General features: G+C 52.5%; 6 non-coding genes across 6 annotated transcripts; all 6 read left to right on the top strand.

Moving 5' to 3' along the window:
- Positions 1–13,865: 13,865 nt before the first annotated feature.
- Positions 13,866–13,939, top strand: TRNAI-UAU. Its single transcript has one exon. It is a non-coding gene; the product is annotated as a tRNA-Ile (tRNA).
- A 2,915-nt stretch (positions 13,940–16,854) lies between these two features.
- On the top strand, positions 16,855–16,926 carry TRNAE-UUC. Its single transcript has one exon. It is a non-coding gene; the product is annotated as a tRNA-Glu (tRNA).
- Positions 16,927–18,161: 1,235 nt separating this feature from the next.
- On the top strand, positions 18,162–18,233 carry TRNAA-UGC. Its single transcript has one exon. It is a non-coding gene; the product is annotated as a tRNA-Ala (tRNA).
- Positions 18,234–20,908: 2,675 nt separating this feature from the next.
- TRNAM-CAU lies at positions 20,909–20,981 on the top strand. The gene has a single exon. It is a non-coding gene; the product is annotated as a tRNA-Met (tRNA).
- A 1,250-nt stretch (positions 20,982–22,231) lies between these two features.
- Positions 22,232–22,304, top strand: TRNAK-UUU. The gene has a single exon. It is a non-coding gene; the product is annotated as a tRNA-Lys (tRNA).
- Positions 22,305–42,929: 20,625 nt separating this feature from the next.
- TRNAK-CUU lies at positions 42,930–43,002 on the top strand. The gene has a single exon. It is a non-coding gene; the product is annotated as a tRNA-Lys (tRNA).
- The last annotated feature ends 27,623 nt before the right edge of the window (positions 43,003–70,625 follow it).

Raw genomic sequence — 70,625 nt, 5'->3', positions numbered from 1 at the left:
ACCTCTTCTTGGCCGCTCAGGCCAATGCTCTGGCTTCAGCTAGAGCCCCGGGAAGGAGTTGGGGGTTGGGTGTCACAAAGGCTGGGGCATGAGCCCCAGGTGCTTCCAGTCTCGCCTTTGCCCTTCCTCACTTGCCAGAGAAAATGGGCGGCTGCCCGGGCTAGCGTGTGGAGCAGTTTCCCTCTTCCAAGTGTGCGCCTGTCCCTGTGCTGGAGGGTACTTGCTACATAGCACCTTGGGAGCCTGGGTATTTCTCTGCTTCTCGCCAGCTGGGGAAAAGCCTCTTGGGGTAAAATCTCCTGCCCCACGGCCAAAGTGAGCAGCTGGAGTGGGAACGGTCAGAGGTCCCACCATGGGGGCTGGCCCTGCTTTCCTACCATCTTCTGATATTGGCCACAGAGCATCAGCAGCCACCCCACATGCTGGTGACCTTCAGTGGGTGTTTGGCATGGCAGGGAGCAGCCTGGCTGGGTGTTTTTGTGCCTGTCTGAAGGCCACACCTAGGCATGGTCCTGCCTTCCTCTAGCCCTGACCTCAGTTGCTCTGTGGCTTTTAACCCTTCCCTTGGAGCTGTCAGCACCAGCTGCCTCTGCTCTATGTGCCCAGAGGAGGAGAGGTGTTGCTGGGTCACTTTTACAGATGCCCCTTCCCTGGTACTGCCCTTGCTCAGCCGCACAGAGGAGCTTCCATCCCAATCCCTGCCTGTCACTGCCCAGCAGCCCTCTGGCACCATTCCTGAGGGTCACCCTGCCTTGCTCTCTTCCTGCCATGTTGGGAAAGACAGCTCCCATCTCTCCTTGTTAAAGGTCAGGTGGGCCAACTAGGGGCAGAAGCCCATTCTATGTTTTCCTACTGCAGAGCCCAAGCTCAGGGACTCACCTTGGGTGCAGGCACTGCTGTGCTCCCAGAGAACAAGCCACCACTGCACAAAGAGAGAGGAAAGGACCTGCCAAAGCCTGGGATTGAACCAGGGCCCTTTAGATCTTCAGTCTAATGCGCTCCCAACTGAGCTACTTTGGCACCTCCAAAATAGTATTTTCGCCTGTTGCTTCTCTATCTGGGATGTTTTTGTCAGATGTTGCACACAAAAAGGACAGGAAAACGAACGGCTGCTCCACACCCCCACCGGAGGAACCCGGCGCCCTTAGCTGTGGGGAGTAAGAAGTGGCTGTTGGCTGACAGGGCCTGTCCCTGAGGAGCTGGAACAGCAGCTGCCGCCTCCCCCTCGGCTCCAGGCTGTGGGAAATGCTCATTGCCTGGCTGCATGGGCGGCTGCTGCTCCCTGCTCTGGAGAGCGTCTGTATTGCTCTGTCAACCCCCCGTCTTCACTGAGCCAGTCTGGTAAGGTCCCAAGTGCCCCCTCCGGCCTGGCAGCTGAGAGTCTGTGCAGACATCAGCCCCCCTGCCAGCCCCACAGGCAGCAGCAGCGCCAGCCCCCCAGCACCACAGGGGCACTCAATGCACTTCCTGTGGGGAAATGGCTCCTTGGCGTCCAGCTGCTAGAGTGAGAGCCAGGGGAGAGCAGTGTCTGGCTCACCGTGGGGGAGAGAAGAGACCTGGTGAGTGCGGATCTCCCTCAGCCTCCCCCGCAATGCTGGTCAGTTGTATTGTCACTGTGATAGTCAGTGCTTCCCTTCAGGGCCGGCCCTAAAGGGGTGCAGGGCCCAGGACAAATCCCCCCCTTTCAACCCCAGGCCCTGTCCCCACTCCACCCCTTCCCCCAAGCCCCCACCCCTGTCCCATCTCTTCCCGGCTTGCACCTTCCTGCCCCATTCCTCTCCCTCTCCCACCTGCTGCCGTCTCTGCTCCTCCCGCTCCCCACTCAGCGCCTCCTGCACCCCACTGAACAGCTGATCACTGGCAGGTGGGAGGCGCTGAAGGGGAAGAGGAGAAGCTTGTCAGCAAGGCCTGTAGTGGGCGGGGGATCTGGCTGCCAGTGGGTGCTGAGCACCTATTTTTTCTCTGTTGGTTCTGCAGCCCCATAGCTCCCATGGAGTCGCTGACTCGGCTCCTTTCACACGCTACAGAGAGGAGCAGAACCAGGGCTATGGCTGATCTATGGGGCAGCAGGTGAGTGGCAGAGGCTTCAGGCACTGAGAGTTTGCCTGACACCTCAGGGACACAGTGTGAGGGGTTGTCCCAGGCATCTCTATGAAAGGAGCAGAAGAGAATTTACTTGGGGTGGGGAGAGAATTGAGAGTGTCTCAGGGGGTTGTACAGAGGTATTGCCCGGGTGAGGGACTGGCTAAAACACAGGCCTTGCTGTGAGCAGAATTTGACCCTGCGCAGGGGAACCCTATTGGATTTCGACTCCAACACCTTAACCACTCGGCCATCAGCACAAAACTGTCCCAATGCCAGAGAAACTGGTAAAGAATCACAATGTCCAGGCTTGAAGTCATCTGAACTACAGAATTCCCACATCAAACCTGGCTCCCAAAGCACAGGGGGGGGATTTGGGGTTTATTCTCTTTGCTTAGCCATGTGCAGTCGTTCATGCTCCAATACGTCTGTTAGTCTATAAGGTGCCACAGGACTCTTTGCTGCTTTTACAGATCCAGACTAACACGGCCCCTCTGATACTCCTAGTGACACTCTCCAATGGATCCCCATCTTCCACCCACCGTGAGCTAGGTAGGAGCGGATCATTATTATCCCTACTTGAAAGAGGGAGAAGCTAAGGCTGAGAAAGGAGAATTGACTTGTCTTAGGTCACACTGCCAGCCAGTGGCAGAGTTGGGAATAGGACCCAAGAGCCCTGATTTTCAAACTAACCATCAGATCTTGAATTTCAGACATTGAATGACCTGAATAAAGTGCTCTCGGATGAGCTCCAGACCAACAACAGTGCACAGTAATTAGTCAGCAAGTATTTGAGGAGAACTGCAATGTTAGAGAGAATCATGAACTGCTCAGAGACAATTAATACAGAGAAGTAGCAAAATTCATCAAACATATGACTGGTTATGACTTATTTACTTGGGCTTAAAAGAGAACAACAAGGACCTGAATCTCCTCCCTGTCAATAACTCCCTGCTCAGCCAATCAGGGTAGAGACTGAGGACGGGAGGCTGAGGGTTCTCACCAGAGAGCCCAAAGGATGGCCCAGGTCACCGGTGGGGATCACTGCCCGAGCACTATTTCAGCCCCACATTTTTGGGTGGACCTCCCACAGTGCGAGCTGCCGAGCACTGCCCCGCAACACACACACACACACACACACCGCTCCTGCTGTTGGGAGGGGAACAGGAGAAAGGACAAAAGAAGCAAGAGACAAAGAGAAAGGAGGAAGGGATGGATGGAGGAAAAGGTGAAAAAAAAGGACAAACCCTAATGACCCCTGTGATTCTAAGGGACAAAATCCCAGGTGCGCAATAAAATTCTGCCTCCTTAAGCTCGTGTTTTCCATGCCTAAAATTCAACTGTCACCAGATGGATCAGACTGAACAGGTTTCAAACCTCGAGGAGGCTCTTACCTTCTAAACAGGGACGGCTGTTTTCTAGTAAAATCAGGAAAAGGGAAGGAGAAAACTCGAAAGATCTTCCTCCTGGTGCTCACGTACCTGAACCCGAATACTCTCTCAGTCCTCAAAGAGAGACCTGGAGAAGGAGACTTGCTGAAGCAAAGCCACAGGGGTCTCTGAGGTTTCCCTGGCCCCTCGCCCCTGTCCTGCCTGGCTGATGTCAGCATCTCTCTGTGAGGTCACCACCTCCCCACCGCCTTGGACCAATAGTCTGAGGTCCTGCAAAAGGCCTTTGTGATGTCACTGCCACACCCCTCCCTTGCTGTGCTAATGTCCTGCCCCTGGCCAGGCACTTTGGAGGTTTGAGCTACTCCCTGTGGATCACCCCACTCAAGGAGCGTTCGTTCTAGGCAGCAAGCCGCAGGGCCGGCTCCAGACCCCAGTGCGCCAAGCAGGCGTGTGGGGCGGCATTGTCCTGGCAGGGCGGCATTTGGCTCCGGCGGACCTTCCGCAGTCATGCCTGCCGATGCTCCACCGGAGCCGTGGGACCACGAGACCGTCCGCAGGCACTTCTGCCCTGGCCGCGGGACCGGGGAAGGGCGGCGCGAGCGGTGCAGCGCGCCGCCCTGCTTGGGGCAGCGGAATTTCTAGAGCCGCCCCTGGAAATCTGGCTAGACAGGAAAACATCAGACGCTGCTCCCAATGCTACACTCAGTTTTTTCAGAAATTAGTCGACTTTATGGCCAGAAGAGACCATTAGAGCATCTAGTCTGACCCCCTACATATCAAATGCCTCCTGTATGACACAAGAGCTACTTTTGGGGCAAACACATTCCAGAAAGGCAGCTAGTCTTCATTAAATGACATTCCTTGGTAGCTTGTCCCTGTGGTGAATCATCCTCGCTGTTGAATATTTGCATCTTATTTGTGTAACCCCTTTGGGGTATAGAGAGCATGGCCCCTATAAATCTTTTTCCCAGAAGGAGGGAGGAGAAAGGCAGTCTTCAGGCCCTGGAAAAGGAAGGGGAAAAACCTGCGTAAAGCCTGAGAAGGACAGGCCCAGTCGGGGACAGCCCAGGACAGGAGCCAGGAGGTGCACTGTGCCAGGGGGGGAATCGCCGAAGAAGGACAGGCCGGAGCCGGACCCTGTATCATGGCTGCCCAGAGCTGCATGGGGCTGTGAGTACTGGGGCTGGTGACTCTGCATTGGGAACAAGGAGGGAGGCTGTAGCTAGTTAAGTGGGGAGGGGGGTCGCTCTCTGGGGCTTTGCAGAGAGCGGCAGAAGAGGGCACCGGAGGGGTTTGCTGGGGAGAGTTCACTGGCACTGAAGATGACCAGGAGCACCCAAGACTCACCACTGGACTGGAACTTTGCTCAGGACTCGTGAACTCTGTGCGCAGACACATTGCTCAGTGTCTGCCCTGTCAGACTGTGCTCCCACTGGGCCCGTGGGACCTGGGTTTAAATGCAACCCTGTTCTACTGCTCCCTCTATATTTCACCTTGTTGTTTTTCTCCTCTCATCCCTCTGTAAATAAATATCTTCCTTTGTTATATCCATTGTACTTTTCCTGTGGGTGGGTGTGTTCACTCTGGGGGGTTTGGAACAGGTGGTCCCTGGGGTGGAAGGGATTTTCCCCTATCCCTGCATGGTGACATGGAGAAAATTCAAATGCAGTTCAGTCAACAGGACAGAATACTCCAAGTTGCTGGACATATTATCAGAGAAACAGTTGTGTATTTAAATCTCCACTCTGAAAAGGTGAACAGCAGGAGACCCCAAATGGTGCAACTGATGGAAGTAAGTGCACATGGTCACAGGGTAGTTCAATTGTTTAAGTCAATATTGTCTCAGATGATCCAGGGATAGAATTCCACAGTAAGTGACTTGGAACTAGGCAAAATGCCCAGGTATTTGGTTCCCAAGGTATTTGTGACCCAGTCCCTGCAGGAGGTTACTCCTGAAGAGATCTCCTAGCTAATCCCAACATTTGGGAAATGCTGTCTGTGATGAGGTGTATCAACCTTGAACTGGCACTGCTAGGGTTAACTGCGCCCTGTGGGCTGAAGAGGCCACACCCCCTCCCCCTCTCTGGGCATGCGCCGACTGGAGACGGAGTATAAAAGGGAGCAGCTCAGCTCAGCCTGGGTGGACTGAGGAGGAGAACCAGCCTATGTTGTGGGCTCCTGCCAGGAAGCTGCTGGACCCCCAGGCTGCACCATCCAGCCACCCTGAGGCCCCTGCAGACACCCAGTTGACCGCCAAGGATGCGACGCTGGATGCCGGGACATTACCGACTCTGCACGTAAGGGGGGAAGTGACTCAGGGAACGGGACTGTTGCAGTGAGAGATCAACCCTGGACACAGGAGTATTGGATCCTCAAGGCCCTGGGTCAGGACCTGGTGGAGTGGGGTGGTCCCAGGTCCCTCTTCCCCACACTGCGCCCACCACTGGATGGAGTCACCACCTGAAGACAAGCTGTCTTGACCCAGGGGACAGATTTCTCCGCCCCGCCCCCAAATCCCTGCCTTCTTCCGTACATGGCCACACACCCTGTGACAGGATGTATCAACCCCATGACACTGTCCATAATGATGTAGATGTGGAGGAAACAGAAGTGGTGTTTTTGTTGAACTCACCATTTGTGGGTGATGGAACTGTGTGTAGGACGAAATCAGTGTCGTATGTGAGATGGCTGCATTTTTAATAGGAACCTCATCTCTGTTATTTTACAGAGATTCTGATCCAGGACTGTATCTAATCCAGGGGTGGGCAAACTACGGCCAGGGGGCCGCATCTGGCCCTTCAGACATTTTAATCCAGCCACTGGGGAGCAGGTGCTAGGGCTTGCCACATTCCGACACTCCAGCCGGGGAGCGGGTCGGGGGCTGCCCCGCTCCGCATGTGCTGTGGCTCGGTGCGGCTCCTGGGAGCACTGGCATGTCCCCCCTCCAGCTCCTACACATAAGGGCAGCGAGGGGGCTCCACACACTGCACCCACCCCAAGCACCACCTCCACAGTTCCCATTGTCCGGGAACTGCATCCACTGGGAGCTGCCTGGCCATGCCTCCGTGTAGGAGCCAGAGCGGGGACGTGCTGCTGCTTCCAGGAGCTGTTTGAGGTAAGCGTCAACCGGAGACTGACCCCCTCCCTTGCCCCAGCCTCCCACTCTCCTATCCCCTCAGTCCCAGCCTGGAGCACCCTCCTCCACCCCCAACCTCTCATCCCTCGCCCCACCCCAATCCCCTGTCCAAGCCTGGAGCCCTCTCCCACACCCAGAACGCATTTCTGGCTCCACCCCAGAGCCCACAGCCCCCCGCCGAGCCCGCACCCCTCCCATACCCCAGCCCCCAACTTCGTGAGCATTCATGGCCCCATACACTGTCCATACCCAGATGTGGCCCTCGGGCCAAAAAATTTGCCCACCCCGATCTAATCCCTAACCACAACTGTACTCAAGGGTTCACTGGTGGAAAGGGGGATTAAAGGAAAACTGCCATATATGAGAAAATTCTTTAATTGTTGAGGATTTATTATTACCAATGAAAATGAAATTACACATGAAGTTACTCTTTAACGGAGAAGAGACTTAATTGTGTGATCAACTGAATTATACTGGAGAAATAAAACTTGTCTTGTTTTTCTTTTTGTTAGTAATGTAGGAAATGGGGGCTAATCCTGAAAAGCTTCTTTGATGTAATTTACCCCCCTTGGCCTAAAATGTCCGGCTGTAAAACCTCACTCCAAAGGTTGGGGTGGGGGAATGTGTGTGAGAAATAGAATAGAGGAGAAAACTGACCCAGTATCGATTTGAATGATTTGTATTTCAAATGGAACTTCTTTTGATTAGCTTCAAAGTCAATTTCTACGTAGGTGTGTTAGCAAAAAGAAGGTGGTCAGGGAAAGTGTGGGACCCTTATTGAATGGGGCAGGCAACCTAGGGACAGATGATGTGGATAAAGCGGAAGTTCTCAATGCTTTTTTTTGCCTCGGTCTTCACAGACACGGGCAGCATAGTATGGGGAGGAGGTGAGCAGCCCTCAGTGGTGAAAGAACAAATTAAGGACTATTTAGAAAAGCTGGACATGACCAAGTCCTTGGTTCTGGATCTAATGCATTTGAGGGTCCGGAGGGAGTTGGCAGATGTGACTGCAGAACCATTGATCATTATCTTTGAAAACTCATGGCGATTGGGGGAGGTCTCGGATGATTGGAAAAAGGCAAATCTAGTGCCTATATGTCTGCACTGCAATTTTAGTCTTGCAGCCCAAGCCCCATAAGCCTGAGTCAGCTGACCTGGGCTTTAAGACAGGTGCCCTGGGTGTTTTAATCACAGTGTAGCCATAAGGAAGCACCCACGGCTGACTCCTGTCACATTAATCAGGGCCATGCAGCTTGGGCTGGAAAGTTGCAGTGTATGTGTCTGGGCTCAGGCTCAGTCCCCTGCTCTAGGAGCCCAGAAGATTGGGAGGGAGTTTAGCGAGTGGAAATGGTGAAGTATTACCCTGGACTCAATGGCAGTTTTCCATTGGTCTGTCTGCTTTGGGGCAGGGACAATAACACGTCCTGCTGCATTCGTTATTTCAAAGGGTGGTTTAGGATTTTCATTCTCACACACGGTGCACAAAGCAGGACTCAATCCTGGGTGTAAACTAAATGAGCCGCCCATGGATTCTGGCAGCCAGAATGAGCCATTTCGTGTGAGAGCCCAGACCTGCCCCTGTCCCAGAGGGAGGGGGGGTCATCTGTGACAGGCTGGACCACTGACCTATCAGGTCTTAACTCCTGAACTTTCATCAACTCTATTATCAGTGCCTGTGAGCGTAATTTAAACCATACTAGACTGGACCAAAGGGCCATCTAGCTCTGTTTTGTCCTCTGACAGTAGCCAATACCAGGTGCTCCAAGAGGTACTCAACAAGGCACTATTGGGAATTGAACCCAGGATCTCCTGTTTACAAAACAGGTGCTTTAGACAGCTAAGCCATGGTACCTGCCTGTGGATAGGGATAATCTCTGCCCACACCTGACTCTCTGCCATCCCCAGTGGGGACTGACAAACTTTCCATGTGTTTGGATTCTGCAAAGCAGAGAAGCAGGTGAGGTTTTCCTTGCAAGCTGTGTGTGTGTGAATCTTTGGCCAGGTCTGCACTACAAAGTTATTTCAGCAGAATTATATTGCTCAGTTGTGTGAAAAACACACAACGCTCCCTCAGTCGGCCCTCTTCTCCTGTGTCCCAACCCACAGCCCCTCCTATTCCCAGTGCCCCTCAATCCCAACCTCGATGAGAGGCCTAGAGCTTTTTGCAGCAAACTTCAAGCGACAAATTGTCAGTGTAAATGCTGCTGTTCATTATATCACCATAAGTGGCCGCCTCCAGTAACCCACAATGCCTGCCGTGAACTCGCCTGCCCTGCATTCCTGCTACAGAGGCTGGGCCCTTCCCCTTTCATCGCTCCAGAAAGTTCTGACAGCTGAGCCACTATCTATACCGGGATTAGGTTGATAGAACTGCATTGCTGGAGGGGGGTACATTTTTTACACCTCTAAGTAATGGAGTTACACCGACCTAATTTTGTAGCGTAGACCTGTCCAAAGAATCACACACACACCTTGGGAGTAAACCTTCCCCTGCTTCTCTGCTTTACAGAATCCAAACACGAGCAAAGCTTGTCAGGGCTCAGTGGGGATTGGCAGAGAGTCAGGTGTGGGCAGACACGATGCTTTAAGTAACAGCAGGCACAGTGGCTCAGCTGATTACAGCACCTGCTTTGTAAACAGGAAATCCTGGGTTCAACTCCCAGTGGTGAGGTGAGGAGTGGCTTTTGGGGCACCTGGCATTGGCTACTGTCAGAAGACAAAATTCAGAGCTAGCTGGATCTTTGGTCTGGCCCAGTGTGTTTTTTCTTATGGTTTAAATTACACTCACAGGCACTGACAATAGAGTTACTGAAAGTTTGGGCGTTAAGAGCTGGTAGGTCAGTGGTCCAGTCCCCTCAATGCGGTTTCACCATTTCCACTCGCTAAACTCCCTCCCACCCTTCTGGGCTCCTAGAGCAGGGGACTGAGCCTGAGCCCAGACACGGACACTGCAACTTTACTCCAGACCAAGCTGCATGACCCTGATTAATGTGACCCGGGCCAGCCAAGGGTGTTTCATTGTACTGGAGACGTAGCCTAGTGTTATGTCTACACTGTGATTAACACACCCAGGGCACCTGTCCCAAAGCCCGGCTCAGCTGACTCAGGCTTATGGGGCTCGGGCTGCAAGACTATAAAATTACAGTGCAGACAAACGGGCTTGAGCCCAACCTCTGAGGCCCCATGAGGGGTGAGGGTTTCTGAACCCAGGCTTCAGTGTGAACACAAATATCTGCACCACAGTTTTTAGCCCCTCAGCTTTAGCTCCATGAGCCCAAGTCAGATGACCCAGGCCAGCCCTGCTGCCATCTTTATCCCAGGAGAGATGGACTCTAAGGTACGTCTCCATTGCAATGTAAGCCCAGGTGTGGCACGCTGTGCTCAAAGCAGCACCCTGCAAGCCCCATATTCACCACTCTCATATAATGATGAGATGGTTTGTACAAAGTCTGCCTGGTGACGTATCATTTCAAAAGTCTTGATCTGTTGAACATTAATATCGTGTTGGATTGTGTGTGTAGCATTGGTTGGGAAGTTATGAAGTTTTGCTCTGTGTGTGTTACTGAGATATGTTATGAGGTTGGGAAATGCCCCCCACCAGCCTTTCAGGTGCGACAAGGGAGGAGCCAGACTCGCTGCTGGTCCATTGAAGGGATCCACACTCCCAAGGACTAGCCCAGGAACCGTGTACAATGCAGGCTTCTCCGAGATAGCACAGCGACAATGGACACTGCTTGACTCACATGGTAGCAAAGGAGCTTCCTAGCAAGTTGGAAGAAACTATGAAAGAGGGGAAGAGACATCATGACTTGGTCTCGCTCCCCCACAACTCAGCAGCTGGAAACACACCTGGAGGACAAAGACTGAACTGAACTGATTCAGAAATCAGAAGAGAATAATAACAATAATACTTTCAAACCGAAGTCCCCATACAGACTAGTATTGGTTTTCCAGTTTGGGGAATTTTGTTTTCTCAGTCAGACCTTGCCAAGGGAAGCAGGGAGAAAATGTTTGAGTTGCCTCCTTCAGAACAGCTTGGCCTAGACACTAGCTCTGGTTCACTGCTCTGGCCTTGCTCAGGTTGAGGGTATTTTAATAATTTGGGCAGGTCCCAGAGTGTTTGGGGGAGATGATGAGGATGTTCCCTTTTGAGATAAAAACTAAGAAATACAGCACTAGAGAATTTTTTTTTAAGAAATCTGGGATTTAGACATTTTATTTAAAGCAAGAGAGTTCTGAGTTTCTGAGAAGGTTTTTGTTTGCAATAAACAACATTGTTTGATCTGTCATTGTACCAAAGGGGGAGATAGTTGTCTATAAAGGAGGGGCGAAGACTAAATGCATCTGATGAGAATGGGATTCCAACCCATGCATGCAGAGCACAATAGATTAGCAGTTCATCACCTTAAGCATTCAGCCACCTCATGAGAAATGTCACAAAAAAGACAGGAGGGGAAATCTAAGGCCAGCAGAGATAGGGACAATAAGGAGTTTTTAAATACTAAGCGGAAGCAGAGGCTGAATGAGCTCACCCCTCACATCTAGTGAGGAGCTGGGGGAAAGACTTCAGGAACAGACCGTGTTTGCATGGACACACCTACTCTGCCTAGCTATGCAGCATGATGGGGCCACTTTCCCAAAATGACCAGTTTTGGCTGGTGGTGGGTTACAAATCACTTTAGGATTGAGTGGAATGAAATGTTATTATCCTTCCTGCATGAGTGAAGGGCAGCAGAACATACCTAGTCGGTCCTGATGGAGGGGTAGGTGGGTGAGGAATAGCTTTTATTGGACTTCATAGAAGTGATTGAGAAAGTCATCCTAAAAGAGTGGTCCCCAAACATTTCACACTGTGCCCTCTTATCCAGTTGGGGGAGGGCAAAACCAGAGCTTGAGAGATTCAGCCCTGGGTGGTGGGGCTCAGACTTTTGGTTTCAGCTCCTGGCCCCAACAAGTCTAATGCCAGCCCCGGCAACCCCATTAAAACAGGGTTATGACCCACTTTGAGTTCCTGACTCACAGTTTGAGAACCACTGCTCTATGCTAAAGGGAGAAAGTTTTGCTGGGGGTGTAGTTAATCCACTTCCCAAGAGGTGGCAGCTATGTCAGTGGGAGAAGCTATATCGGTGGGTGCGCAAGCTGTGGTGTTTGCCACATTTAAGAAGTTTAATCAAACCCCATTTTTAAAACCACCTGTGGTCTGGGAATGGCAAAGGACCTCGATGAAGCAGGGTCTGTCCTTCAAAGTGCTGGACATCATGATTCCATAGTCCTGTTGTCATGGGGATATTGCTCAGTGTTAGAGTGCTTGACTGCAGTTTAAGTAGTCCTCAGTTCAAACCCGCGTGGTCTCTTATAACCCTCCTTCTTTTTAAAAAAAAAAAGGAAAACATTTTCATTTCCATTCTCCATTACGTTCAGGAGCTCCACTATACGGGGATGCTTCATATGAATGTAAACACTCAACATTTCACTGTCCAAATGCATAAAAACCTAGCAAAGCTGTCCATCGGCTGAAATCAGTTCCAATCCTCTAAGTGTCTAGTTTATGTTTTCATCAATTAAACAAAGGGATCATATGAATGTACATTTCCAGATCCCTCTTCTCCAGGAGCTGTGCTGTGCAGAAGAACAAGAACCACATCCAGCTGCAGTTCAGGAATCTGATGACCAAAGAGCCAATAAATGTTCTGAAGGCTGAAGAAAAATGCCTTCTAGTGAGCTATTGAACGAGCTCAACCTGTTTAGCTTATCAAAAGAAGATTGAAAGGTGACTTCATTGAAGTGTTGAAAGGCCTTAATGGAGAGAAAAGATTGGGTATTAAAGGGCTCTTTAATCCAGCAGAGAAAGGAATAACAAAACCCAGTGGCTGGAAGGTGAAAAAAGACAAATTCATATTACAAATAAGATGCAAAGATTCAACAGCAAGGATGATTCACCACAGGAACAAGCTACCAAGGAAAGTGCTGGATTCACCATCTCTTGATGTCATTTAATGAAGACTAGATGGCTTTCTGGAATGTGTTTGCCCCAAAAGTAGCTCTTGTGTCATACAGGAGGCCTGTGATATGCAGGAGGTCAGATTAGATGCTCTAATGGTCTCTTCTGGCCATCAAGTCGAATAATTTCTGAAAAACTGAGTGTAGCATTGGGAGCAGCGTCTGATGTTTTCCTGTCTAGCCGGCTTGCTTCCTAGAACAAATGCTCCTTGAGTGGGGTGATCCACAGGGAGTAGCTCAAACCTCCAAAGTGCCTGGCCAGGGGCAGGACATTAGCCCAGCAAGGGAGGGGTGTGGCAGTGACATCACAAAGGCCTTTTGCAGGGGCTCAGACTATTGGTCAAAGGTGGTGGGGAGGTGGTGACCTCACAGAGAGATGCTGACATCAGCCAGGCAGGACAGGGGCGAGGGGCCAGGGAAACCTCAGAGACCCTGTGGCTTTGCTTCAGCAAGTCTCCTTCTCCAGGTCTCTCTTTGAGGACTGAGAGAGTATTCGGGTTCACGGACGTGAGTGCCAGGAGGAGCCTCTTTCGAGTTTTCTCCTTCCCTTTAGTGATTTTACTAGAAAACAGATGTCCCTGTTTAGAAGGTAAGAGCCTCCTCGAAGGAAGGGGTGTCATGGGCGTGTCACAGTTCGGATGCCAGTGGCCCCCCTACACTGTCAGGAAGTTCCCGCCACCCTGCTCTGTGTTCGCAGGGCGGGAGAGAGCAGCATCCACGGCAGTGATTTGCTCCTGGCTGCCGGAGCAGAGCAGCAGGCTCAGCTGTCAGAACTTCCCAGAGCGATGAAAGGGGAGGGGCCTATGGCTCTGTAGCAGGAATGCAGGGCAGGCGAGTTCACCGCGGGCATTGTGGGATACTGGGGAAGGCCAATTATGGTGATATAATGAACAGCAGCATTTACTCTGTTACTTTAAGTTTGCTGCAAAAAGCTCTAGGCCTCTCATTGAAGTCGTTTTATTTTGTCAGCAAAACAGGGCACTTTTGTCGCCAGACAGGGCATTGCAGTGTGTGCACCAGCCACAAGCTACCGACCTAGATAAAGTTGTGTGTTTTTCACATACCTGAGCAATATCATTCTGCTGAAACACTTTGTAGTGCAGACCTGGCCAAAGATTCACTCACACACAACTTGCAAGGAAAACGTCACCTGCTCCTCTGCTTTGCAGAATCCAAACACAAGCAAAGCTTGTCAGGCCCTGGTGGCGATGGCAGGGAGTCAGGTGTGGGCAGACAGTGGGTTATAGCTACCCCCAGGCACCATGGCTTAGCTGGTTAAAGCCTCTGTTTTATTAACAGGAGATCCTGGGTTCAACTCCCAGTGGTGCCTTGTTGACTGGTTGTTGGGGCACCTGCTATTGGCTACTGTCAGAAGACAACGTTCAGAGCTAGATGGGCCTTTGGTCTAGCCCAGTGTGGTTTTTCTTATGGTTTAAATAACTCTCACAGGCACTGATAACAGAGTTACTGAACGTTTGGGAGTTAGGAGCGGGTAGGTCAGTGGTTCAGTCCCCACACAGATGACACCCTCCCTATGGGACAGGAGCAGGTCTGAGCTCTCACCCAAATGCTCATTGTGCCTGCCAGAATCTGTGGGCAGTTTGTTTAGTTTACGCCAAAGGTTGAGTCCTGCTTTGTGCACCGTGTGTGAGAATGAAAATCCTAAACCGCCCTTTGAAATAATGAATGCAGCAGGCCGTGTTATTGTCCCTGCCCCAAAGCAGACAGACCAATGGAGAAATGCCGTCGAGTCCAAGGTAACACTCCCCTGCCATTTTACCTTTTTTGCTTGCTAAACTCCTTCTTATCTCCCCGGCCCAGGCTGTCCTCTGCCTCAGCTGCCGCTCCCGGCCTGCTCTAGAGTCAAACGCGCAGGGCCCCCAGGGAAACAGAGGCTGGGACAAGGCAGCAGCCTGGGCTGGGCTGGGAAGATGCTGGGAGTTCTCGTTCCCTGAGAACTGGCCTGGCTCCCTTCTCAACAGAAAACAAATCAATTCTATGTCCTCTCCCTAGAAAAACCAGCTTGGAGCCAAGGGCAGCAGGGAACGATTCCCTGCAGTTCCCACCGAGGCAGGAGAGAACCCAGGGTGTTTCTAGCAGAGCTTATGGAACTGATGTGGGGAAAACAGCCTTTAATAACACGCAGTTCCAGTTTAAGCTAAGTGTTTTTAACAATTTTTACAACATTAAATAACCCTTCAATCGTAGTGTCACCATCCATAAAATTGCTTCAGCCTTATAGGTTCCCAAGTGCACAACTAAACATCTCTTCAACACAAGGGAGTGGAGATCAGTCAGTTCATTTCCCTCCTCAATTTCACACAGAGACACAATTTCCTTTGCACAGATCCATAAACAGCAAAACCTCCCTGTGTCTCTTGTCTGAGCCAGGGCATTCGATTCCATTGAAACCTTCTCTCCTGCAATGGCGATGGTCAGGCAGAGGGGATGTGGCCACCTTCACCTCTGACAGTGAGATATTGGCTCAGCTCTTTCTTTATGCTGCTGCTGTTAGTCCATGAAACATCAGGGATGGAATGCAAGGCTGAGTTCAACCCCCTGAAACATTTCAGTGCCCAGAGAAATCCTGACCCCGGCTGTTGGAATGATATGGTGGAGATTCGAATAGGAAAGGGACTGTCTGAATTGTCAGTGTGGGGAATGAACAACAACCTATAGCAATGTCATTAACCACAAACACACTCTCATCCTGCTCCAGCTGGAAGGGAAATGGGCAGGAACTCTTGCTGTTCAGGCATGGACACACTTACACTAATGCACAGCCAGGAGTGTGCTGGGGAAGCTGGTCTGAGCAATTTGAAGTGATAATTCTGTGAGAACAGAATCATGGTGTAGTGAAGTAACTCTACATTAAGTACTTGTGGCTGAATGGCTAAGATGATAGACCAGATAATCCATTGGGGTCTCCCCACACAGGTTTGAATCCTGCCAACTATGGAGGCATTAGTATGTTGCTAGTACCTGAGTGTCCACAGAGCCAGATCTGGTCTCACTGTGCGGCTGGCTATACTTAAAATGCTGCTGTGACACTGCTCTAGCACTGTGGAGTAGACAGCTGCTACAGTAACTGGAGGGGTTTTACATCCCTCTAATAGCTACATTGACAGAACAATCTTTCCTTTCATTTAGCACTATCTAACCATGGCTTGGGTCAGCTTAATTACACTGGTTTGGGGGTTTTTCACACCCTGAAAGACCATCATGCTCTACCAACTGAGCTAGCTAGATTTAAAGTCAGTCAACTGCCCAGTCGCAGTGTAGAAGGAGCCTGAGGGTGTTTATTTGTGAGCTGAGGTTCCCTGTCTGACATTTGCCTTCTTTCCTGGTCCGTTATGTCTCCAGCGAGCAAACTGGACCTGTCACAAGGCTGGTTAGATGCTGCTTTCTAGACCAGAGAGCTGGGATTGATTTAACATGCTGTCACCATCAGGTGGTCAGAGTAACCAGGATGGGAGAGTGGAATTTAGGATTCTCCCACCAAGGGGAGGTGCTGTTGGACTCATCTAGTGGGGGAGAGTCTGAGTCTGAGTCCTCCACATGCCACACACACATTTTCACAGGGAATCAGGTCCCCTGGGGAAAAACTCAAAAGAAGCCCAAGCCCAGGAGTGTCAGAGAAGGGAATCACTGTTTGCCTTAAGAGGTGGGTGAGGGAAACCTGCAGGTCCTTAGATCCCTCCAGCGCCTGATAGAACCATTTGTGGGGAAGATCTGGGGAAGCCGAGGAGGACAAGGAGACGGGAAAAGGGCTTGCAGCTGTTGTGCAATCCCCATGCTCCCAGCAGAAGGATCCGGGGGGCTCAGCACTCAGAACTCACAAGATGGCAAAGCTCAGAGCCCCGTTACACGGAGTCAGAATGTGATCAGCTCACACCAAGGGGTAGCAACACCCCTCCCTTGGTCTCTATGCCAGAGCTCCTATCAGCTCAGTGTCCTTCCCACAAGAGCGGGCTGCTGGGAGGGTTGCGATGGGGTAAATGAAGGCAGAGGAGGATTGTTCCTCGTGGGGTTTTTTTTGTGTGGCTCTGTGATCCTGCTGGAGGAAGCATCATTTGAGTTTGTTTCAGTGACTTGGGTTGGGCTGAGGTTGTGACCCTGAGCACAGGGGTTCCTGCACTCTCTGCTCTTAGCCCCTCTGGAAATGGACAATGGAGCGATTTCAGAAAGTGGATAGAAAGTAGCCTAAGAAAGTGTAGTATAAGAGAGAAGAAAAATAACATCAGCTCCCTGGTGGTCTAGTGGTTAGGATTTGGCACTTTCACTGCCAAGGCCTGGGTTCGATTCCCAGTCAGGGAAAAGTGACTTTAAACCAGAAATGCTTCAGTTATTCTTCACTTGCAATGTAAACGATTCCATGGTATTTTCCTGATTCCCCCCATCTTCCCACTGTCTCCATGGCAGGGCTGACTTCAGGCACCACAGCAGCAGGCAGGTGCCTGGTGGGACCAATGGAAAGGGGAGGCTTCAGCAGCAGTTTGGCCCTCTTGGAGGGAAGGACTTGCTGCTGATTGCAGCTTTTTTTTTCCCCTCTGCTTCGGGCGGCAAAAACGCTGGATCTGGCCCTGCTCCATGGAAGACAATTTGTTAAATCCCAGATGAGTGCAGTTCTATCAGTTCTCAGCCTGAGTCTTTAGGTCTTAATCCTGAGGATATTGTCCCACCATGGGGCCATTTCCCGCCTCTCTTGCCTAGGGAAGCACAATTTTCCTTGCACAGACACAGGAACAGCAAGATCTTTCTCTGTCCCTTGTGCAAAGCAGGGGGCCAAATTCCATGGAAACAAGGGACAAGCAGGGGCCCCTGGGCACATCCAGCCCTGGCTGTGAGATGTTCCCTCCCCTCTTTCTTTATGCCCCTGTTGTTATTTCATGGATTGTCTGGGATGGGGGAAAAGCTGAGTTCACTCCAGGTGGAGGGGAAAAAGGACCCTGAAAATCTCAGGACCCAACCCCTGCTACCAGGATCACCGAGGTGCTCGGGATTTGAGTAGGAAAGGGACTGTGTGAATTGTCAATGTGGGGAATGAATAACAATCTACCACAAGATCCACCTCATTAACCACTGACACAGGCTAATCCTGCTGTCGATAGAAGGGAAACTGGGAATGATTCTTTGCTGTTCAGCCATGGAAACAGTGACCCAATTGCACCGCAGTGAATGTGCTGGGGAAAGCTGGACTTCACAGGCAGGTGGAAACACCTGGAGCTCCCCACCCCACTTCTGCCGCCAGGGTGAGGTGTTGAGCTGCTCACAGCATCCCCCACCATGACCTTGCAGCACGGGGTGGCAGCACCCCCCCCACCCAATGCAGGGGAGAGGGCTGAGCGTATCTCTGCACCCTGAGTCCAGGGCACAAACTCTCTCTGCCCCACACATAGAATCTGGCCCTGCTGCAAAGTGACCCCTATGAACAATTAACCTCCAGGAGAGCAGGATTGGCCCTCAGAGAGGGGAATGGGCTTCTCATGAGGCTTATAGGTCACTGGATGCAGTGGAAACAGGAGGGCTCTGAGTGTAACCGTAAGCCATCTGGGGATGTAGCTCAGTGTTAGAGCACATGCTTTGCATGTATGAGGCCCTGGGTTCAATCCCCAGCATCTCCAAGTTCATTTTTTCACCCTGGTGCTTTGCTCATGCCGAGCTGGGATGTGGCCCAGCAGTCTCCCTGCACCAGTTTCAATCCTGCTCACTAAGGGGCAAGTGCCAATTGCATGGAAGGTCTGGGGGGTGGTTTCTGCTCCTAACTCACCTTGGTACATGTAAGATTCCCACCCGCTGTGCTGCTTGGGACAAGGGTAGATGAGAAGGGCGAATCCTCCAGCGCTGGAGGGAAAGGTCCCATCTGCACAGACTGAGAGGCAAGGAAACACAGGGGCAGTCAGTGCTCAGAGAGGAGAGAGGTCAGTGATTTACACCCAACAGGGGACACTGTCTTTTTGAGGCGAGTGCAGTTTGCTTGGGATGATGCTGATGATGGATAGAAAAAAGGCTGGAGTCAATGACAGACGAGACCACAGAAGGGGAAGGGGAATGGCAGCCCCACAGAAGGTCCTGGGTGCTCAGATGCCCCAGTTATTGCACCCTGGCCTGTCACAGAGAGAGAAAAGACACCGAGGGACCCAGCCCCCCTACAGTGATCCCATGTACAAGAACCTGGTTGGGAGTGGGGTGAAAGTTCCCTCTGGGCAAAGGGGAGCTGAAATCCCTCAGTGTCCTGGAATTTAAGCAATGGAAGCTTCAAACCCTGCAGGGGTGTGGGCTGAGGTGCATCAGCAGAAGGTTGGGCTGGACAGGGGCGGCAGGTTTGTACAATTTTTGGTGGTGCTCAGAATGGGACCAAGTCCTGCCCCCCCACACACACCTGCCTAAGGCTCTGGGAAGGAGTTTGGGTGTGGGAGGGAGAGGGGCTGGGCTCTGGGAGAGTTTGGGTGCAGGGTCTGGACTCAGTCAGGGGGTTGTGCTGCAGGAGGGTGTGCAGGGGGCAAGCTCTTGGAGGGAGTTTGGGTGCAGGTGTGGGGTCTGGGTTGGGGGTGCAGGAGAGGGTGAGGGGTGCAGCATTTACCTCGGGCATCTCCCAAAAGCAACCTGCACCCTCCTCTGGCAGCAGCCCCTAAGCGGGAGGGCCAGGGGTGTCTCTGTGCATGGCTGCCTGCAGACTTCACCCTTGCAGCTCCCATTGCCAGAGTTGGCACTCAGGGCGGGGCAGCGCACGGAGACCTCCCCCACACCAGGGACGTGCCAGCCGCTCCCGGGAGTGGCGTGCCACATGGAGTGAGGGCGGGCAGGAAACTGCCTTAGTCCCCTTGTGCTGCTGGCGGTGGTGGCGGGGGTCCCCGGGCCCTTTTAAATTGCCCAAGGGTGGCAGGCAGCACTGAGGGGAACACTCCCAAGGGCCTAACGTTGCTTTGCACAATGATAAATCTTGGAACAGGACAGAAATGAAATGGCAGCAGAACCTAAGGAATTAAAAGCCTCCGGATTCTTGTGTGTGCACTGACTCCAAACGGAAACTGTAATTTGACTCGCTTTGTGTCTGCGGCTGGTAAAATATCAAGGCAAAATCATTCCAGTGATTGTGACCCTGGGATTGAGGAGGCTTTGGTCTTATTCAAATGTAACTAGCATGTTACACTTGTGTTTTTAAAGGTGGCTTCCCCAAGGAATCCCAAGTTGTTCTTCCCAGAGCTGGCTGATGGGGGGCAGCAGGGGATCTCCCCAATCTGGGGGAATCTCTCTGGGCCCCACTGTTAATTCTCCATCCTTTCTCCCCCTAACCATGCCCACCCCTCCCCCCCATTATCAGTGTTTTGGAGCAACCCCTCCCTCCCTTTATGGGATACCGACTCTGTGACAGAGACTGACTGGGGCTCCTCTCTGCGCGGCCCCAGTGGGGAAGGAAAGAGACTGGAGGGAGGGGGAGAAGACGAGCAGAAGGAGTCAAATGGGGCTAAACCAAAACAGAGATTTTCTTTCTGTCAAAATGTCCTGGAGTCTCATGGCTGAAAAGCCGCATCTTGAGTTAGGTTTGATGCATCAGCCTTTCAATTACCAGGCAAAGGTGTGAATCACAGAGACTGATAACTGCCTGCTTCCCAGCTTGCCTAAGGCTTTGGCTACACTTGCACTTCAAAGCGCTGCCACGGCAGCGCTTTGAAGCGCTAAGTGTAGTCAAAGCGCCAGTGCTGGGAGAAAGCTCTCCCAGCGCTGTCTGTACTCCACCTCCGTGTGGGGAATAACGAACAGCGATGGGAGCTGCGCTCCCAGCGCTGGGGCTTTGACCACACTGGCGCTTTGCAGCGCCGCAATTTGCAGCGCTGGAGAGGGTGTGTTTTCACACCCTGCTGCAGCGCTGCAAATTTGCAAGTGTAGCCCAGGCCTGAGAAGCACCTGCACTGGTGCAACTGGTTAGCGCAGAGGGGGCTACTGCTGGGGTTATGAATTCAAGCCTTATTTGGAGCACTGATTTTTATTTCCTGTGTAGTTTCCCCAACTTGCTTTGCTTAATTTGCATGGAAAGTGCCCTACTAGGAAAAGGAGAGTAAGTTCTAAAAGGTGGCAGTAGGTGCATAGCTTGGAAACATCCCCCCTGTGCTGCCATTAGTTCCAGTAGATTGTTCACTGGCAGCCTGAATTGATTTCTTTGCTGCTGTGAAAGCTGCCATGAAAAGTCTCTGGTCACCAGAGCTCCCTGCTTCTTCCAGCACATCTCTGGCTCCTTCCCTGCCCCAGTCACTGCTGTAGGAGGGTCCTATATACTCTGAGCCTAAAACTTTTCCAAGCCTTCTTAGCGCAGTTGGCAGCGTGTCAGTCTCATAATCTGAAGGTCCTGAGTTCAAGCCTCAGAGAAGGCAATGGCTTTTGCTCCCTGCTTCAGATTTTCTACAGGAAATCAGAGAAAAGAAACTAGAGGAAAGTGGTTTCTAGACACCCTCCCACCCATCTCACACACACACACACACACACACAGACTTTTCTAGGGCATTTTCTTTTCCTTCTCTATGGACCTTGTATTTTTCACAGAGCAAAATAAAACAAAAACATGCAAGTCCAAGCCTAATACAGTATGAAACTCAATACAGATCAAATCTCACCCTCAGAGATCTTTCAATAAGCTTCTTTGGCAAACTAGACTTATTTTATATCTGGGCCCAATCTTTTCACCTCGTATAGTCCGTGTTCCAGCTCAGGTGGTAGCTAGGGGATGTCTCATGACTGCAGCCATGTTTGTTCAGTTCCACCCCCTTATACAGCTTTGGTACAAGGCAGGAATTCTTTGTCTCTCTCTTGGGGAAGAGCCCCAGGTTTAAGATGGATTCCTGTACCAGGTGACATGGTCACATGTCCTGTGAGACCCCCAAGCCTTCATTCTTCCTGGCCTGACTCACAGATGGTGCAGGACAGAGCCATCTCCAGTCAATTGTCCTGGTTAATAGGAGCCATCAAGAGTCCAAACCACTATTAATGGCCCACACTTTGCATCATTACAACAGCACCTCAGAGTTATAGTTCATATTTCTAGTTTCAGATCCAAGAATGATCGGTTCATACAAATAGGATGAACACACACAGTAGATTATAAGCTTTGTAATGATACCTTACAAGAGACCTTTTGCATGAAGCATAGTCCAGTCACTTTATATTCACACTCATTAGCATATTTTCATAAAAACCTATGGAGTGCAACGTCACAGCAGGGAAAGGGTTTTACTGCGACACCTGGGAGCAGTTGAGTTTCATGTTCAGGCTGTGGTATGAGTTCCTCCAGGTTTCTTGTAAGCACACAGGGACCTTCGCGGGTGCTCTCTCGATACAGGAATGGCCCCGACACGATAAAGTGATGGGGATTGCATTTTCCTTTTTTATTTCTGTATTTCCAATGACATTTCTGTTTGTGATTTCATTTTGCGTTGTATAACTGTGTTTTCTCCTGGATTTGATATTTAACTGAAAAAAGAATAAGGCCTCAGGGCGCCGGATGGAGGAGCAGGCTGGGGCTAGGACTGCTAAGAGAGCGAGAATAGCAGGTTTTCTGTATTGTTTCCTGCCCTCATTTTCATGAGTAGTTCCTCTTCTTCATGAAATTTGCTTTATTTATCTGTAAGCCTGGCTAGCTCAGTTGGTAGAGCATCAGACTTTTAATCTGAGGGTCCAGGGTTCAAGTCCCTGGTCAGGTAAAAAGGCAACAGTTCCCCACAAAAGGAAAGAAGGCATCTCTCCAAGGTGTTACTTGACATCACCTTTTTCCCCAGGACTTGTTCTTTCCTAGGAAGGGCCATGTACTGCCTGGGACTGAAGGGGCAACTTCCTCACATGCCCACTGGCCTCTCAGGCTGGATTAAGAAAGGCCTCTGGGAGCTGCAGCAAACTGCTGCATGACAACTTGGTGAGCAAAGGCAGGGCTGCCCCCACAGGGTCATACACACCAGAGCTCAGCAGAGGTCTGGGGGTTCCCTATTGGTCCCATGGTGTAAGGGCAGCACTCGGGACTTTGAATCCTGCAATCTGAGCTGAAGTCTCGGTGGGATCTGAGGACAATTCCTGTGCCACAAACCCTGCTGGGTCTTCCAAGGCTCAATCTTGCTTTCTCAAAGGCCATGAAAACCTGTCTTTTGCCTGCTAGCTGTTGTGACTTGAGCACAAGAGGGGACGTTTGATCCAGAAGCCTGGCCGTGCCTGGAGTCCTGTAGGTAGGGATGCGAGCTCCATTTCCTCTGAGTCCTGAAGCTGGGCTGCAGCCTGGCCTGGGAGGCAGCCCTATTGGTTGACCTACTGGCCCAAAGTCACTCGGGCGGTGTTGTCTTTCCCCAGGGATGCTGAAGGGCCTAAGGGAGGGAGGCTCAATACTCCCCCCTATCAGTCAGGGCGGAAGAGGAGGGCTGCTAGAGTGGGCAGGTTGATGGCTGGGCCTTCTAGCGTTCGGCTGGGGACGAGGTGGGGAACGCGAACTGGGAGAAATGGTTGCTGGCCTGTGAGGAATGGCTCAGCCGGTGGCGGAAGGGGACCTTGTCATTAACCTCAGCCATGTGTTTCCCCCTGCTCCACGAATGCTGCTGAGACCGAACACGATGACCTTCCACTTCTTGTGGGGCCATAGGACGTCCCCACCTAGTCAGGAGAAGTGCGGCTTTTCTGCCGTATTAGAAATGGTGGTTGGGCCTGGTGGGCTTTGAAGCCTTGTACGGCTCTACTGTTTTGTGTTTCAATTTTCAGTGGGTGGCTGAGCTGGAGGGCAGGTCAGGCCCGAGGGGAATGATGGGACAACCATAAAGAACCCAACTGACTCTTCCGATATGGCCGTATTTTTTTTACCCCACTGGGTGCAGCACCGGGTATGGGATGGCCAATAGTGGCGGAAGGGGGAGGAGATTAGGAAGGCCCCCACCCCCCCCTGTGTTCTTCTATTCCCACCTTACATCCTACAGGATTTTCAGTGGGTGGCTAGGTGGAAGGTGCTTCCAGGATGGCTTCATCCGCAACAGTGGCCACCCTCACAGCAGCAGCGGCCACAGTGGCGAGCCCCACCCCCCTTTGACTCAGTCTGAACAGAGATCAATGTACCACTGGGTGAGACAGGCCAATTTTAGGGAGCTTCCTCTGAAGGTGAGCAACTGTCCCCAGAACTTACTGACAGGAGCTTTAAAGTATTTGCAAATGTGCACGGCCGGCATGTGCAGAGCAAAGGCGGCCCAGGGCACTGTGTCAGGCTCTGGCACCGCTTGAGACAATGGACCATCTTCAGCCACCAGGCGACCCAGGATCTAAGGCAGGAATGGGGTGAGGAAGCAAGTCAAGCTGAGCAAGGCAGGAAAAATTCATCTTGCCTTCATGGGCGCTCGCAATGATACCCTTTTTGTGTGCCAGGGCTGACAAAAACCTCCCAGACAGGCCAAAAAAGCAGCAGGGGTATTCTATCTGCTACCCAAGATCCATAAACCTGGATGCCCCATCATTTCAGGCAATGGCACCCTGACAGCAGGATTGTCTGGCTGTGTAGACTCCCTCCTCAGGCACTATGCTACCAGCACTCCCAGCTATCTTCGAGACACCACTGACTTCCTGAGGAAACTACAATCCATTGGTGATCTTCCAGAAAACACCATCCTGGCCACTATGGAGGTGGAAGCCCTCTACACCAACGTTCCACACAAAGATGGACTACAAGCCATCAGGAACAGTATCCCCGATAATGTCATGGCAAACCTGGTGGCTGAACTTTGTGACTTTGTCCTCACCCATAACTATTTCACATTTGGGGACAATGTATACCTTCAAGTCAGGGGCACTGCTATGGGTACCCGCATGGCCCCACAGTATGCCAACATTTTTATGGCTGACTTAGAACAACACTTCCTCAGCTCTCATCCTCTAATGACCCTGCTCTACTTGTGCTACACTGATGACATCTTCATCATCTGGACCCATGGAAAAGAAAACCCTTGAGGAATTCCACCATGATTTCAACAATTTCCATCCCACCATCAACCTCAGCCTGGACCAGTCCACACCAGAGATCCACTTCCTGGACACTGTGCTAATAAGCGATGGTCACATAAACACCACCCTATACCAGAAACATACTGACCACTATACTTACCTACATGCCTCCAGCTTTCACCCAGACCACATCACACAATCCATTGTCTACAGCCAAGCTCTAAGATACAACCACATATGCTCCAACCCCTCAGACAGAGACAAACACCTACAAGATCTCTATCGAGCGTTCTTACAAGTACAATACCTACCTACTGAAGTGAAGAAACAGATTGACAGAGCCAGAAGAGTACCCAGAAGTCACCTACTACAGGACAGGACCAACAAAGAAAGGAACAGAACCCACTAGCCATCACCTTCAGCCCCCAACTGAAACCTCTCCAGTGCATCATCAAGGATCTACAACCTATTCCTCACTCTCACAGATCTTGGGAGAACAGGCCTGTCCTTGCTTACAGACAGCCCCCCAACCTGAAGCAAATACTTACCAGCAACCACACAACAAAAACACTAACACAGGAACCTATCCTTGCAACAAAGCCCGTTGCCAACTCTGTCCACATATCTATTCAGGGGACACCATCATAGGACCTAATCACGTCAGCCACACTATCAGAGGCTCGTTCACCTGCACATCTACCAATGTGATATATGCTATTATGTGCCAGCAATGTCCCTCTGCCATGTACATTGGCCATACTGGACAGTCTCCACGTGAAATAATAAATGGACACAAATCACATGTCAAGAATTATAACATTAAAAACCAGTCGGAGAACACTTCAATCTCCCTGGTCACTCGATTACAGACCTACAAGTCGCAATATTACAACAAAAAACCTTCAACAACAGACTCCAACGAGAGACTGCTGAATTGGAATTAATTTGCAAACTGGACACCATTAAATTAGGCTTGAATAAAGACTGGGAGTGGATGGGTCATTACACAAAGTCAAACTGTTTCCCCATGTTTATTTGTCCCCCTACTGTTAATCACACCTTCCTGTCAACTGTTGGAAATCGGCCGTCCCGATTATCACTACAAAAGGTTTTTTCTCCTGCTGATAATAGCTCACCTTAACTGTAAAAGCAGCAAAGAATCCTGTGGCACCTTATAGACTAACAGGTGTTAGTCTATAAGGTGCCGCAGGATTCTTTGCTGCTTTTGTTAGGTAAAAAGCAAGTCCTACTCACCTCTCCAGCACCCGAGTTTGTGCGGAGTTGGTATGGGGCTCACAAATCTGTCAGAGACCAGACAATTCGTTGATCAACGGGCTCACACCATCCTTAGCTTAAGAGCCAAGCTTTGGAGTAAGTGTGGCAAGTTTATTAGGGGTGAGCATCAATGTTTATACACAGAAGTAAACAAAGTGATTAACAGATCATAATGGTCATGCATAATCAATCAAGATTCTACAGGATAAAACAGGTTAAAATGTAAATTAGAAAAGACAAAGGAGGAGATGGCTGCTTATTGGGAGGGGGGGGGTGTCATGAGTAGTTCGCAGGTCAAAGCTTTGATTAAAAGTTTCAGACAGAGACATCAAGTCTGGATTAAGTTTAAACTCATGAAAAGTTCAGACTCAACACTTTTACAGATCCAGACTAACACGGTACCTCTCTGATACATGTCACCTTAACTGCTCACTCTCATTATAGTGTGTATGGCAACAGCCATTTTTTCATGTTCTCTGTGTATATCTATATCTATATATCTTCCTGCTGTATTTTCCACTGCATGCATCCGATGAAGTGGGTTTTAGCCCACGAAAGCTTATGCTCAAATAAATTTGTTAGTCTCTAAGGAGCCACAAATACTCCTCTTTCTTTTTGCAGATAAATTAATGGAGGTTAAGTCCATGAATGGCTATTAGCCAGGATGGGTAAGGAATGTTGTCCCTAGCCTCTGTTTGTCAGAGGGTGGAGATGGACGGCAGGAGAGAGATCACTTGATCATTACCTGTTAGGTTCAGTCCCTCTGGGGCACCTGGCATTGGCCGCTGTTAGCAGATAGGATACAGGGTTGGATGGACCTTTAGTCTGACCCAGTATGGCCATTCTTATGTTTTTATGAAGGGAGGAGGAACATCTTAGGACAGAGTTTCTGTAGTGTAGTGGTTATCACGTTTGCCTAACATGCAAAAGGTCCCTGGCTCAAAACGAGGCAGAAACATGTGGGCTTAATTTTCCCAGCTCCTACTGGCCTGTCCCTCAATCCTCCTCCCTATTGGTCAGGGCGGAAGAGGCGGCTGTGAGAGCGGCCAGGTTCCTGAGCTGGGCCTGCCAGCGTTTGGGGAGGGTGGAGCTGACTGGGGCATGGTGCTGGCAAAATGCCTCAGGGCGCTGGCGGGAGGAGCAGGCCAGGGCTAGGGCTAGGGCTAGGGCGGGGGGGGAGAGAGAGACCAGCAGGTTTCCTCTAGTGTTTCCTGCGCCCTTTTTCTTCCGTAGTTTCTCCTCTACATAAAGTTACTAACTCTTTTTGGGAGCCTGGCTAGCTCAGTGGGCCAAGCATCAGACTTTTAATCTGAGGGTCCAGGGTTCAAGTCCCTGGTCAGACACTCAACTATTCCCTGAGATCTTAAAAAGCTCTGTCTCTGGAGTCCTTCTTGATGTTACTTTTTCTTTTCAAGATTTTGCCTTTCCTAAGAAGGGCCTTTTGTGTGTGGGATTGAAGGGGCAACTTCCTGACACCCCCCCACCTCCCATCCTCGCAGGCTGGAGGAATAAAGGCTTCTTGGCAGGGGCAGCTCTAGACTAGCTGCCAGCACCTGGCGCCCTAGGCGAACCCTGGAATCGGCGCCCCCCACCCCCGAACCCCAAGGGCAGAGCTAGGCTGAGGTATTTTGGTAAATGGGGAAACATTTTGCCCCTTTTTTCCTTTTAATGTTTTTAAGCCTTTTTTTTTAAAACAGAGGCTTAATTATTCGGTTTGTCCATCTGTCCATGTTTCTTTCTCCATCTTTCTGGTTCTGGCTGCCCCTTACTACAGCCATAACTTTGGTCTTGAACTTTATAGAGTAGTGAGGTACCTTAAGGGTTAAATGCTAAATCCCAAACCCAAACAACACTAGTTACCTGTGTCTGGCAAAAGGTGTCCGGCAGTTTTGCCACTTTGAATGATTCAAATGGATTTTCAGTAGCATTATAAAAAAAACCCAACAAAGCAGAACCAAACCAATTCACCTTGAACCTTCAAAACAAGAGTTTTACAAACCATGAGTGTCAGTTTAGGTCCTTAAAACCTTACATCATCACACACAAAGTTCTCCTTTGCCTAACGTCCCTTGCAGTGTGAGTACTCTTTTTTACACAACTGAACCCCGATTACACGTCCATCTTGTACAACCAGAGCCAGCCAGGGGCAGGCAAGTTAAGTGCCAATAGAAACCCCGGACATTCCTTTAGTGATTTTGATTACATTACCCAGGAGTCAAATCATTTTGATGAGATTATCTCTCGACCTGCTGCCTGCAGCCGTCCCCTATAGACCGTTTCTGTGGGCAAAGGGCCCATTTCCCCTCAGAATGGCTGTAAAAGCTTCACGGGACAAAACATAGTGGTGGTAGCAGCCACTTTACCTGACCCTCTTGTATAATTTAATTACCAAACTTCTATCAAATGTGACTGCACAGAGCTGCACATACAGTTACATTCACTGAAAGTGAGCAACCGTCCCCAGAACTCACTGCCAGTGGCACAGGTACCTTTTAAGTACCGAGACGTGCAGTGACATCTTTCATAGGAATCGGCCAGCGTGTGCACGGCCGGCATGTGCAGAGCAAAGGTTGCCCACGGGCGCTGTGTCAGGCTCTGGCACCGCGTGAGATAATGGACCACTTTCTGGTGGCTGGTTTGTTTCCCCGGCAGGTGTGGGGACTTTGGGCTACATGATGGCGGTTGCCAGACTCGGTTGGACAGGATTCTTTTCAGCTCACCTGAGGCTTGTTCCTGGCCAAACGAGGGCAACCACAGGGCGCCAGCAGAACCAGCTGCAGCAAGGGCGCCCTCAGCAGGGGCCGCTGTATAGCGGGCGAGTGTCACAGGACACACTGCGCCTGCTCAATGTCAGAAAATCCCCTTCAGACTAAACCAGTTTGTTTCTCGAAATCAAAACAAGTGGGATGAAAGTTCTTTGCAAAAATATTTTGTTGCAAAACAAAAGCATCTCCTGTTTGTCAGAGTGTGTTAAATTGTCTCATCACACACAGAGGGGAGACACTTAGATCACAAACATTAGATAAGATGCTTCAGTCTGAGCTAAGTAGTTGCTGCTCTTGACAATTTTAAACTACAAAAATACAAATCAAAGAGACTATTTCAGCTATTCTATTATGTCATAATGTGATCGGAGTAAACGTGATAGGACACCGCATATTATGCACTACTCCTAGTGACACTCTCCAATGGATCCCCATCCTCCACCCACCATGAGCTAGGTAGGAGCGGATCATTATTATCCCTACTTGAAAGAGGGAGAAGCTAAGGCTGAGAAAGGAGAATTGACTTGTCTTAGGTCACACAGCCAGTCAGTGGCAGAGCTGAGAGTAGGACCCAAGAGCCCTGATTTTCAAACTAACCATCGGACCTTGAATTTCAGACATTGAATGACCTGAGTAAAGTGCTCTCAGATGAGCTCCAGACCAACAGTGCACAGTAATTATTTAGCAAGTATTTGAGGAGAACTGCAATGTTAGAGAGAATCATGAACTGCTCAGAGACCATTAATGCAGAGAAGCAGCAAAATTCATCAAACATAGAACTGGTTATGACTTATTTCCTTGGTCTTAAAAGAGAACAAGAAGGACCTGAGTCTCCTCCCTGTCCATAACCCCCTGCTCAGCCAATCAGGGTAGAGACTGAGGACAGGAGGCTGAGGGTTCTCACCAGAGAGCCCAAAGGATGGCCCAGGTCACCGGTGGGGATCACTGCCCGAGCACTATTTCAGCCCCACATTTTTGGGTGGACCTCCCAGAGTGGGAGCTGCCGAGCACTCCCCCGCAACACGCACGCACACACACACACACACACACACAGCCCGCTCCTGGTGCAGGGAGGGGAACAGGAGAAAGGACAAAAGAAGCAAGAGACAAAGAGACAGGAGGAAGGGATGGATGTAGGAAAAGGTGAAACAAAAAGGACAAACCCTAATGTCCCCAGTGATTCTAAGGGACAAAATCCCACGTGTGGAATAAAATTCTGCTTCCTTAAGCTCGTGTTTTCCGTGCCTAGAATTCAACTGTCACCAGATGGATCAGACTGAACAGGTTTCAAACCTTGAGGAGGCTCTTACCTTCTAAACACGGACTTCTGTTTTCTAGTAAAATCACTAAAAGGGAAGGAGAAAACTCTAAAAAGGTTCCTCCTGGCGCTCACGTGCCTGAACCCGAATACTTTCTCAGTCCTCAAGGAGAGACCCGGAGAAGGAGACTTGCTGAAGCAAAGCCACAGGGTCTCTGAGGTTTCCCTGGCCCCTCGCCCCTGTCCTGCCTGGCTGATGTCAGCATCTCTCTGTGAGGTCACCACCTCCCCACCACCTTTGACCAATAGTCTGAGGTCCTGCAAAAGGCCTTTGTGATGTCACTGCCACACCCCTCCCTTGCTGTGCTAATGTCCTGCCCCTGGCCAGGCACTTTGGAGGTTTGAGCTACTCCCTGTGGATCACCCCACTCAAGGAGCGCTCATTCTAGGCAGCAAGCCGGCTAGACAGGAAAACATCAGACGCTGCTCCCAATGCTACACTCAGTTTTTCAGAAATGAGTCGACTTTATGGCCAGAAGAGACCATTAGAGCGTCTAATCTGACCCCCTCCATATCACAGGCCTCCTATATGACACAAGAGCTACTTTTGGGGCAAACACATTCCAGAAAGGCATCTAGTCTTCATTAAATGACATCAGGAGATGGCGAATCCACCATTTCCTTGGTGTTTTGTTCCTGTGGTGAATCATCCTCGCTCTTGAATATTTGTGTCTTATTTGTAATATGAATTTGTCTCTTTTCACCTTCCAGCCATTGGGTCTTGTTATGCCTTTCTCTGCTAGATTAAAGAGCCCTTTAATACCCAATCTTTTCTCTCCATTTAGGCCCTTCAACACTTCAGTGAAGTCACCTTTCAATCTTCTTTTGATAAGCTAAACAGGTTGAGCTTGTTCAATAGCTCCCTAGAAGGCATTTTTCTCCAGCCCTCAGAACATTTCGTGGCTCTTTGGTCATCAGACTCCTGAACTGTAGCTTGTTCTTCTGCACAGCATAGCTCCTGGAGAAGAGGGATCTGCAAATGTACATTCATATGATCCCTTTGTTTAATTGATGAAAACATAAACTAGACACTTAGAGGATTGGAACTGATTTCAGCTGATGGACAGCTTTGCTAGGTTTTTATGTATTTGGACAGCGAAATGTTGAGTGTTTACATCCATATCAAGCACCCCCGTATAGTGGAGCTCCTGAACATAATGGAGAATGGAAATGAAAATGTTTTCCTTTTTTTTAAAAAAAAAAGAAAAATGGTTGTAAGAGAACACAGGAGTTTGAACCAAAGAGCACTTGATGGGCAGCTCCATCATGCTGCATAGCTAGGCAGAGTAGGTGTGTCTGTGCAAACCCCGTCTGTTCCTGAAGTCTTTCCCCCAGCTCCTCACTAGATGTGAGGGGGGAGCTCATTCAGCCCCTGCTTCCGCTTAGTATTTAAAAACTCCTTATTGTCCCTATCTCTGCTGGCCTTAGATTTTTCCTCCTGTCCCTTTTTTAGCAGTTCAGATGAGGTGGCTGAGTGGTTAAGAAGATGGGCTACTAATCCATTGTGCTCTGCACGCATGGGTTAAAATTGCACTCTCATCAGCTGCATTTAGTTTTCACCTCTCCTTTATAGACAACCATCTCCCCCTTTGGTACAATGACAGATCAAACAATCTTTCTTCTTGCAAACAAAAACCTTCTCAGAAACTCAGACCCCCCCTTGCTTTAAATTAAATGTCTAAATCTCAGATTTCTAAAAAAAAAATTCTCTAGTCCTGTATTTCTTAGTTTTTATCTCAAAAGGGAACATCCTCATAATCTCCCCCAAACACCCTGGGACCTGCCCAAATTATTAAAATACCCTCAACCTGAGCAAGGCCAGAGCAGTGAACCAGAGCTAGTGTCTAGGCCAAGCTGTTCTGAAGGAGGCAACTCAAACATTTTCTCCCTGCTTCCCTTGGCAAGGTCTGACTGAGAAAACAAAATTCCCCAAACTGAAAATTTTCTGCTGAAAAACCAATACTAGTCTGTTTGGGGACTTTGGTTTGCAAGTATTATTGTTATTATTCTCTTCTGATTTCTGAGTCAGTTCAGTTCAGTCTTTGTCCTCCAGGTGTGTTTGCAGCTGCTGAGTTGTGGGGGAGAGAGAGGCCAAGTCATGATGTCTCTTCCCCTCTTTCATAGTTTCTTCCAACTTGCTAGGAAGCTCCTTTGCCACGATGTGAGTCAAGCAGTGTCCATTGTCGCTGTGCTATCTCGGAGAAGCCTGCATTGTACACGGTTCCTGGGATAGTCCTCGGGAGTGTGGATCCCTTCAATGGGCCAGCAGCGAGTCTGGCTCCTCCATTGTCACACCTGAAAGGCTGGTGGGGGGCATTTCCCAACCTCATAACATATCTCAGTAACGCACACAGAGCAAAACTTCATAACTTCCCAACCAATGTGAGCACACACAATCCAACACGATATTAATGTTCAACAGATCAAGACTTTTGAAATGATACCTCACCAGGCAGACTTTGTACAAACCATGTCATCATTATATGAGAGTGGTGGATATGGGGCTTGCAGGGTGCTGCTTTGAGCACAGCGTGCCACACCTGGGCTTCCACTGCAGTGGAGACGTACCCTTAGAGTCCATCGCTCCTGGGATAAAGATGGCAGCAGGGCTGGCCTGGGTCATCTGACTTGGGCTCATGGAACTAAAGCTGAGGGGCTAAAAACTGTGGTGCAGATATTTGTGTTCACACTGAAGCCTGGGTTCAGAAACCCTCACCCCTCATGGGGCCTCAGAGGTTGGGCTCAAGCCCATTTGTCTGCACTGTAATTTTATAGTCTTGCAGCCCAAGCCCCATTACCCTGAGTCAGCTGAGCCGGGCTTTGGGACAGGTGCCCTGGGTGTGTTAATCACAGTGTAGACATAACACTAGGCTACGTCTCCAGTGCAATGAAACACCCATGACTGGCCCGGGTCACATTAATCAGGGTCATACAGCTTGGTCTGGAGTAAAGTTTCAGTGTCCGTGTCTCGGCTCAGGCTCAGTCCCCTGCTCTAGGAGCCCAGAAGGGTGGGAGGGAGTTTAGCGAGTGGAAATGGTGAAACCGCATTGAGGGGACTGGACCACTGACCTACCAGCTCTTAACACCCAAACTTTCATCAACTCTATTATCAGTGCCTGTGAGTGTAATTTAAACCATAAGAAAAAACACACTGGGCCAGACCAAAGATCCAGCTAGCTCTGAATTTTGTCTTCTGACAGTAGCCAATGCCAGGTGCCCCAAAAGCCACTCCTCACCTCACCACTGGGAGTTGAACCCAGGATCTCCTGTTTACAAAGCAGGTGCTGTAATCAGCTGAGCCACACTGCCTGCTGTTACTTAAAGCATCGTGTCTGCCCACACCTGACTCTCTGCCAATCCCCACTGACCCCTGACAAGCTTTGCTCGTGTTTGGATTCTGTAAAGCAGAGGAGCAGGGGAAGGTTTACTCCCAAGGTGTGTGTGTGATTCTTTGCACAGGTCTATGCTACAAAATTAGATCAGTGTAACTCCATTACTTAGAGGTGTAAAAAATGTACCCCCCTCCAGCAATGCAGTTATATCAACCTAATCCTGGTGTAGCTAGCGGCTCAGCTGTCAGAACTTTCTGGAGCTATGAAAGGGGAGGGGCCCAGCCTCTGTAGCAGGAATGCAGGGCAGGCGAGTTCATGGCAGGCATTGTGGGTTACTGGAGGCGGCCACTTATGGTGATATAATGACCAGCAGCATTTACACTGACAATTTGTCGCTTGAAGTTTGCTGCAAAAAGCTCTAGGCCTCTCATCGAGGTTGGGATTGAGGGGCACTGGGAATAGGAGGGGCTGTGGGTTGGGACACAGGAGAAGAGGGCCGACTGAGGGAGTGTTGTGTGTTTTTCACACAACTGAGCAATATAATTCTGCTGAAATAACTTTGTAGTGCAGACCTGGCCAAAGATTCACACACACACAGCTTGCAAGGAAAACCTCACCTGCTTCTCTGCTTTGCAGAATCCAAACACATGGAAAGTTTGTCAGTCCCCACTGGGGATGGCAGAGAGTCAGGTGTGGGCAGAGATTATCCCTATCCACAGGCAGGTGCCATGGCTTAGCTGTCTAAAGCACCTGTTTTGTAAACAGGAGATCCTGGGTTCAATTCCCAATAGTGCCTTGTTGAGTACCTCTTGGAGCACCTGGTATTGGCTACTGTCAGAGGACAAAACAGAGAGCTAGATGGACCTTTGGTCCAGTCCAGTATGGTTTAAATTACGCTCACAGGCACTGATAATAGAGTTGATGAAAGTTCAGGAGTTAAGACCTGATAGGTCAGTGGTCCAGCCTGTGACAGATGACCCCCCCTCCCTCTGGGACAGGGGCAGGTCTGGGCTCTCACACCAAATGGCTCATTCTGGCTGCCAGAATCCATGGGCAGCTCATTTAGTTTACACCCAGGATTGAGTCCTGCTTTGTGCACCGTGTGTGAGAATGAAAATCCTAAACCACCCTTTGAAATAACGAATGCAGCAGGACGTGTTATTGTCCCTGCCCCAAAGCAGACAGACCAATGGAGAAATGCCATTGAGTCCAGGGTAATTCTTCACCATTTCCACTCGTTAAACTCCCTCCCAATCTTCTGGGCTCCTAGAGCAGGGGACTGAGCCTGAGCTGAGACACAGACACTGCAACTTTACAGCCCAAGCTGCCTGACCCTGATTAATGTGACAGGAGTCAGCCGTGGGTGCTTCCTTATGTCTACACTGTGATTAAAACACCAGGGCACCTGTCTTAAAGCCCAGGTCAGCTGACCCAGGCTTATGGGGCTTGGGCTGCAAGACTAAAATTGCAGTGCAGACATATAGGCACTAGATTTGCCTTTTTCCAATCATCCGAGACCTCCCCCAATCGCCACGAGTTTTCAAAGATAATGATCAATGGCTCTGCAGTCACATCTGCCAACTCCCTCCGGCCCCTCAGATGCATTAGATCCAGAACCAAGGACTTGGTCATGTCCAGCTTTTCTAAATAGTCCTTAATTTGTTCTTTCACCACTGAGGGCTGCTCCCCTCCTCCCCATACTATGCTGCCCGTGTCTGTGAAGACCGAGGCAAAAAAAAGCATTGAGCACTTCCGCTTTATCCACATCATCTGTCCCTAGGTTGCCTGCCCCATTCAATAAGGGTCCCACACTTTCCCTGACCACCTTCTTTTTGCTAACACACCTACGTAGAAATTGACTTTGAAGCTAATCAAAAGAAGTTCCATTTGAAATACAAATCATTCAAATCGATACTGGGTCAGTTTTCTCCTCTATTCTATTTCTCACACACATTCCCCCACCCCAATCTTTGGAGTGAGGTTTTACAGCCGGACATTTTAGGCCAAGGGGGGTAAATTACATCAAAGAAGCTTTTCAGGATTAGCCCCCATTTCCTACATTACTAACAAAAAGAAAAACAAGACAAGTTTTATTTCTCCAGTATAATTCAGTTGATCACACAATTAAGTCTCTTCTCCGTTAAAGAGTAACTTCATGTGTAATTTCATTTTAATTGGTAATAATAAATCCTCAACAATTAAAGAATTTTCTCATATATGGAAGTTTTCCTTTAATCCCCCTTTCCACCAGTGAACTCTTGAGTACAGTTGTGGTTAGGGATTAGATCGGGGTGGGCAAATTTTTTGGCCCGAGGGCCACATCTGGGTATGGAAATTGTATGGGGCCATGAATGCTCACGAAATTGGGGGCTGGGGTATGGGAGGGGGTGAGGGCTCTGCCTGGGGCAGTGGGCTCTGGGGTGGAGCCAGAAATGAGTTCAGGGTGTGGGAGAGGGCTCCAGGCTTGGACAGGGGATTGGGGTGGGGCGAGGGATGAGAGGTTGGGGGTGGAGGAGGGTGCTCCAGGCTGGGACTGAGGGGTTAGGAGAGTGGGAGGCTGGGGCAAGGGAGGGGGTCAGTCTCCGGTTGACGCTTACCTCAAACAGCTCCTGGAAGCAGCAGCACGTCCCCGCTCTGGCTCCTACACGGAGGCATGGCCAGGCAGCTCCCAGTGGATGCAGTTCCCGGACAATGGGAACTGTGGAGGTGGTGCCTGGGGTGGGGGCAGTGTGTGGAGCCCCCTGGCTGCCCTTATGTGTAGGAGCTGGAGGGGGGACATGCCAGTGCTCCCAGGAGCCGCACCGAGCCACAGCACATGCGGAGCGGGGCAAGCCCCCGACCCGCTCCCCGGCTGGAGTGTCGGAATGTGGCAAGCCCTAGCGCCTGCTCCCCAGTGGCTGGATTAAAATGTCTGAAGGGCCGGATGCGGCCCCCTGGCCGTAGTTTGCCCACCCCTGGATTAGATACAGTCCTGGATCAGAATCTCTGTAAAATAACAGAGATGAGGTTCCTATTAAAAATGCAGCCATCTCACATACGACACTGATTTCGTCCTACACACAGTTCCATCACCCACAAATGGTGAGTTCAACAAAAACACCACTTCTGTTTCCTCCACATCTACATCATTATGGACAGTGTCGTGGGGTTGATACATCCTGTCACAGGGTGTGTGGCCATGTACGGAAGAAGGCAGGGATTTGGGGGCGGGGCGGAGAAATCTGTCCCCTGGGTCAAGACAGCTTGTCTTCAGGTGGTGACTCCATCCAGTGGTGGGCGCAGTGCGGGGAAGAGGGACCTGGGACCACCCCACTCCACCAGGTCCTGACCCAGGGCCTTGAGGATCCAATACTCCTGTGTCCAGGGTTGATCTCTCACTGCAACAGTCCCGCTCCCTGAGTCACTTCCCCCCTTACGTCCAGAGTCGGTAATGTCCCGGCATCCAGCGTCGCATCCTTGGCGGTCAACTGGGTGTCTGCAGGGGCCTCAGGGTGGCTGGATGGTGCAGCCTGGGGGTCCAGCAGCTTCTGGCAGGAGCCCACAACATAGGCTGGTTCTCCTCCTCCGTCCACCCAGGCTGAGCTGAGCTGCTCCCTTTATACTCCGTCTCCAGTCGGCGCATGCCCAGAGAGGGGGAGGGGGTGTGGCCTCTTCAGCCCACAGGGCGCAGTTAACCCTAGAAGTGCCAGTTCAAGGTTGATACACCTCATCACAGACAGCATTTCCCAAATGTTGGGATTAGCTAGGAGATCTCTTCAGGAGTAACCTCCTGCAGGGACTGGGTCACAAATACCTTGGGAACCAAATACCTGGGCATTTTGCCTAGTTCCAAGTCACTTACTGTGGAATTCTATCCCTGGATCATCTGAGACAATATTGACTTAAACAATTGAACTACCCTGTGACCATGTGCACTTACTTCCATCAGTTGCACCATTTGGGGTCTCCTGCTGTTCACCTTTTTAGAACTGGAGATTTAAATACACAACTGTTTCTCTGATAATATGTCCAGCAGCTTGGAGTATTCTGTCCTGTTGACTGAACTGCATTTGAATTTTCTCCATGTCACCACGCAGGGATAGGGGAAAATCCCTTCCACCCCAGGGACCACCTGTTCCAAACCCCCCAGAGTGAACACACCCACCCACAGGAAAAGTACAATGGATATAACAAAGGAAGATATTTATTTACAGAGGGATGAGAGGAGAAAAACAACAAGGTGAAATATAGAGGGAGCAGTAGAACAGGGTTGCATTTAAACCCAGGTCCCACGGGCCCAGTGGGAGCACAGTCTGACAGGGCAGACACTGAGCAATGTGTCTGCGCACAGAGTTCACGAGTCCTGAGCAAAGTTCCAGTCCAGTGGTGAGTCTTGGGTGCTCCTGGTCATCTTCAGTGCCAGTGAACTCTCCCCAGCAAACCCTCCGGTGCCCTCTTCTGCCGCTCTCTGCAAAGCCCCAGAGAGCGACCCTCCCCACTTAACTAGCTACAGCCTCCTCCTTGTTCCCAATGCAGAGTCACCAGCCCCAGTACTCACAGCCCCATGCAGCTCTGGGCAGCCATGATACAGGATCCGGCTCCGGCCTGTCCTTCTTCGGCGATTCCCCCCCTGGCACAGTGCACCTCCTGGCTTCTGTCCTGGGCTGTCCCCGACTGAGCCTGTCCTTCTCAGGCTTTACGCAGGTTTTTCCCCTTCCTTTTCCAGGGCCTGAAGACTGCCTTTCTCCTCCCTCCTTCTGGGAAAAAGATTTATAGGGGCCATGCTCTCTATACCCCAAAGGGGTTACACAAATAAGATGCAAATATTCAACAGCGAGGATGATTCACCACAGGGACAAGCTACCAAGGAATGTCATTTAATGAAGACTAGCTGCCTTTCTGGAATGTGTTTGCCCCAAAAGTAGCTCTTGTGTCATACAGGAGGCATTTGATATGCAGGGGTCAGACTAGATGCTCTAATAGTCTCTTCTGGCCATAAAGTCGACTAATTTCTGAAAAAACTGAGTGTAGCATTGGGAGCAGCGTCTGATGTTTTCCTGTCTAGCCAGATTTCCAGGGGTGGCTCTAGAAATTCCGCTGCCCCAAGCAGGGCGGCGCGCTGCACCGCTCGCGCCGCCCTTCCCCGGTCCCGCGGCCGGGGCAGAAGTGCCTGCGGACGGTCTCGTGGTCCCACGGCTCCGGTGGAGCATCGGCAGGCATGACTGCGGAAGGTCCGCCGGAGCCAAATGCCGCCCTGCCAGGACAATGCCGCCCCACACGCCTGCTTGTCGCACTGGGGTCTGGAGCCGGCCCTGCGGCTTGCTGCCTAGAACGAACGCTCCTTGAGTGGGGTGATCCACAGGGAGTAGCTCAAACCTCCAAAGTGCCTGGGCAGGGGCAGGACATTAGCACAGCAAGGGAGGGGTCTGGCAGTGACATCACAAAGGCCTTTTGCAGGGGCTCAGACTATTGGTCAAAGATGGTGGGGAGGTGGTGACCTCACAGAGAGATGCTGACATCAGCCAGGCAGGAGAGGGGCGAGGGGCCAGGGAAACCTCAGAGACCCTGTGGCTTTGCTTCAGCAAGTCTCTTTCTCCAGGTCCCTCTTTGAGGACTGAGAGAGTATTCGGGTTCACGGACGTGAGCGCCAGGAGGAACCTCTTTCGAGTTTTCTCCTTCTCTTTTCCTGATTTTACTAGAAAACAGCCGTCCCTGTTTAGAAGGTAAGAGCCTCCTCGAGGTTTGAAACCTGTTCAGTCTGATCCATCTGGTGACCATTGAATTTTAGGCATGGAAAACACGAGCTTAAGGAGGCAGAATTTTATTGTGCACCTGGGATTTTGTCCCTTAGAATCACAGGGGTCATTAGGGTTTGTCCTTTTTTTTCACCTTTTCCTCCATCCATCCCTTCCTCCTTTCTCTTCTTCTCTTGCTTCTTTTGTCCTTTCTCCTGTTCCCCTCCCAACAGCAGGAGCGGTGTGTGTGTGTGTGCGTGTGTGTTGCGGGGGAGTGCTCGGCAGCTCGCACTGTGGGAAGTCCACCCAAAAATGTGAGGCTGAAATAGTGCTCGGGCAGTGATCCCCACCGGTGACCTGGGCCATCCTTTGGGATCTCTGGTGAGAACCCTCAGCCTCCCGTCCTCAGTCTCTACCCTGATTGGCTGAGCAGGGGGTTATTGACAGGGAGGAGATTCAGGTCTTTGTTGTTCTCTTTTAAGCCCAAGTAAATAAGTCATAACCAGTCATATGTTTGATGAATTTTGCTACTTCTCTGCATTAATTGTCTCTGAGCAGTTCATGATTCTCTCTAACATTGCAGTTCTCCTCAAATCCTTGCTGAATAATTACTGTGCACTGTTGTTGGTCTGGAGCTCATCCGAGAGCACTTTATTCAGGTCATTCAATGTCTGAAATTCAAGATCTGATGGTTAGTTTGAAAATCAGGGCTCTTGGGTCCTATTCCCAACTCTGCCACTGGCTGGCTGTGTGACCTAAGACAAGTCAATTCTCCTTTCTCAGCCTTAGCTTCTCCCTCTTTCAAGTAGGGATAATAATGATCTGCTCCTGTCTACCTCACGGTGGGTGGAGGATGGGGATCCATTGGAGAGTGTCACTAGGAGTATCAGAGGGGCCGTGTTAGTCTGGATCTGTAAAAGCAGCAAAGAGTCCTGTGGCACCTTATAGACTAACAGACGTATTGGAGCATGAGCTACTGCACATGGCTAAGCAAAGAGAACAAACCCCAAATCCCCCCTGTGCTTTGGGAGCCAGGTTTGCGGTGGGAATCCTGTAGTTCAGATGACTTCAAGCCTGGACATTGTGATTCTTTACCAGTTTCTCTAGCATTGGGACAGTTTTGTGCTGACGGCCGAGTGGTTAAGGTGTTGGAGTCGAAATCCAATAGGGTTCCCCTGCGCAGGGTCAAATTCTGCTCACAGCGAGGTCTGTGTTTTAGCCAGTCCCTCACCCGGGCAACACCTCTGTACAACCCCCTGAGATACTCTCAATTCTCTCCCCACCCGAAGTAAATTCTGTTCTGCTCCTTTCATAGAGATGCCTGGGACAACCCCTCACACTGTGTCCCTGAGGGGTCAGGCAAACTCTTAGCACCTGAAGCCTCTGCCACTCACCTGGTGCCCCATAGATCAGCCATAGCCCTGGTTCTGCTCCTCTCTCTAGGGTGTGAAAGGAGCCAAGTCAGCGACTCCATGGGAGCTACGGGGCTGCAGAACCAACAGAGCAAAAATAGGTGCTCAGCGCCCACTGGCAGCAGCTCCCCCCCCCCCCCACTACAGGCCTTGCCGACAAGCTCCTCCTCTTCCCCTTCAGCACCTCCCACCTGCCAGTGATCAGCTGTTCAGTGGGGTGCAGGAGGCGCTGGGCGGGGAGGGGGAGGAGAAGGGACAGTAAGAGGTGGGAGAGGGAGAGGAATGGGGCAGGAAGGTGCAAGCCGGGAAGAGATGGGACAGGGGTGGGGGCTTGGAGGAAGGGGTGGGGTGGGGTGGGGGCAGGGCCTGGGGTGGAAAGTGGGGGCTTTGTCACAGACCCCTCTAGGGCCAGCCCTGACAGGAAGCACTGACTGTCACAGTGACAATACAACTGACCAGCCTTGCGGGGGAGGCTGAGGGAGATCCGCACTCACCAGGTCTCTTCTCTCCCCCAGGGTGAGCCAGACACTGCTCTCCCCTGGCTCTCACTCTAGCAGCTGGACACCAAGGAGCCATTTCCCCACAGGAAGTGCATTGAGTGCCCCTGTGGTGCTGGGGGGCTGGCGCTGCTGCTGCCTGTGGGGGCTGGCAGGGGGGTTGATGTTTGCACAGACTCTCAGCTGCCAGGCCGGAGGGGGCACTTGGGACCTTACCAGACTGGCTCAGTGAAGATGGGGGGTTGACAGAGCAATACAGACGCTCTCCAGAGCACGGAGCAGCAGCCACCCATGCAGCCAGGCAATGAGCATTTCCCACAGCCTGGAGCCGAGGGGGAGGCGGCAGCTGCTGTTCCAGCTCCTCGGGGACAGGCCCTGTCAGCCAACGGCGCTTCTTACTCCCCACAGCTAAGGGCGTTGGGTTCCTCCGGTGGGGGTGTGGAGCAGCCGTTCGTTTTCCTGTCCTTTTTGTGTGCAACATCTGACAAAAACATCCCAGACAGAGAAGCAACAGGCGAAAATACTATTTTGGAGGTGCCAAAGTAGCTCAGTTGGGAGAGCATTAGACTGAAGATCTAAAGGGCCCTCGTTCAATCCCAGGCTTTGGCAGGTCCTTTCCTCTCTCTTTGTGCAGGGGTGGCTTGTTTTGTGGGAGCACAGCAGTGCCTGCACCCAAGGTGAGTCCCTGAGCTTGGGCTCTGCAGTAGGAAAACACAGAATGGGCTTCTGCCCCTAGTTGGCCCACCTGACCTTTAACAAGGCGAGATGGGAGCTGTCTTTCCCAACACAGCAGGAAGAGAGTGAGGCAGGGTGACCCTCAGGAGTGGCACCAGAGGGCTGCTGGGCAGTGACAGGCAGGGATTGGGGATGGAAGCTCCTCTGTGCAGCTGAGCAAGGGCAGTACCAGGGAAGGGGCATCTGTAAAAGTGACCCAGCAACACCTCTCCTCCTCTGGGCACATAGAGCAGAGGCAGCTGGTGCTGACAGCTCCAAGGGAAGGGTTAAAAGCCACAGAGCAACTGAGGTCAGCGCTAGAGGAGGGCAGGACCATGCCTACGTGTGGCCTTCAGACAGGCACAAAAACACCCAGCCAGGCTGCTCCCTGCCATGCCAAACACCCACTGAAGGTCACCAGCATGTGGGGCGGCTGCTGATGCTCTGTGGCCAACATCAGAAGACGGTAGGAAAGCAGGGCCAGCCCCCATGGTGGGGCCTCTTACCGTTCCCACTCCAGGTGCTCACTTTTTCAGTGGGGCAGGAGATTTTACCCCAAGAGGCTTTTCCCCAGGTGGTGAGAAGCAGAGAAACAGCCAGGCTCCCAAGGTGCTATGTAGCAACCCCCCTCAAACACAGGGACAGGCGCACACTTGGAAGAGGGAAACTGCTCCACACGCTAGCCCGGGCAGCCGCCCATTTTCTTTGGCAAGTCAGGAAGGGCAAAGGCGAGACTGGAAGCCCCTGGGGCTCATGCCCCAGCCTTTGTGATGCCCAACCCCCCAACTCCTTCCTGGGGCTCTAGCTGAAGCCGGAGCATTGGCCTGAGCGGCCAAGAAGAGGTTCCAGCCCTGAAGGGAGCAGGACTTGCAGCACAAAGTGAGCACAACCACGAGGGGACTCAAATCCTGAATCATCCGATCCACAGGGAGATGCCTTATCCTTTAGGCCACATGATGAGGGGGTCTAAACACTTCTTTGGAAAAGCTGGACACTGTGTTTCTCAGGTCATCTGCTGAGGGGGCCGAGACTCTCTGGGCACAAGAAGTTAAGTTCCCAGCGACACGTGAGACTTAACTGTATGGGGCCAGGTGCAGGGCTTTGGCAGGGAGGCTCGGTCATGGGGGATTGAGGTGCAGCGGATGGACCGGCTGTCTAGGCACAGAGATTTAGTCTCCCTGAGGAGGAGGAGGAATCCTGCTGACAGGCAGTGGCTGTGCAGAAAAAGAGGAGGGGTTCCTGGGACTTTTTTTGCCTCTCTTTTGCCTGCCTGCTCACTCTTGCCTGCACACTGGGATAATCACTGTTGTGGTGAATGGTGAAGCTCTTCCCTAACAAGCCCAGGTAGCTCAGGTGGTAGAGCATCAGGCTCTTAATCTGAGGGGCCAGGGTTCAAGCCCCTGTCTGGGCGCTCAGCTTTTAAGTTGCCTTGTGTGCCAGGAGCCAAACTCTGTTCACAGCCACACAGGGATTCCCAGAAGCTGTGGCCATTTCCTGGAAAGGTTCCTTTCCTTAGCAAGCAGGAGACAGGCTGCAAGTGCAGATAGCGCAGTCTCTGGCTGGCAGGAAGCGCTGTGGGGCCAGGTGCTGAGAAAGCCCAGAGGAGGAGCAGCAGAGATGAGGGGAAGAGAGACAGAGAAGCAATGAGGACAGAGCACAAGTGTAAAGGGGGCATCTGGTCTGGCTATTGTGGCAAACTTCCCTGGTTTATACATGACCCTGGTGGAATTGGCCTGTGGAAGGATCTGAGTCCCCACCCCCTTACCCCGAGGCTGCCTGACCTCGAGGACTGTTAGGATACAGAGATTCAGGCCAGTCTGCAGAGGCCTGTACTTTAAGAATTTAGGTGTATTTTTATCACTTAGCTAGTTATAAAGATATAAAAGAAAGAATAAAAAATCACTGTCTGTCTGTGTAATGGCCTTCTCTTACTGTGACAGTCTGAGGCCTGGTTCTTCGGCTGAGCAGCAAAGGCAGCCATAAGCTGGGAAGTGTATGGTCACATCCTCACATTCCCAACTAGTCACACTGAAATAAGGAGCTATTGGGCTGTTAGGAATACAATCCTGCCCTGATATTCCATCACCTCCAGAGAAAGGGAAACTTAGTTTGGTAGCATCCTGTCTGGCAAGAACTCACTTATCAATAGACACAGCTGAAAAACCCTGTCTATTGTGACTCAGCAAGGTCACAAGGCATATCTGTAATTGTGAAATCCTCCCTTCTGTATTGTTTTGTATGTTTATTTGCATGGTCTCTGTCTGGTTCTGTGATTGTTTCTTTCCTGCTGTGACAGGAAAACATCAGATGCTGCTCCCAATGCTACACTCAAGTTTTTCAGAAATTAGTCGACTTTATGGCCAGAAGAGATATATATATGTATAGATGTATAGTTGTGAAATCCTCCCTTCTGTATTGTTTTGTATGTTTATTTGCGTGGTCTCTGTCTGGTTCTGTGATTGTTTCTGTCTGCTGTATAATTAATTTTGTTGGGTGTGACCAGTGAAGGAGGTGGAATATAACCATGTTACAGTATATTAGGACTGGTTAGTCTAGAGAAGGAGTGAGGCTACCAGGCAGTGTGGCGGTCGGGGCCACGTGGTGAGTGCCCCGCTGAAGCGCTGGCCGCCCCCCTTCTCTCTCCCCACTCCTCCCCTTCCCCGCTAGACCGGGTGCGCACTGTGCAGAACAGGGACTCCACTGGCTCTGGCAGCCATGTAGGGTTTTTTGTATTGTTTTTCCCCTGCTTTGCAGGCCGCACCATTGTTTTTCCCCCCACCCCCCTGCTTTGTTGCTCCAGCCCCATTTTTGTGTTGTCCCCAACTTTGCCGCTCCAGCTGCGCCGTATCCGCCCCCCCACACCCCCGCTTTGCTGCTCCAGCCGTGCCGTTTTTTCCCCCGCTGTTTTGTTGCTTGGGGCGGCAAAAAAGCCAGAGCCGGCCCTGCCCACACCTGACTCCCTGCCATCTCTACCGGGACCTGACAAGCTTTGCTTGTGTTTGGATTCTGCAAAGCAGAGGAGCAGGTGAGGTTTTCCTTGCAAGCTCTGTGTGTGTGTGTGTGTGTGTGTGTGTGCGTGCGTGTGTGTGTGTGTGTGTGTGTGTGTGTGTGTGAGTCAATCTTTGGCCAGGTCTGCACTACAAAGTTGTTTCAGCAGAATTATATTGCTCAGGTGTGTGAAAAACACACTAAGCTCCCTCAGTCAGCAGCTTGTGGCTGGTGTACACACTGCAATGCCACGTCTGGTGACAAAACTGCCCTGTTTTGCTGACAAAATAAAATGACTTTGATGAGAGGTCTAGAGCTTTTTGCAGCAAACTTAAAGTGACAGAGTAGACGCTGCTGTTCATTATATCACCATAACTGGCCTCCTCCAGTATCCCACAATGCCTGCCGTGAACTCGCCTGCCGTGCATTCCTGCTACAGAGCCATGGCCCCTCCCCTTTCATAGCTCCGGGAAGTTCTCACAGCTGAGCCTGCTGCTCTGCTGCGGCAGCCAGGAGCAAATCACTGCCATGGATGCTGCTCTCTCCCACACTGCGAACACAGAGCAGGGTGGCGGGAACTTCCATACATTGGGGGGGGCACCGGCATCCGAACTGTGACGCCACCATGACACCCCTTCCCTCGAGGAGGCTCTTACCTTCTAAACAAGGTCGGCTGTTTTCTTGTAAAATCACTGAAAGGGAAGGAGAAAACTCGAAAGAGGTTCCTCCTGGCGCTCACGTCCGTGAAGCCGAATACTCTCTCAGTCCTCAAAGAGAGACCTGGAGAAGGAGACTTGCTGAAGCAAAGCCACAGGGGTCTCTGAGGTTTCCCTGGCCCCTCAACCCTGTCCTGCCTGGCTGATGTCAGCATCTCTCTGTGAGGTCACCACCTCCCCACCACCTTTGACCAATAGTCTGAGGTCCTGCAAAAAGCCTTTGTGATGTCACTGCCACACCCCTTCCTTGCTGTGCTAATGTCCTGCCCCTGGCCAGGCACTTTGGAGGTTTGAGCTACTCCCTGTGGATCACCCCACTCAAGGAGCGTTCGTTCTAGGCAGCAAGCCGGCTAGATAGGAAACATCAGATGCTGCTCCCAATGCTACACTCAAGTTTTTCAGAAATTAGTCGACTTTATGGCCAGAAGAGACCATTAGAGCATCTAATCTGACCCCCTGCATATCACAGGCCTCCTGTATGACACAAGAGCTACTTTTGGGGGCAACACATTCCAGAAAGGCATCTAGTCTTCATTGATTGACATCAAGAGATGGAGAATCCACCATTTTCCTTGGTAGCTTGTTCCTGTGGTGAATCATCCTCTCCGTTGAATATTTGTGCCTTAGTTGTAATATGAATTTGTCTCTTTTCACCTTCCAGCCATTGGGTCTTGTTATGCCTTTCTCTGCTCGATTAAAGAGCCCTTTAATACCCAATATTTTCTCTCCATTAAGGCACTTCAACACTTCCATGAAGTCACCTTTCAATCTTCTTTTGATAAGCTAAACAGGTTGAGCTCATTCAATAGATCACTAGAAGGCATTTTTCTCCAGCCCTCAGAACATTTGGTGGCTCTTTGCTGCCCCAGCTCCAATTTCACAACATATTTTTCAAATGAGGACACCAAAACTGGAGGCAGCATTACAGTATCAGTCTCACTGATGCCGTGTCACTTCCTGTGACGTTATTGACATAATCTATAACTGTATAGATCATTGTTGCGACCACTGTTCTATATTTTCAGCCAATATGGTAGAAAGGTTGTTGTGTAAGGGGTCTATGGAGAGGTTCTGATTGGCTGATTATAATGATGCTATCTCTAGATGTGTATCATTTTTGTAGTTGATGTTATGAATATTGGCTCTATGCTGCCCATATTTCAAACTTGTGCTATGCTTCCGGGGTACACCCCAGACAAGTTGGTGTCAGTTCTGTCTAGCCTGTTTGATGGCTCATTAAGGACCATCAGCTGTACAATCGACCCATTGAGAGAAGGCAGATACGCCTTGTGCCTCAGCAAGGTCTGCAGGGACCTGCCTATGGACAGAACTTTAAGGTTTTTCTATGCCAGGTGCTGTATAGAGTGTCCTTGGGACAAAGACTACATGGCAAGAGACTATAAAAGGCTGATGCCTCGTCTCCATCTTGTCTTCAGTCCTGCTTCATACCTCTGGATGGACTTTGCTACAAACTGAAGCTCTCTACAAAGGACTGAATGACCCCTTATTTTTTCTCTGGCCTAGCAAGAATGAATTGAATTTTGTAACTTTCTGGAAAGTGCAGCAAAATTAAATGTGGGGAATTCAGTCTCTGTGTTTGTGAGCTGATGTTTTCCTCTCACAGGTCAGTGCCTGCATTGAAATACCAAGAGGGATCTAAGGGCTGGTGTACGCTGGGCACTGAACTGGCAGTGCGACGTCTCTCAGGGTGTGACCCCCACAACCCATATAGTTAAGGTGACCTAAGCCCTGGTTAGATAGTGTTGGGTCTGAACTTTTGATGAACTGAAACTTAACTCAGACTTGATGTCTCTGTCTGAAACTTTTAATCAAAGCTCTGACCTGCGAACTACTCATGACACCCCCCTCCCCTTAAGTAGCCATCTCCCCTTTGTTTTTTCTAATTTACATTTTAACCTGTTTTATCCTGTAGAATCTTGATTGATTATGCATGACCATTATAATCTGTTAATCACTTTGTTTACTTCTGTGTATAAATATTAATGCTCAACCCTAATAAACTTGCCACACTTACTCCGAAGCTTTTCTGTAAGCTAAGGATGGTGTGAGCCCGTTGATCAACGAATTGTTGTCTGGTCTCTGACAGACTTGTGAGCCCCATACCAACTCCGCACAAACTCGGGTGCTGGAGAGGTGAGTAAGGACTTGCTTTTTACCTAACAATTTGGGGGCTCGTCCGGGATTCCTTCTGGTGCGGTGCCTCTGTCCAGTGGTCAGACCACTCACATACGAATTGGCAGGCGCCACGGGAGATTTCTCCCAGCCAATTCAATATTGAGGGGTCGTGTACTGGACAGCAGGATAAACGCCAGTTGGAGGGCTCCTGTCAGACACCATGGGTCAAGGGACTAGCGTGCCTCTTGAGAGTCCGCTGGGGATTGTAAATAAGTTATGGAATGAAGGGAAACTCCCAGTACAGACAGGAATGTCTAGGAGGAAGTTGTACACACTGTGTGTAAGGAATTGGACTGGGTATACCGCGGTATTGGCCGACCCGGAGATGAGGTGGCCTTCGTATGGCTCTTTCGAACAGGCTGCCTTAAGAGGAGTAAGGAGCCAGATCGAAAAAGACCATCCGGGACAGTTATGTTACTGGTTTTGTTGGGACACAGCAGCAGAGCTGTGGAAATCTTTAAAAATTATGGCAGTCAGGTATTCTTCCGAGAGTGAACCCCCTCCATGTTATTTCGATGAAGGGTGTAAACCACAGCGTGTTTTAACTCGTCAGTTGGTCCCCACTGCACCTGCCCCTATTCCTCCGCAAGGGGACTCTCTCCAGAGTGCAGAGGGGAATCTGCAGGACTCCAGATCGGAATCTCTGCAGAGGGATAAGGAGGAAATGGAAGGGCACACCTCGGGAGGAGTAATTACTAGGCAAAAGATCAAGCAGATGCAGCAGGATGCATACTACTCTTATTTCGTTTTTTTGAGAATCAGTCAGTACCCCCTGTAAGGGATTATTTCTTAAAGTTTCGCCCTGGTTGGGGAGGTGAGTCAGTCACTTCAGTGTTGGACGTAGCTGATTTTGCATGGGAAGAAAAAGGAAGAATATAAGTTGATGGCTTTAGCTTTTCGCGGTGGTATTCGAGGCAGAAGCCGTGGCCGTGGCAGGGGATTTCAGGGTGCTCGGGGAAGAGGGTCCTGGCAACCCCAGCCACCAGGAAATTGTTTTCAGTGCGGACAGCCCGGTCACTTTAAACGTGAATGCCCCTGGGGACGCCCAGAGGGTCCGGTCGCATCCGCAGATACTTACACCAGGGACGAATACACCCCTGCACCACCAGCCCAGCCCGTTCCTCAGGCCTGGATCAACTACGGGCAACAGCAGCAGCTGCAGCAAGCTCAGCCTTCTCAATGACGGTACCCCGGGGGTGAAGGCAAACAATGTGATGGTCTTATGTCCTTAATGTCTTTAGCCGGCTCCTTCCTCACTTTCTCCCCTCCCAGCAAAGAGCCTCGTCTAACCCTTTCAGTCCAAGGACTGCCTGTCTCTTTCCTCATTGATACTGGAGCTACTTTCTCTCTTTTAAATCATGCCCCCTCTCCCTGGCTATCCTCTGAGGTTAATACTGCAACTGGGGTGGAAGGCAACCCACAGTCTCTGGGACTCACTTTGCCTCTAAATGTTATTTATGCTGATAAATGTTTTTCTCACCGTTTTCTTTTTTCCCCAGCTTGTCCGATCCCTTTGATGGGCCGGGATTTACTCTGTAAGCTTGAGGCTACTTTAACCTGCACTCCTGAAGGGGTAGGATTATTGATGACAGTGTTAGGAGATTCGGCCCCAGCTCAGGGTAATTGGGAAAACCCCCCCCCTCTCTCTCCCCTGACCTCACTGACTTGCCTTCAACCCTCTGGGGAATTTCTGACACTGATGTTGGCCTGCTCCTTTCGGCAGAGCCAGTAAGGATTCAAGTGAAGCCCTCCTTAGCCCCCCCGTCAGTCCCCCAATACCCCCTGTCGCTGGAAGCCCGGGAAGGCATCCGCCCCATTGTCGAGGGATTCATTGCACAAAAGCTAGTCCGCCCTCAGCGCACTCCCTGTAATACCCCTATACTGCCTGTCAAAAAGCCTCCTAAAAAGGACGGAGACCCTATTCGTTGGCGCTTTGTACAGGATCTACGGGTTATTAATAACCCTCTTCATGCAGTAGTTCCTGATCCAGCTACTATCATCAGCCAAATCCCCTGGGATGCTGAGTGGTTCACTGTTATTGACTTAAAATCAGCCTTTTTCAGCATTCCTGTGCACCCAGACTCTCAATATCTCTTTGGTTTCACCTGGGAGGGACAAAGTTATGTCTGGCAACGACTTCCTCAAGGCTACAGAGACAGCCCCACGATTTTCAGCCAATGCCTCCGCCACGACTTGGAAGGCTTCACCAGTCCGCAGGGATCCACGTTAGTCCTATACGTAGATGACATCCTACTAGGTAACCACGAAGAAGCCGCCCTCCGCATCGATGGTAAGGCACTTTTATTATACCTACACACCAGAGGCCACAAGGTAGACCCTAACAAGATTCAGTGGGTCTCACAGAAGGTCCGATATCTGGGCTTCCTGTTAACCCCAGAGGGGAGACAAATGGACCCAGTCCGCATAAAGACTATCCAAAACTGCCCTCTGCCAAACACCAAGAAACAACTTCGAGGTTTCTTAGGATTAATTGGCTTCTGTCGCCCCTGGTTGACGTCCTGCGGGGAGTTAAGCGAACCGCTCCACCGACTCACTGCTAACCTTGCTCCTGACCCTTTGCAGTGGTCCCCAGACACGATCCAAGCCTTTCAGTTACTCAAGGACAGTGTGGCCTCCTCCATGTCTCTCCGCCCCCCCAATTACAGCAAACCCTTTCACCTTTTTGTCCACGAGAGGGGCAGAATTGCTAGTGGCGTCCTTACCCAGCTGAGCGGGCCCCACCATTTCCCGCTTGCTTTTTACTCCCAGCAGATCGACCCTGTCGCTCAGGGAACCCCATCCTGCACCCGGACTCTGGCAGCAGCTGCCCTGCTGATCACAAAGGCAAAGAGCCTGACCCTGGGTCATTTTACCACGGTCTGGACCTCTCATGCCTTGTCAGCCCTTCTGTGTAAGGGCACGACCCAAGTCTTTTCGGCCCATCGTCAGCAGCAGCTAAAGGCCGAACTCTTAGAAGACACTAACCTAATTTTTAAAAGGTGTGGGCCCCTTAATCCAGCTACCTTGCTTCCTGACCTGCCAGTCCTCCAGGATCAGCACGACTGTGTGGAAGTAGTTCATAGCATCTTATAGATAAGGAACAACCTGTTTGACATGCCACTGGACAACCCTGATTGCATCCTCTTCTCGGACGGAAGCTCCTTTTATGTTGATGGCAAGCGTTTCACCGGTTATGCAGTCACCTCTGAATGGGACATTCAAGAGGCCGCCTCACTGCCAGGCAACTGGGGAGCCCAAGCCGCCGAACTCTACGCCCTGGCCCGAGCTTGCCAGTTGGCCGCTGGTAAGACCGTTACCATTTTTACTGATAGCAAGTATGCTTTTACCCCGTACCAGTACCCGCTGCTGAACTACAGTCGTGGGAGAGCCTCGGAGCCACTCTGGTCAAAGGGACCTGGCTTATGCCGGATGGCCGAGCCTGCCTCCCTCGCTCCACATACCCCGTGGCAGTTCGCTGGCACCATGATAAGGGGGGTCACTACGGCACGCACGCCCTTGTGGACACCATCGCTCGCTTTTGGTATGCTCCAGGCATTCAACCCTACTGCCTGTCAATAGTGAAAGCATGCAGCACATGTCAGCGTAATGGGCCTGCTCCGCCTCTTAACAAAATTAAGGGTGAAAGACCTCCGCCTGCTGCTCCATTTCAACATCTTCAAATTGACTTTGCAGATATGCCAAAGGCTTTTGGGAAAAAGCACCTCCTTGTTTTGGTTTGCCCTCTGACTTCATGGGTCGAAGCTTTTCCTACTGCTAATTGTACTGCTGCCACAGTGGCGAAGATCCTCCTTAGAGACATTGTACCCCGTTTTGGCATCCCTCTCATACTTGATTCAGATCGCGGACCCCACTTTACTGGTAATGTCCTTGGCCGTTTAGAACAAGGACTGGGCATTTCACACTCCTTTCATACACCCTACCACCCCCAGTCTAGCGGGAAAGTTGAGCGTATGAATAGGGAGCTTAAGCTTACATTGGCTAAATACTGTCAGGAAACAGGGTTAAGGTGGCCTCAGGTACTTCCCTTGGTCCTGTTTCACCTTCGTACTCGCCCAACCCGTGTATTGGGATTATCCCCCTTTGAACTGCTCTATGGACACCCCCCTTTCAAAGGCGGGGCGCTACCACGTGCTGATGTTTCACTATTGGGAGGGGATCATATGACCGCGTGCCAGTTTCTCTCCCTACAGGCTCGCCTCCGTACCCTTTGGAAAGCCTCGCAGTTTTCCCAGACCGTGCCACTAGAAGAACAGATCCACCCGTTCCAACCAGGGGACTTCGTCTGGGCCAAAAAGTTCGTTCGTGGCGACGCCCTCCAGCCAAGGTTTACTGGACCCCACCAGGTTCTTTTAACAACCCAGACTGCAGTGTTCCTGGAGGGAGCACCTGGATTTGGGAAAATGTCCCAGCTGCGCCAGTTAGCTTTGCAAAACCGAATGACTTTAGACATAATGTTAGCAGCCCAAGAAGGAACTTGCGCCCTCATACATGAAGAATGCTGTGTTTTTGTAAACGACACCTACCCTGACACTTTTCAACGTACCAAACATCTAAGGGAAATGGCTAAGAACTACTCCTCTGGCCAGCCACCTTATGATTGGTGGGGAGCCTTATGGAATTGGCTGCCTGGATTTGGGTGGGTTAAAAAACTCTTGGTGGGTATTGTTGGGGCCATAGTAATCCTTATAATACTGTGTTGCTGTATTCAGTGTGTCCCCTCCCTCATAAACTCATGTGGGTCAGTTTATTCTTTTTCTACTTCAGCCAAAGGCCTTACTCTCTTCGAGTTGGCCCAGGCTGAAATTGCCAAGCGGCCCTTGGCTCCTTAAAATGGGGTGTAGCTTTTGGTAAATAGTTATCCCAAAGCTACAAATGGAGGAATGTTGGGTCTGAACTTTTGATGAACTGAAACTTAACTCAGACTTGATGTCTCTGTCTGAAACTTTTAATCAAAGCTCTGACCTGCGAACTACTCATGACACCCCCCTCCCCTTAAGTAGCCATCTCCCCTTTGTTTTTTCTAATTTACATTTTAACCTGTTTTATCCTGTAGAATCTTGATTGATTATGCATGACCATTATAATCTGTTAATCACTTTGTTTACTTCTGTGTATAAATATTAATGCTCAACCCTAATAAACTTGCCACACTTACTCCGAAGCTTTTCTGTAAGCTAAGGATGGTGTGAGCCCGTTGATCAACGAATTGTTGTCTGGTCTCTGACAGACTTGTGAGCCCCATACCAACTCCGCACGAACTCGGGTGCTGGAGAGGTGAGTAAGGACTTGCTTTTTACCTAACAATAGTGCTAAATAAAAGGAAGAATTGTTCTGCCCATGGAGCTCTTACAGGGATGGGAAAACACCTCCAGTCACTGTCTACTCCAAAGTGCTATAGCAGTGCCACAGCAGCCTTTTAAGTGTAGACAGAGTGAAAGTAGATCTGGTTCCACTTTGCACTCTGGATGCTCAGGCACTAAGACTAGAGTAATAATAACAACAGTACAGTGCCTGCATAGTTGGCAGGATTTGAACTTGTGCAGGGTGACCCCAATAGATGCCTAACCCATTCCCTTAATGACTTGGCCACAACTACTTGACGTATAGCTGTTCTATTACATGATGATTCTGTTCTCACTGAATTGTCACTTCAAATTGCTCAGACCAGCTTCCCCAGCACACTCACGGCTGTGCATTAGTGTACTTGTGTCCTTGGGTGAACAGCGAGAATTCCTGCCCATTTCCCTTCCAGCTGGAGCAGGATGAGAGTGTGTTTGTGTGAATGACATTGCTGTAGATTGTTGTTCATTCCCCACTCTGACAATTCAGACAGTCCCTTTCCTAGTCAAATCTCCAGCACATCGTTCCAATAGCTGGGGGCAGGATTTCTCTGGGGCACTGAAATTTTTTCAGGGGGCTGGTGCATGAACTCAGCCTTGCATTCCTCCCTTGATGTTTCATGGACTAACAACAGCAGCAGAAAGAAAGAGCTGAGCCAATATCTCCCTGGCAGGGATGCAGGTGCCATGATCCTGCTGTCTATCGCCAGTGCAGGAGTGAAGGGTTCACTGAAATCAAATGCCCTGGCTCAGACCAGAGACACAGGAAGATTTTGCTGTTCATGGATCTGTGCAAAGGAAATTGTGTCTCTGTGTGAAATTGAGGCAGGAAATGAAACATCCACATGGTGGCCCAATGCTCTAGGGAATGTGGGAGAAGGACTCGGGCTGAGAAATGATTTAACAGGGGTTTGTATTTATTGCCCTGATTAAAATCTATGGCTAAAAGGCAGCCACTGTTGTTAGTACTTGTACCTGTGTAGGGACACCCCAGTGGGTGTCAAGTCCATTGTCTTCACAGGGACAGTCAATTATTTTATCAAGGTACAAATTTCTTGGCCAAGGTATAGTCAAGGTCTAGACTCCAGAGAAAACAATACACTGCTGATAAGAGGAAGTACATAAAAAGATTTTGCAGCCACCATGGGCATAACTATGATGTGTCGTGTTTCACTCTCCTTTCCCTTTGGTGCCACCTCCTTTCCCTTTGGCCTTGTAGTTGACCAAGGGCAAAGCTGAACATCTCCTCAGACACCAGGGAGTGTTTATGTCCATTCCTGCGAGCTACACAGGGGTTTGATGTTGCTGCTTTCAGTCCTCTGGCTCTGCCGGGATAAGGAACAATTCAGGCTGTCACTGAACTGAAGGAGGAAGATCAGTTTTTGACAGGGAGAGGGACGCCTCCTCTTAAAGGTGTTTGTCTGGCTGGCAGTTCTGGTTCCCAGGTCTCGCCCGTGCGGCTCCAGCAGTTTTGGGACGAGGTCACTCCCTTGGCCCCACCTGCTGCCCCCAGGCACTTTCCCCCCCGCCCAGGGGCCCCGTCAGTGCAGCGGAGCTGAGCAGCGTCTGCCTGCTCGCTCCAGTGGCTGCCGGCCCCTCCCCATGGCAGGGCAGGGTGGGGCTGTGCCTCCGCGCGCTGCCCCTGTCCCGAGCCCCTGCAGCCAATGGGACACTGTGGGGTGATGCCTGGGGGCAGCAGCACATGGAGGCCCCCCAGCCTGCCCCACCTTGGAGCCCCAGGGAAGCGCCACACTCCTGACCCCCTCCCAGAGCCTGCACCCCGGTCCACACACGCCTGCCCCCAACTCCCTCCCACAGCCTGTGCCCTCTCCCTCCACACACCCCCTCCCGCCTGCCCCAATCTCCCTCCCAGAGCCTGCACCCCCACCCCTCCTCCTGTTCCCCCTACCCCCTGCCCCAGCCCAGAGCCTGCACCCAGCACCCAAACTCCCAGAGCCATGACAAGGAATTTTTGTGCCCAAGGCAAGGGCCGGCTCCAGGCTCTTTGGCGGCAGGTCCCTGAGTTCCTGTTGGAGGGAAGGACCTGCCACTGAATTGCCACCGCCGCTTCATTCATCCTTCGGTGGCAATTTGGCAGCGGGTCCCTGAGTCCCTCTTGGAGAGAAGGACCCACTGCCGAATTGCTGCCGAAGAAGTGGCAGCGGTAGAGCTGCCGCCGAAGCGCCGCTGATCGTGGTAGAGCTGTGCCCCTCCACTTTGCACGCCCGAGGCAAGTGCCTCACTCGCCTCACCCTTGTTACAGCGCTGCAAACTCCATCCCAGAGCCTGCACCCCAGAACCCCTCCCCCACCCAAACTCCCTCCCAGAGACCAGCCTCTCACCCCTTCTGCACCCAAACTCCCCCCAGAGCCTGCACCCCTTCTGCACCCCAGCCCCCAGCCCAGAGCCTGCACCCTAGACCTCCTCCCCCCACCCAAACTCCCTCCCAGAGCCTTAGGCAGGTTGGGGAATGGAGTTTTGGGGATGGGTTCTGGGCAGTATGAGTGACATTATTGGCCCACTGGGAGGACTGGAGGACTGGCCCTGGCCCTAAGGTAAATTGAGGTTGAGACCCTGCTTTAAGGGATTGGAGCAATGCTGGAGAGACTGACGGGCAGGGAGCTGGGGAGCTGTGTGTGCCCCAAGGAGAGTTGTTGTTGTGCTCTGGTGACACAGAGCGGGGGTGGGAGTTTGTAAGCTGTGGTGTTTGTACAGAGATAAAGTTTACTAACCCCCACATTAAAAACTGTTCCTGCTCTGGGCTATACATGACACTCTTTGTTGAGAGTAGAGCTCAGTGGGTGAATGTTTCCCTGCAGGATAATAGATTCCTAGTTCCAATCCAAGTGCTTCCCTTAAAAAGCTTTTTCAAATGAAAATCGATTTCCAGACCCATCTCCAGTATGTTCAGGAGTTTGCTGAAGGCAGGGAGTGGCGGGGTTGAAATGAATTTAAACTCTCAGCATTTTCCTGTGCAAATGAATAAAGACCTAGCAGAGCTGTCCAGCAGCTGAAATCAGTTCCAGTCCTCGGCGTCTCTAAAGCCTGGTCTACACTAGGCGTTTAAACCGGTTTTAGGAGCATAAAACCGATTTAACGCCACACCCGTCCACACTAGGAGGCACCTTATATCAATTTTAATGGCTCTTTAAATCGGTTTCTGTACTCCTCCCCGACGAGAGGAGTAGCGCTAATATCAGGATTAACATATCGGAATAGGGTTAGTGTGGCCACAAATCGACGGTATTGGCCTCCGGGCGGTATCCCACAGTGCACCACTGTGACTGCTCTGGACAGCACTCTGAACTCTGATGCACTGGCCAGGTAGACAGGAAAAGCCCCACGAACTTTTGAAATTCATTTCCTGCTTCCCCAGCGTGGAGAGCTCATCAGCACAGGTGACCACGCACAGCTCATCTGCACAGGTAACAATGCAGTCTCCTGAGAATCGAAAAAGAGCCCCAGCATGGACTGCACGGGAGGTACTGGATCTGATCGCTATATGGGGAGAGGATTCAGTGCTAACAGAACTGCGTTCCAAAAGACGAAATGAAAAAGTATTTGAAAGAATTTCTAAGGCTATGACGGATAAAGGCCACAGCAGGGACTCACTGCAGTGCAGAGTGAAAGTTAAGGAGCTCAGACAAGCCTACCAGAAAACCAAAGAAGCAAACGGTAGGTCCGGGGCAGGTCGAAAAACATGCCGCTTCTATGCTGAGCTGCATGCAATTTTAGGGGGCTGCGCCACAAGTACCCCACCCCTGACCGTGGATTCTGAGGTGGGGGTCGTAATCTCTGCCATGTCTGAGGACTTTGCGGACGGGGAAGATGAAGATGAAGAAGAGGAAGTCGACCTAGCAGAGAGCACACAGCACTCCATGAGCCCCAGCAGCCAGGAGCTTTTTCTCACCCTGACGGAATTACCCTCCTCCCAGCCCTCCCAAGCAACTATCCCAGACAATGACGCCATGGAAGGGACCTCTGGTGAGTGAACCTTTGCAAATAGCAAACATTGTTTTTTAAGCAAGCGTTTTTTAATGATTGATTTGCCCTGAGGACTTGGGACGCATTCGCAGACAGTATAGTTACTTAGAAAAGTTTGTTAACATGTCCGGGGATTGAATGGAAATCCTCCGGGGCATCTCGATGAAGCGCTCCTGGAGGTACTCCAGAAGCCTTTGCAGAAGGTTTCTGGGCAAGGCAGCCTTGTTCCGCCCACCATGGTAGGAAACTTTACCACGCCATGCATGTAGCAAGTAATCAGGTATCATTGCATGGCAAAGCATGGTCCCGGTGACTGCTGGCATTCAAGAAGCATCCGTTCTTTATCTCGCTGTGTGATCCTCAGCAAAGTGATATCGTTCAGGATAACCTGGTTAAAAATCAGGAATTTAAGTAATGGGGATGGCCATTTTCCTACTGGGTTCGTGGACTGCAGCAGCTTAAAAAAAAACTTTCCTGCACTTAGCCAAGCGGGGGGAGGGGAGGAGTGAAATGCCGATGATCTTTTTCGTGTTTGGTCAGCGGGGATCTTCCCCAAGCTACCAGCCACGCAGTGGGTGGGGGGGTGGGAAGGGTGTTGATTAGCAGGGAGCTAGCATGGTATTAGCCATGCGTTGGGGGGAGGGGTAAATCACTACAGAAGCCGAAAGACAGTGGCTTACCATGGCCGCATGCAAGCTGAATTCTGATGCCTGGACCTGTGTCTGTGAGATCTGTAACTCCAGAGCTGCAGGCACTCAGTATTAAGATGAAAAATGCGACCTTGTAGGGAAATCACATGTGCTATGTAAGGTGAATAGTGCTGTTCACTGTGAAAGAGTATAACCATTGTTCTGTAAAATGTATCTTTTAAAATATTTCTCTCCCTCATGCAGCTGCAAATTTTTCAAGTGTCCCTCCTCCATCCCAAAGGCTAGCACAGATAAGGCGGAGGAAAAAGAAGATGTGAGATGAAATGTTCTCAGATATTATGGAAGTTACACGCAAGGAAAGAGCTCATCTGAATGAGTGGAAGGACGTGGTATCAAATTACAGGAAAGATGCCAGTGAACGTGAGGACAGGAAAGACACCGGAGATGAGAGGTGGCGGCAGGAAGACCAGCAGGAAAATCAGCGGTGGCGGCAGGAAGATCAGCGGTGGCAGGATGCAACTCTGGGGCTGCTGCATGATCAAAGTGACATGCTCCAGCATCTGGTGGAGCTTCAGGAACAGCAGCAGGATCACAGAGTGCCGCTGCAGCCCCTGTATAACCACCCTCAACCCTCACCATGTTCCACATCCTCCTCACCCAGACGTGTAAGAACGCGTGGGGGGAGGCTCCGCCCACTCCACCCCCATGGACAGCCCAACCAGAAGGCTGTCATTACTGTGAAATTTTTAAATGGCCTTCTCCATCCCTCCTATCCTCCTCCCAAACCACACCCTTACTTCTCTCTCTCTTTTTATAATGAATTAATAAAGAATTCCTGATTTTTATACTATAGTGACTTTATTTGCACAAGTAAGCTGTACTCGACGGGGAGGGGGAGTTGCTTACAGGGAATGAGTCAATCAAGGGGGGGTGGGTGTTCATCAACAAACACAGCAGTCACACTGTACCCTGGCCATTGATGAAGCTCGTTTTCAAAGCTTCTCTGATGCGCACCACTTCCTGGTGTGCTCTTCTAATCTCCCTGGTGTCTGGTTGCGCGTAATCAGCGACCAGGTGATTTGCCCCAGCCTCCCATCCCGCCATAAAGGTCTCCCCCTTACTCTCACAGAGATTGTGGAGAATACAGCAAGCAGCAATAACATAGGGGACATTGGTTTGGCTGAGGTCTGAGCGAGTCAGTAATGTGCGCCAGCGCGCCTTTAAACGGCCAAATGCACATTCCACCACCATTCTGCACTTGCTCAGCCTGTAATTGAACAGATCCTGACCACTGTCCAGGCTGCCTGTGTATGGCTTCATGAGCCATGGCATCAAGGGGTAGGCTGGGTCCCCCAGGATAACGACAGGCATTTCAACATCCCCAACTGTTATTTTCTGGTCTGGGAAGTAATTCCCTTGCTGCAGCCGTTTAAACAGAGTAGTGCTTCTGAAGACGCGAGCGTCATGAACTCTCCCTGGCCATCCCACGTGGATGTTGGTGAAACGTCCCTTGTGATCCACCAGTGCTTGCAGCACCATTGAAAAGTACCCCTTCCGGTTTACGTACTGGATGCCCTGGCGCTCCGGTGCCAAGATAGGGATATGGGTTCCATCTATCGCACCCCCACAGTTAGGGAATCCCAGTGCAGCAAAGCCATCCACTATGGCCTGCACTTTCCCAGAGTCACAACCTTTCGTAGCAGCAGCTTAGTGATTGCTTTGGCTACTTGCATCACAGCAGCCCCCACAGTAGATTTTCCAACTCCAAATTGATTCCCGACTGACCGGTAGCTGTCTGGCGTTGCAAGCTTCCACAGGGCTATCGCCACTCGCTTCTCAACTGTGAGGGCTGCTCTCATCTTGGTATTATGGCATTTCAGGGCAGGGGCAAGCAAGTCACAAAGTTCCATGAAAGTGCCCTTACGCATGCGAAAGTTTCGCAGCCACTGGGAATCGTCCCACACGTGCAACACAATGCGGTCCCACCAGTCTGTGCTTGTTTCCCGGGCCCAAAATCGGCGTTCAATGGATAGAATCTGCCCCATTACCATCAGGATCTCCAAAGCGCAGGGGCCCGTGGTTTGAGAGAATTCTGTGTCTACGTCCTCATCACTGTCATCGCCGCGCTGCCGTATCCGCCTCCTCCTCGCCTCGGTTTGAAGGTCCTGGTTCACCATATACTGCACGAGAGTGCGTGAGGGGTTTAAAACATCCACGATTGCGGTATTGAGCTGAGCAGGGTCCATGCTTGCTGTGCTATGGCGTCTGCACAGTTCACCAAGCAAAAAAGGCGCGAAACGGTTGTCTGCTGCTTTCAGGGAGGGAGGGGTGAGGCTGTACCCAGAACCACCCGCGACAATGATTTTTGCCGCATCAGGCACTGGGATCTCAACCCGGAAATTCCAACGAGGGGGGGAGGCTGCGGGAACTATGGGATAGCTACGGGATAGCTACCCACAGTGCAACGCTCCAGAAATCGACGCTAGCCTCGGACCGTGGACGCACACCACCGATTTAATGTGTTTAGTGCGGCCGCACGCAATCAATTTTATACAATCTGTTTTGCTAAACCAGTTTATGTAAATTCAGAATAATCCCGTAGTGTAGACGTACCCTGTGTGTCAGTGTAGATGCTGCTGTTCATTATATCACCATAACTGGCCTCCTCCAGTATCCCACAATGCCCGCCGTGAACTCGCCTGCCCTGCATTCCTGCTACAGAGCCATGGGCCCCTCCCCTTTCATTGCTCTGGGAAGTCCTGACAGCTGAGCCTGCTGCTCTGCTCCGGCAGCCAGGAGCAAATCACTGCCGTGGATGCTGCTCTCTCCCGCACTGCGAACACAAAGCCGGTGGCGGGAACTTCCTTACATGGGGGGCCACCGGCATCTGAACTGTGACACCCCCAGGACACCCCTTCCCTCGAGGAGGCTCTTACCTTCTAAACAGGGACGGCTGTTTTCTAGTAAAATCACTGAAAGGGAAGGAGAAAACTCGAAAGAGGTTCCTCCTGGCGCTCACGTCCGTGAACCCGAATACTCTCTCAGTCCTCAAAGAGAGACCTGGAGAAGGAGACTTGCTGATGCAAAGCCACAGGGGTCTCTGAGGTTTCCCAGGCCCCTCGCCCCTGTCCTGCCTGCCTGATGTCAGCATCTCTCTGTGAGGTCACCACCTCCCCACCACCTTTGACCAATAGTCTGAGGTCCTGCAAAAGGCCTTTGTGATGTCACTGCCTGTCACGGACTCACAGATCGTGCCCACTCTTGGCCCCGTGCGGTCCGTGGGGGGTGCCCCTTTCAGTGCGACAGCCCTTCTCGGGGGTCCACTCTCTCTCGGGGTCAGGCCCCTCCACCTCCTGGAGCCGCACCTCTCTGAGCCTTAGCACGTCTGTCTCTCGCCGTGCGCCCCCTCAGGGAGTCCACGCGCTCTGGACCCCCTGGGCCTCCTCACCCCCGAAGGGGTTGCTGCCCCCTGTTCTCTAGACCGGAGTGACTCTCAGCCAGCATAAAACAGGAGGGTTTATTGAGAGTTGAACACAGCACAGGAAACTCTCAGGGCCTCAGGCCTGGCCTCCCTCAGCCCAGCACATCCCAGTCCCCCTGCAGCCAGGTGGGCTCTGCCTGCTTCCCCTCGCCCCGAGTCCCCCTGCTCCCCAGCTGGGCCTCCGATATCCCCGGCCCCAGGCCCCGCCTCTGTCCATTGTCTTTTCTCCAGGTAAACAGGGTTGCCTGGGCCTCCTCTCCTCTCCATCCCCCTCTGGCTGGAACAAGTTGGTCACTGGGTCCTCTCCCCGCAGCCCATTGTCCTCTTGTCACGGAGTGTGGGGGAGTCCGGCCCTGCACCCCTCTTCCTGAACTCACAGTGACTCTCAGCCAGTCAGTAAAACAGAAGGTTTATTGAACAACAGGAACACAGGATACAGCCCAGCTTGTGTGCAGAGCCAGGACCCCTCAATCTGGCCTTTCTGGGGGTTCAGGGTGCTTGGATCCCAGCCTAGGATCCCCTGAAACCCACCTCCCAGCTCCCAAAACCGAGGAATGCCTCCACTCCCCCGTTCCCTTTTGTCTACCTCCAGCCAGAGGTGAGACCTCCCCTCCCCCAGGCCAGGCTCATGTTACAGCTGCATACCTGTCTCTGCCTACCAGGCACACAGACAGTCCCTGCTTCTTCACACCTCTCCCCCCTCCGAGACTGAACTGAGCGGGGTCACTGCCCAGTGACCCGGGGAAGTTCGGGGCCCCCTCTCCGGGACAGCGTGTCCGCTATCAGGTTGGCACTTCCCTTCATGTGGACCACGTCCATGTCATAGTCCTGCAGGAGCAGGCTCCACCTCAGCAGCTTGGCGTTGGCTCCTTTCATCTGGTGCAGCCAGGTCAGGGGAGAGTGGTCGGTGTACACGGTGAAGTGGCGCCCAAAGAGATATGGCTCCAGTTTCTTCAGGGCCCACACCATGGCCAGGCATTCCTTCTCGATGGCTGCGTAGTTCTGCTCCCGGGGTAGCAACTTCTTGCTCAGGTACACGATGGGGTGTCTGTCCCCCTTTTCATCCTCCTGCATCAACACCGCCCCCAGGCCCGTGGCTGAGGCGTCGGTAAACACCATAAAGGGCTTGTCAAAGTTTGGGTTTGCCAGAACTGGGCCTCTGAGCAGAGCCTCCTTCAGCGCCTGGAGAGCCTCCTGGCACTGCTCGGTCCAGACCACCTTGTCTGGCTTCCCCTTCTTGCACAGCTCAGTGATGGGGGCGGCTATAGCACTAAAGTGGGGCACGAACCTTCGATAGTACCCCGCCATCCCGATAAAGGCCTGGACCTGCTTTTTGGTCTGGGGAGCAGGCCAGTCTCTGATCGCCTCTACCTTGGCCAGTTCCGGCTTTAGGCAGCCGCTCCCCACCCGATGGCCCAGGTAAGATACCTCAGCCATCCCCACCTTGCACTTCTCAGCCTTGACGGTTAACCCCGCCTCCCGGAGTCGGTCCAGCACTTGTCTAACCTGGGACACGTGGTCCTTCCAGGTCTGGCTGAAGACGCAGATGTCATCAATATACGCCACAGCGAAACTCTCCATCCCCCTCAGTAGCTGATCCACCAGGCGCTGGAAGGTGGCCGGCGCTCCCTTGAGGCCGAAGGGCAGGGTCAGAAACTCATAGAGCCCCAGGGGGGTGATGAAGGCCGATTTCAGCCTGGCATCTGCGTCCAGCGGCACTTGCCAGTAGCCCTTTGTAAGATCCATGGTGGTGAGGTACCGAGCGCCTCCCAGCTTGTCTAGGAGCTCGTCAGGCCTTGGCATGGGGTAGGCATCAGATACAGTGATGGCATTGAGCTTTCGATAGTCCACACAGAACCGGATCGACCCGTCCTTCTTGGGGACCAGCACCACTGGGGAGGCCCAGGGGCTGGCGGACGGCTGGATCACCCCTAAAGCCAGCATGTCCCTGACCTCCCTTTCCAGGTCCTGGGCAGTCTTTCCGGTAACCCGAAAAGGGGAGCAGCGTATCGGGGGGGGTGCCCCAGTCTCTACCCGGTGGACGGTCAAGTTAGTGCGCCCAGGCTGGTTGGAAAACAACTGTCGGTGCAGATGCAGCACCCCTCTGATCTCAGCATGCTGAGCCGGGGTCAGCTGATCTGAGAGGGGAATCGCCTCAAGGGGGGAACCAGCCTTTGTCCCTGGGAATAGGTCCACTAAAGGGTCATCCCCCGGCTCCTCCCAGTGGCCACACACGGCCAACACCATATTCCCTCGGTCATAATATGGCTTCATCATATTCACATGGTACACCCGGCAGTGGTGCGCCCGGTTCGACAGCTCCACTACATAGTTTACCTCATTTAGTTGCTTGACAACCTTGAAGGGCCCTTCCCAGGCAGCCTGGAGTTTGTTTTTCCTCACGGGGATGAGAACCATCACTTGATCCCCGGTGGCGAAGGCGCGGGCCCGCGCCGTGCGGTCGTACCAGACCTTCTGCTTCCTCTGGGCTCGGGCCAGATTCTCCCTGGCCAGGCCCATGAGCTCGGTAAGTCTTTCCCGGAAGGTCAGGACATACTCCACCACTGACTCTCCATCGGGAGCGGCCTTCCCCTCCCATTCGTCTCTCATCAGGTCCAGGGGCCCCCTTACCCGCCTTCCATATAACAGTTCGAAAGGCGAAAACCCAGTAGTCTCCTGGGGTACCTCCCTGTACGCAAACAGCAGGTGAGGTAAGTACTTGTCCCAGTCCTGTGGGTGCTGGTGCATGAATGTTTTTAGCATCATCTTTAGCGTCCCGTTGAACCTCTCCACCAGCCCGTTGGTCTGGGGGTGGTATGCTGAGGCCCAGCTGGGTCGGACCCCACATTTCTTCCACAGGGACTGGAGCAGGGTCGACATGAAGTTGGACCCCTGGTCCGTTAAGACTTCCTGGGGGAATCCCACCCGGCTGAAAATGGTCAGCAGCGCATCCGCCACGGTGTCTGCTTCGGTAGAGGACAAGGCCACCGCCTCGGGGTATCGAGTGGCGAAATCTACCACCACCAGGATGTGTTTCTTCCCTGACCGGGTCGCCTTGCTGAGCGGGCCCACCATGTCTATGGCCACCTTCTGGAAAGGCTCTTCTATGATGGGCAAAGGCCTCAGAGCTGCTTTCCCCTTGTCCCGGGCCTTCCCCACCCGCTGGCAGGGGTCACAGGATTGGCAGTACTGCCGGACATGGGTAAAGACCCCAGGCCAGTAAAAGTTCTGTAGCAGCCTCTGCCTGGTGCGCCGGATTCCCTGGTGCCCTGCGAGGGGGATGTCATGGGCCAGGTACAGCAGCTTGTGGCGAAACTTCTGGGGAACCACCAGCTGCCTCCTAATCCCCCATGACTCCACTTCCCCGGGGGGAGCCCATTCTCGGTACAGGAACCCCTTCTCCCACAGGAACCTCTCCTTGCAACCTCTCCTCATGGTCTGCGCTGCATTGAGGTCAGCCCGGTCCCTGGGCTTCTGCAAGGAGGGATCCTTCTGCACCTCGGCCTGGAACTCAGCAGCTGGGGCAGGGATGGGGATCTGCTCTCTCTCACCGGCTGGGTCTGAGGCCGCAGCCTCTCTGGGTCGTGTCTCTGGGCGTTCCCTCCCCGCTGGGCACTCGGGCAGAGTACTTTCCCCGTTGTCAGGGTGCAGAGCCCTGCGCCGACTCTGACTACGGGTCACAATCAGGGTACCCCGGGTATTGCCGGGCCAGGTCTCGAGGTCCCCCCCCATCAGCACCTCTGTGGGCAAATGGGGGTGCACTCCCACATCCTTGGGGCCCTCCTTGACCCCCCACTTCAGGTGCACCCTCGCCACAGGCACCTTGAATGGGGTCCCGCTCACGCCCATCAGGGACAGGTAGGTATCAGGCACCATCCGATTTCGGCCCACCACCTCGGGCCGGGCCAGCGTCACCTCTGCGCCTGTGTCCCAGTACCCAGTGACCTTCTTCCCATCCACCTCCAGGGGAACAAGGCACTCGCTCCGGAGGGGCAGCCCCGTGGCCACCCTGTAGCAGCCCCTTGGGACCGGAGCATCCAGCCCCCCAGAGGCGCTGACCGGGGGCCCTCCTCCCTCCTCCCCAGGTGGGACGCTGCCAGCCCCCCTCTCTTGGGCAGGTTGCCCCTCATCCAATTGGGTCTGTACCCAGTCAACCCTCTGCGGGTTGGGTCTGCTCGGTCTGTCTCTGAGCTTGGGGCACTGGGCCCGTATGTGGCCTTGCTGGCCACAGTGGAAGCAGCCCATGTCTCGTGGGTCCCCTCGCGGGGGTCGGGTGGACCTGACGCTGGACGTTCCCCTTTTGTGGGGGTTCTCCATAGGGCCCCGCTGGGAGGTCCCATGGTGACTCTCTCTCTGCGTTGAGGCAGGCCTGCTCCCTCGAGACTCCTCCCTGCCATCCCCTGCCCGACTGTCCAGGTATTGGTCGGCCAGCCGGCCTGCATGCTGCGGGTTCTCCGGCTTCTGGTCCATCAGCCACTGCTTCAGGTTGGATGGGCACTGCTCATACAGGTGCTCCAGTACGACTAGGTCAAGCAGGTCCTCTCTGGTTTGGGCCCCAGCCGTCCACTTGCGGGCGTACCCCTGCGCCCGGTTGACCAGTTGCAGGTATGTGACCTCCCGGGTCTTACGTTGACCCCGGAACCTCTTCCGGTACATCTCCGGGGTCAGCCCAAACTCGCGGAGCAGGGCCTCTTTGAACAGGTTGTAGTCCCGCGCCTCCTCCCCTCTCATTCGGCTGTACACCTCCACGGCGGTGGAGTCCAGTAAGGGGGTGAGGCGCCGGATCCTGTCTGCGGGGTCAACCTGGTGCAGCGCGCAGGCGTTCTCAAAGGCCGTCAGGAAGGTGTCTATGTCCTCCCCCTCCTTACGCGGGGCCAGGAAGTTCGTATCGAAGCTCTTTGTAGGCTTGGGCCCCCCCTCACTCACCGCAGCCGGGGCCTCCCTGTTGTTCAGTTGGGCCATGGCCAGCTCATGTCTGCGCTGCTCCTCCTTCTCTCTCGCCTCGAATTCACGCTGGCTTTGTCTTTCCTCATATGCCCTCAGCTCCTTACGCTCCTCCATCTCCATCCGTTTGATCTCTCTCTCCAACTCCAGCCGCCTGAGTTCCACGGAGGCCGAGCGTCGCCGGGACGATCCCCTGCTGGCCGGGGGGGTCACGGTGCCCTCCGTAGCTGGGCTCCTCCTCCCCCTAGGCCTAGGGGTGGGGGGTCTCGAGGAGCCCTCATCCGCCGACTGGCCACTCCCAGCGGGTACAGACACTGGTGCCTGCGCTGCATCTGCCCGGCTGCTTCCCTCAGAGACAGGGACCGGTTCATTCCTGCGATCTCTCTCCTCCAGCCGGGCAATCAGCTGGGCCTTGGTGAGCTTCCCATGGCGCAGCCCCCCCTGCTTGCACAGCTCCACCAGCTCACACTTGCGCTTCTGGGAATACATCTTCCTGCTGGCCGCTCGCAGGCGGGGTGTTCGCCACTCCCCACGGGTTCCAGGGGGACCCCTAGTGTGCCAGTCCTTGAGGTCACCACCTCTCTGCCAGGGTCGAGCTGCAGACTCCTTCGCCCCTGGGCTCGCTCGCTGTGATCCCCCGGGGGGACCCTGTTACTGCAAAGTCCTGCTCTCTGGCCACACTCTCCCAGGGGTGAATCGCCCCTTCGTTTTACTGCTCCCCAGTCACTTACTGCAGGAAGCGCCGTCCACGGGGTGCTGCCGATCCCACCGCTGCCACCAGTTGTCACGGAGTGTGGGGGAGTCCGGCCCTGCACCCCTCTTCCTGAACTCACAGTGACTCTCAGCCAGCCAGTAAAACAGAAGGTTTATTGAACAACAGGAACACAGGATACAGCCCAGCTTGTGTGCAGAGCCAGGACCCCTCAATCTGGCCTTTCTGGGGGTTCAGGGTGCTTGGATCCCAGCCTAGGATCCCCTGAAACCCACCTCCCAGCTCCCAAAACCGAGGAATGCCTCCACTCCCCCGTTCCCTTTTGTCTACCTCCAGCCAGAGGTGAGACCTCCCCTCCCCCAGGCCAGGCTCATGTTACAGCTGCATACCTGTCTCTGCCTACCACGCACACAGACAGTCCCTGCTTCTTCACACCTCTCACTGGCCAGAACTGGCTGTGACTCCTGAGCTGCGTCTCTGGGTCACCAGGTCACCAGTCGCTGGGGTCTCCATCCTCCAGGCCAGAGCATTGGCCTGAGCCGCCAAGAAGAAGTTCCAGCCCTGAAGGGAGCAGGACTTTCAGCACAATGGTAAAACTGCACGAGCACAACCACGAAAAGATTTAAACCCTCAATCGCCTGATCCGAAGTCAGACACCTTATCCATTAGGCCACGTGGTTACACAGAAAAAAAAGGCCCTCCAGGCACTTCTTTGGAAAAGGCCGACACTGACACATCCAACGAAGTGGGGATTCAGCCACGAAAGCTCATGCTCCAATACGTCTGTTAGTCTGTGAGGTGCCACACGACTCTTTGCTGCTTTTGCAGACACTGTGTTTCTCGGGTCAGCTACTGAGGGGGGCCGAGACTCTTTGGGCACAAGAAGTCGAGTTCCCAGTGAGACGTGAGACTTAATTCTCTGGAGCCAGGTGCAGGGCTTTGGCAGGGAGGCTCAGGCATGGGGGATTGTGGTGCTATGGACGGACCAACTGTCTAGGTGTGGAGATTTATTCTCACTGAGGAGGAGGAGGGGGAATCCTGCTGATAGGCAGTGGCCAGGGCCAGTGCAACCACTAGGCGAACTAGTCGGCCCCCAGGGTGCCAAGTGGTTGGGGGCACCAAAAAGGCATTTTGGGGCGGTGGGGGTGTGGCGGTGAGCTGGGGCTGGGGGCTGGGAGGTGCGGGGAGGGCTGCCCACAGCAAGTAACAGGGGTGGGAGCGTGCAGGTGAACCGCTCCCTGTCCCAGTTCACCTCTGCTCCGTCTTCTCCCTGAGCACAACGCCCCGCTCTGATTCTCCTCCTCCCAGGCTTGCCGCACTAAACAGCTGATTGGCACCACAAGCCTGGGAGACGGGAGACGTGGCGAGCTCAGGGAGAAGGTGGAGCGGAGGAGCTGGGGAGGAGCTGCTGCAGGGGGCTGCCCGGCTCATCCCCATGGCCCCTGCCCTGCACTCACTGCATGGTAAGTGGAGTGACCCAGCCCCAGCCTGGTCCACTGCCCTTGCTCCCAGCAACGCCGCCGGCGAGTGCTGTGGGCGGTTCCCACTCCCCCAAGCTTGGGAGCCAGGGGAGCAGAGCAGGGTGGGGCCGCAGGTCTCTGGGGGGGGGAGCCGGGGGGGACTGGTCCCAGGCCATCGTGGGACCAGGGGGGCTGGCTACTTCCTGCAGGAAGTGGAGTGACCCAGCCCCAGCCTGCTCTGCTCCCCTGGCTCCCAGGCTTGTGTTGGTGTTGGCTGGATTTGTGCGGGTGTTTGTGTACATTAGCAATTGTGTGTGTGTGGCTGGATTCATGCATGTGTTTGTGTATGTTTGCAATTGTGTGTGTGTGCGCATGCTCTGCTGCCCTCTGCCAGTGCAACAACCGTTTCTCTATATGTCACAGCCCCCATACCGTTGACCCCGATGGTGATTTCCCCATCTTACAAGGGCTGGCTGGCCTGACCCTTCTCCCCTCTGCGGAGTGTGGCAGGAGCTGCAGCTCACCCCCTGTGGGGCAGGAGTGCCACGGTGTGGGGTGCTGGGCTCCAATGCACCTGGAGAGCAGCTCAGGTGAGGCTGAGCAGGGCGTGTGGTGTCTGTTCTGCATTGCCTGGTGCTGGGCCATTGCACAATCCCCATCCACGCCACACATGTCCCGAGAGGGATTGGGGGGCCAAGCAGATGATCCAGCAGGAGGGGATCATTCTCATTGGTAGCTGTCCAGTGGCAGTGAGTTCCACAGGCCTCGGCACAGGCTGTGTGGGGCAGGAGGTCCTTGTGTTGGGAGCAGTGGGCGTGAACTGTGTGCAGTTGTGTCTCTGTGCAAGATTGCGAATATTCTGGTGTGTGTGTGTGTGATTGAGAGTGTGGCTGTGGGGTGTGATTGTTTCTCTCTGTGGGGGTTGGGCTAGCATGTCCCTCTGGGTGTGTTGTGTGTGCGTGTTCTTGGGATTGTGTGAGTGTCTTTGTGCGTCAATATGTGTGTGTGTCACTTGCTGCAGGATACAAAATTCTGCAAAGCCGCCAACACACACACACACAGAGCGGGGCTCAGCCCCACCAGCAGGGGGCAGCAGGGACACACACGTCTCTCCTGGGCCAGCGTGGACAATTTCCCATCCCGACCCGGCACAGCGCTGGTGCCCCCGCACGGGGGTGGGCAGTGACCGGGCAGGGGGGGGCAGGGACAGAGCTTTGGGGGTATGGGGGAGCAGGGGCAGGGAATGAGTGGGGCAGGGCAGGGCTTTGCGGGAAGGCCAAGTCTGTCTGCGGGTGTTTACAGCCGGGCTCACCCGGGGGAGGGGGGCGGGGCCGGGGGCAGCGGGAGTCGGGGGGTGACACGCAGCCGGTGCCGAGGCCCGGCGGACCCACCCAGACCCGCTCACACCCAGATGCAGGGGGGGTGGGTTACAGCCCCAGCGAACAAGGGGCGCCGGGAACATCCCCGCGGGGTGGACACAGGGATCGAGTCCCCGGACAGAGCCAGACCCGGCCCAGACCCGCCCCGCACAGACCTGCCCTGTGCCGGGGGTGGGGCATTTCGGCGGCAGGAGCTTCCCCCCCGGCCCCCGCCCCGACCAGCCGCTTTGTGCGGGGGGGCGGGGGGAAGGGGTGAAGCGGCGCAGCACGTTCCTGCGCGGGGCAGCATCATACCTTCAGAAGCCACGGTTGAAAAACGGGTAAGTGGTAAGTGGGTCGAGGCTGGGGCTGGGAGTGGGTCTGTTGCTTGCTGGGGAGAGGGGTGCAGACAGGGGTAAGGGGGTCGAGGCCGAGCTGGGAGCCAGAGGCCCAGGCTGAGGGTGGGGTTGGGGAAGAGCTGGGACAGAGTGGGGCTGAGCGCTGCTCCCTCCATGGGGGCTGGCTCAGGCCCTGAGGTGCCCCCATGAATGTTCCTCTGTGTCCCCCTAGGAGTCATGCCCCACATTTTGGGGACCACTGAACCCTACTCGCTAAGCAGGGGCTAGTGATGCCAAAGCCCAGGGAAGGGAGAACAAGTGCGGGGCCCCAGCACTGGAACCATGACCCCCCGTTACTGTCTGTGGCTCTGCCCCCTTCCACCCACGGCCCCATCCACTGTCACCTCTGTTCCACCCCTTCCCCCACTGGCCCCACCCTGTCACTCCTTTACCCCTGCCCCGCTGTGGCCCCGAGACCAGAGACGCTCTCTGCCCCTGCTGCAGCCCCCGGGCCGTAGCAGGGAGTGGGAGCTCCTCCAGCCCTGGGGCCGACATGGGGGAGAGTTTTCCAGGGGGCCCAGTTTGGCCAGGGCCCCTAGTCATGGGCCCCACTGCCCCCTGGGCGACGCAAGGTTTGGGGAGGCTGAGCCCCCCGAGCCTCCATTACGAGCCGCCCAGGCTACCTCTGCTCAGTGGGTGGCCAGTCTCCCTGTGTCTCTGCTGTTCGTGCTGGGGAGCCTGGCCGGCCTTAGGGGTGGGGCCCCCCGGCAGCCGCCCAGGGCTCCAGGGGGTCAAAGGGCACCGTGTGGCAGTGCAAAGGTGCTCACTGCTCTCCCTGCCCCAGTGC

The sequence above is a fragment of the Mauremys reevesii genome, linkage group 17, assembly GCF_016161935.1.
Source record: "Mauremys reevesii isolate NIE-2019 linkage group 17, ASM1616193v1, whole genome shotgun sequence".
Classification (NCBI taxonomy): Eukaryota; Metazoa; Chordata; order Testudines; family Geoemydidae; genus Mauremys; species Mauremys reevesii.
This window is presented reverse-complemented; position numbering and strand designations above follow the sequence as displayed.